The sequence below is a fragment of the Calliphora vicina genome, chromosome 1, assembly GCF_958450345.1.
Source record: "Calliphora vicina chromosome 1, idCalVici1.1, whole genome shotgun sequence".
Classification (NCBI taxonomy): domain Eukaryota; kingdom Metazoa; phylum Arthropoda; class Insecta; order Diptera; family Calliphoridae; genus Calliphora; species Calliphora vicina.
Window position 1 is genome coordinate 112,299,899 of NC_088780.1, and position 72,089 is coordinate 112,371,987.

General features: G+C 29.3%; 1 protein-coding gene across 2 annotated transcripts; it reads left to right on the plus strand.

Annotated features, from left to right (window-relative positions):
- Positions 1–4,463: 4,463 nt before the first annotated feature.
- On the plus strand, positions 4,464–50,903 carry Osi17 (DUF1676 domain-containing protein Osi17). 2 transcript variants are annotated; one of them, XM_065505992.1, is made up of 9 exons: positions 4,464–5,516; positions 19,318–19,560; positions 19,619–19,872; positions 28,740–28,921; positions 29,026–29,349; positions 29,507–29,738; positions 42,043–42,153; positions 42,236–42,414; positions 49,853–50,903. In XM_065505992.1, exons 1-9 carry the CDS (start codon positions 4,493–4,495, stop codon positions 49,992–49,994), a joined length of 2,691 nt encoding a protein of 896 aa, XP_065362064.1. In that variant the 5' UTR covers positions 4,464–4,492; the 3' UTR covers positions 49,995–50,903. The 2 variants fall into 2 exon arrangements, with proteins under 2 accessions (XP_065362064.1, XP_065362071.1); XM_065505999.1 differs by lacking the exon at positions 29,026–29,349 and having other exon boundaries at positions 4,466–5,516.
- The last annotated feature ends 21,186 nt before the right edge of the window (positions 50,904–72,089 follow it).

A 72,089-nucleotide genomic window follows, 5' to 3' on the forward strand; every position in this document is an offset into this window, starting at 1 on the left:
TAGAAGGTGCCGTACCGATTCCTCATCCTCTTCATCTAAACAACTTCTACAATAGCTATAACGTGGGTAACCCATACGTTCCGACATATGTCTAATCATACAGTGCCCAGTAATTGTACCCGTAAGAAGCCTAATCGAATTCCTACTAAGAGACAATAGAGTCCTAGTTCTATGCTCTGTCAGATTGGGCCAGAGCATTCTGGATATTCTACATGTGATGATATTTGACCACCTGAGTTCAGTCTTGCTCAAAGCCCATTCATCTATCAATTTCGATACTGTCACCAAGGGAGTGTGAATATCCCTTTGCGCAAGAGATCCGTCCAGGGACGACCCGTTGGTTGCGCACTCATCAGATACTTCATTTCCCCGGATGCCCTCATGTCCCGGAATCCATATCAACTCGACTTGATGTTGTGTCAGTTGTGCCAGTGATTTGATACAATTGAGAAGACATTTCGACCTAATCACGTTGGAGTTAAGAGCCTTGATTGATGCAAGGCTGTCCAAGTAAATATGTATAGTCGATTCAGTTCCCGGATTCTTCTCGCTGCTGTATCGATGGCCCGATACCGTGCAGGTATCGGGTAATCGAAGAGACATCAAAAGGTCCAGCTCATCTGAGAAGATTCCCGAGCCTGTGCCTCTTTCTGTTTTTGAACCATTAGTGTAGATTGAGATCACGTCATCCCTTAGGACGGAATTCGCGTCCCAACAAGAGATGTCTTGTCAACAATAATCTTGTTAAATATTTGGAGTCTGATAATTTACTTAGCGACAGCTATTATGTAGATCATAACGGTATACCTGCTGTTTTTCCTATGGGAAACAATTGGTCAATTCACAAGGTCTCCTATAGTGACATAATGTCCTAATATTTCACAATTGTTTGAAAATGTTGTTATTGCCTTTCAAGCAAAAATTGTCATAAAATAATACCAGCAGAGTCGGTTAAGCCGAACCACCGAGTCGTGAAATATTAGTACATTATGACATGATAGGAGATCTTGTGTAAATTCGTACTTAACTAGCAGAGACAAAAACCACACTTTTACCTTGGCTCATTTTGCAGATAACATAGAACTGTTAGGTCCACAAAGAAAACTGTGTACAAGAGGTCCATTTTAGTCGAATTACAAAAATATTTGAATCTTTTTATGGCAATTTCTAATATTTTTGAAATTTTGGAAAATTTAATTTGATGCGTCATGTGATTGAACTTTATTTATTCCTGATGCTGACGAATGAGGGCATGACGTAATCTTTGTCTTCTTCTAGAATCTAGATATACATATTATCATATTGGGAAGAAGAATCTGGTAGCTAGCTTCTTATTTGAATCGATTCCATGTGGTGCATTGTTCTCGCTTGAATCTGCACCATTGTAGAGCTCTGTTTTTTTTACGATTTCAATTAAAGCGAAAAAGACTATGATGAAAACTTAAAATTCATGATGTTGAATTTAATTTAGGGCATTTGGAGAAGATATTTGATAATTGTGGGGTAGTATTCGAACCGTGAGTGGACTGTCTAGTAGATGTTCTCTTTCTTCATATAAAACATCTTCAACGATCGATAATGGTTATCCGAAGATAAACGCTGCCATTTCAATTCACTCACCTGACGACGAAATTAGTCGATCATAGACCTTTTAGTAATAAGTATATTGTGCTGCCGACATACATAATTCTGTAAGCTTATCGCTAACGAGGAGTTAAATACGTGAGGGAAATGAGATTAATTACAAAATAAGGCATTTGTTAGATCAATACGAATTTATCTCCACAAATATTCGGAAATATGATGACGTTCCATTCACCATTGAAACTAAATATTTCGAAGTCGTTTCTTTGATTCTAGTGTTTATGATTATGAAGTATTTCTATTAAAACTTGTTGCTTCTTTCGATCATAGTCGAGAATTACCAGGAATCTCTCTAAATAAATTCGATTGAGTCACATGCACAAAGAGGGAGTGCTATGGCGTTTAAGTTTTGAACTTGGATCTTATGGACCCACCAGGGGAGAGACGATTGGTACTTAAAGTAGTATACCTCGGGTATGTTACATTTTTAAAAGATCATATTTCTTCGTCTGTGTTCCGATTTCCAAAAAAAACATACATAGAATCTACTCATACAGCACTACAAAACCAGTTATCTCTTATAGCTCAAGAGATATTCGCATTTAAAAATTAAATTTTCAAAATTTTTACCCACCTAACAGTGGATCGAAATATTTCCCGATTTTCTAATAAATTTTCTTTATTGGACTAATAATACATGTATGTGTAAAATAGAAGAAAAATTGTTTAAAATAATGACTAAGTCCAAATTTAAATGCATTTGGGAAAAATACTTTTTGCTTTTTAAGTTATCACAAAGAATTTCTAAGAGAATATATAAGGAATTTATACTTTTTGAAAATCTAACTTCTCATCAAATATTTTAAATGAAAACAAGTTAGAAAGTATAGTCGGGCTTGACCCGTATATAAGTAATTAAGTAATCTTTTGAAATTTCAATAACTTGTATTCGCGAGTGATTTTCGGAAGTGATAGATATCGAACAAAAACACATGCTTGGTCAAAATGTCAAATTTTGACCTCCTCTAACTCAATGAGTTCTTGACCGATCTTGTTGAAAAATTGTGTCTGAATTACTATACAATAGGAACAACTTTTTTAAAGTTTTTCTAAAAGTGTAATATTTGTAAATAGAATATTGCTGCATAAGATAGAATAATTTATTTAAAAATGAGCTGCTTAGATTTAAATTTTTTTTTTCAGAACGAAGAACGCAAATGTTTGCTAAATCACTCTTATTTTGTTGCATTTATTTCATTGTGAGATCTTTGGAAACGGAATGGCGAACTCAGATTTGTCTTTAATTTATATAAACACATAATTGTCACATAGAATAATTTAAAAGATTATAATATGTTTATTACACGTAGAAATGAAATAACTCTTGGAAAACTAATTAAATAATAAATTAATGCATAACTATTTAATATAAATAAAAAAAATGTCATGATATTATGAAAATGTTGCGTAGAAGATAATTTACATAAGTAACATATATAAATTAAATGAAAACAAATTAAAATCAACATCAAATTACAAGTGTTTATAGTGAACGGACTTTTTAAAAAACCGGTTTGACCGGTTAACTGAAAATTGCGCTTTTTTAGAATACCAGTTTTTAGGTTAACCCAGTTCGATAAAACCGGTTAACCGATTAACAGGAATAATTTTAAAAGTTTCAACAATACATTATTTTTATGTAGAAACATATAATACTCGAAAAAGTGAAATCATTACTAAGTTTTGAATGAACCATTTGTAAGATTTAGCCTAAATTTCATGAAATATAAAGAATTTCAATTAAAATTTTCGTGTGTCTCATTCTCATTGCATAGAAACCAAAGTTTTTGGAAAGTTTCATGAGAGCTAGATCTCAATTCCATATACCCAGAAAGAACAACAATTAGTGTTCTGAGAGAGGGATTCACCATAGGATGCTAGTTGTCAGCCAGACAGTTAGTTGTCATCTACCAGTGTTTGACATCAAATTTCTTGAATTTTATATGGATATACATATCTATTATATAGGCATTTATGTACCATAGAGCTATATTCCGGGAAGAAATATTTTATGTGCTAAATCATGGTAATTTTTAGGTGCCGTGAAATAACACCCAACAAATTTTTCATACAACTTAGGACTTATTTCATTATGAAACAACTCCAAACGCATAGGAAGTTATTTCATAATTTTTTGTTGGGAGTTATTTCATAATGCAATAACTCCCAATGAAACTTTTGTTGGGTTTTATTTCATTTTATTTTGGTAATTAGGAGTTATTTCACCGTATTGGGAGTTATTTCATTTTTGTTGGGTTCTACTTTGCAAAAGCAGAACCCATAAATATCAAAAACTGGCTTCACTCAGAAAAGTGTTTTGCATTGCCGGCCTTTGGCCGGCTTTCAAAAATGGACATAGTTAGATCGTCATAGAATTTTATAAGGACCCAGAATATATATACGTTTTGCTTATACTTACGACCAATATTTCGATATGTTATAAACGGAATGACAAACTCAATATGAAATTTTTTGAACTTAGTGCTAATTTTTAACAAGCTAGTGAAGAAACCATTTAACCGAAAAGCAGCATTTTAAATTAACCGGTTCATATAAACCGGTTTATAAAAACTACAAATTATACACAAAAAATTTTACCTAGCATGAAACAAGTAAAGCGAGAAAATAAAAAAAATTAACTGAAAATAAAAATTAATGATATAAAATTCGTAAAAACAATATACCAGTTTAAAACATGCGAATTTTCCAAAAATATAAATATTATCCAAAAAAATTCTCATCAAATTTTTTACATTGAATTTTGCAGGTTATTATTTTACAAAAATGTGCTAAAAACTGAAAGAAACATTTTTAAATACTTGCAATAAATATTGAAACGCAAACAAAAATGTATAAAAAACTTGAGAAAAATTTAAATTTAACCAAAACTGAAAGACAAAAAAACCTCAACAATAAAAACGACAGCAATAGCCTGGAGAAAACAAGCACAATGAAAGCACAAATAGAATATTGTTCAGCGAAATGTCATCATCTTCAACAGCAACAATATTTACCAGAATTTGTAAATCAATCATTTCCAGAAAAGAAAAGAATTAGTTGTATTGTAAGAAATCAGCGCAGTAGGACATCAAAAAATACAACAACGACGACATGGTTAAGAAGTTTAAGTTTATTTAAAATGAAACATAAACAGCGACAACAAAAACATCAGTACAATAACAATAATAGCAACCAAAGTTGGCTTTTGTTAACAACCATAATTGTGTTATTAGCAATTATAGAAAATTCTATGTCACTAGCAAAAGCGGATGACGATTTCAATATAACCGCCACAACAATACCAATAACCACACTCCACTATCACAATCATCAGCAACAGCTTCGTGATGACAATTCCAATGACAGCAGTGCTGATGACACTCAAACATCAACATTTGCACCAATTATGGCAAACAATGAATCTTTATGGCTCAGCAATACGACCAGCAGCACCACCACCGAAACCTCCAGCTCTACATCGAGAGCACAAAAGAAATTCAAATCCAAATACAATACAGCAGAAGATTCAATATTCTTACGTTTTGCTAAACGCTTTACCGCCGACAACAATCTTTGGTCTGGCATCATACAAGACTGCTACAGACGACCAACGTTTTCCTGTTTCCAAAAGAATGTCTACTACTATTTGAACGATGTTTTAGATGCTGCGGATGTCAATGTTACACAGAGATTGAAATTCTATAAAAATTACAATTCCTATCAATATGATGTCGAGGAAGCAGAGGATGTGCCAGCACCCTCAACTCAATCGTCGCTGGCTGTCGACTCGATGGAGAATATGGCAGCCGAGGATGAGAATGATGTGGAGGAGAATGAAATACCTTATGCACGTAATGGTCGTTCGTTTACAGGTGAGCAAAAGCATATATTTTCTATTTATTTGTTTAGTTTACGACTAAATTGCTGTGACAGAGAAATGTTACGAAGCAGCAGAAGTTTAAAATAGAGTAGTTAGAATTTATTTATTAGAAATTCAATACCCCTGTGAAATTACTGTAGTACAATACAAACTCCTTTAAATATGCCACGAATACTGTTATGTTTTCATAATACTAGGGTATTCAATCGAATAGCCGTTAATCGGTGAACCGATTAATTTTGGACTGTTAACTGTTCGAATAATATAAAATTGCCGATTTTCAAATAACAAATAAACCGATTAAGTTGTGTCGATTAACCGAAATTCCATTTTTTTTGCACTTTAACATATTTTTTGTATTTATTTTTCCGTTTCAATTCAAATACAAATTAAAATTACAATAATTTTTCGAACATCCAAGAAAAATTTCATATTTAATTTACATGTATTTGAAACTTTGTTTATATTTGTATTTTGAAACGAGTCTTTTATTAGAACTTAACAAAACTATTCAAAGTACTCACAATCTAAAACAATTTAAAAAAGACTCAAATGGTATAACGAAGGATTTTTGATGCATAGAAAAAACTAAAAAAAGAACTGAGATATTGGATATTCTTTATCATGCTTTCGATTTCTCCAACATCTACAATCAGCAAGTCAAGTTTTTTTAAATCTAAAGAAAAAAATCATTTAAATTATATTCTTTTTTTAAACAAAGATTATTTCAGAAGACCTCATTATAAACCTAAAAAACTCACATGTGTGTTTTGGATCTCAAATACCATATTTGCTATTATTTTTTGGTAGAACAGTTGTCTTATTCGTGGTTGTATTATCAATTTAAAATTTAAATATGAATTATTCTGTTAATCGAATAATTTTAAATTAACCGATTATTAACCGAATAAATTTAAACCCCGATTTATTATTTGCTCGATTAACCGATTAAACCAGTAACCCGATTAATTGAATACCCTACATAATACCCTTGAAGGGAAATGCATTGCATCTAACTGAACACCCTCTAGCCCATATTGAGGGTTGGCTGTAAACGGCAGTTCTTCTGCAAATTGTTATTCAGTATTTTTATCCATATATCCTACTATGTAGGACATGGTTTGTATAGTTGAACATACAGTTCATTAGAAACTAGTTGGAGAGAGGGGCACTCTATGTGATATAAAGTGTATTTTCACCATCATGACATAGTACACGATATGGGTACAGTAAACCCTTGATAATCCGGATAATTGATTGCAGACCCTAATCCGGATTAACAAATTATCCGGACTGCCGAATAAACATTTAAAAACATTGTTATTGTATTAAAATTGCGTAAAAAAATAGTTTGTTTTTGCAGCAAAAAAAATACTGTACTAGAAAAATTCGTGTGTCTCATTCTCCTTGCCTGCCATAGAAACCACAGTTTTGGAAAGTTCCATGACAGCTTAATCTCAATTCCGTATACCCAGTAAGAACAAAAATTAGTGTTGTGAGGTATTGTCTATTTAATTTAAGGATTTCCTCCATTCTCTTTCCATTAGATTTGCACCATAGGATGCTAGTTGTCTGCCCGACAGTTGCCAGTGTTTGACATGTTCAAAAAATTACCATTGCTTGAGATATTTTTTGAACACAATCTTGAGAACTCTAAGCCATTTATAGTATATCTTTTCCGTGTTTTCATTTCCTATGGTACTACAGTGACCTGGGACCCAAATAATCTCCTTATGTGGTGTAGGGTTTATTACCGTCTCAGAAGGTGCACCACCATATCATACTGTCACTCATCATGACAATTTCTACAGAAGTCATCTGTGGACTTTTTACAAAACAACTTAAGTGGAATTTTAAAATTTTTTAGGAGAAAGTAAACACGAATTAAAGATTTTCGAAAGCTTTGTATACTTCAGTGAGAGCTTTCAAAATTATTTAAGAACAAATAATAAAATAATTATCGATCAATTCAACAGTGTTTACGTTCTCCTAAGAAATTTTAAAATTCCACTTAAGTTGTTTTGTCAAAAGTCCACAGATTTATTCTGTAGTTGATCACACGGAATGTTTATCAGTGTTGCAATTGGACGTCAGCCATACTTTTACCATATGGCCATATTCCAAAGCGGTATCCCAATTAATAGACCAACCTTGTCATCCAAGAGCGTGGCTCCCTTTAGGCTAATAAATCTACAATACAATTCCTGGGGACACTTTGGTTTCCCGGTACACAAAAAAGCCAAACAGGTGTTCCAATTCAAGATGGGATTTCATGCATACACCCATAAGTAATTTCAGGGCAGTCTGACTATCAATATAAATCCGAATATTTAGCACTTATCACGACTTCACTGATCTAATAGTAGTAGTAGAAAACATACACGCGTTCCAGTCCATGCAATTTAAAGCCTCAGCTATATCCACATTATATTAAGAGCCATTAGTGAAGATCATCAATGGATCCTTCAGACCGTTCATCTGTGAATGACACATTATAGTCTCTGTCAAAGAAAAGTCTGGGTCAATATTTTCTGTAGTACACTGAGATAGCTCAATAGGCATACCCGTAGGTCCCTCGTTTGCATACGCCATTAGTATCGTGCCTCATGCCAGCGTTGAGAGTCATGTTCGTCAGTTAAACATGTTAAAGAGCGCCTTAGATGGTATGGTACGTATAGCAGCAGTGACCACAATTGAACATAACCTCGCGATCCTATCAAAGAATTTACCAAGAGCCATCTTCTTCTCATATCAAAGTAACCTATATTATTCCACAAGGCACAGTTGTTGTGGGATTTTAGCCTGATTGGATTAAAGACATTTGAAAAATCAATGCTGTCTTCAGGGAGACAATAGCCGTTTTTGTTGTTACATCATTGACTGTCGCATTGTCTTATTTTGGAATTTTTTATGTTACCTATACATATGTACCAAATTTGAATAAGATAACAACATGATCTCACACCCAACCTTAAGCCTACTCCATAAAATGAATAAATATCTACTATACATTATTAATGTATTTCAAATAAATATAATATTGATTCCATCAACTACTAAAACTACTTCAATACGCTTACAAACATTTATTATAATTTTATTACGCTAAACTTGTATGATCAATATTTGTTTAAAATGTTTGTTGTTATTTATAAATTCTTTCTTTCATTATTGAATTTAACTTTCACTTTACAAACTTTTGAAAATCATCTTCAAATCGTTACGAGTATATGTGTTATTTGCTGAATACTTGCACATCATCTTCATCATCATCGAACTGAATGACTGACTGAGTGTGCTGTGTCTGTCTAGATGTCTGACTTTTTTATATCTCTCATCTATCAAATTTTTTTAAAGATTTGTTTAGTTTAATACATTTAGCTGATGCCTTTAAAGTCATTAATTTGTTAAAATGTGTTGTAGGCACTAACAAAGAAAATGAAATCACTAAATCTTGCGTGTGAAAATAAAATTCGTTAACAATTGTTTACTTACAACGTGCTACAGTTAATTGAATTTCGTTGCAATATTTGGTTTAAAAATAAAAATACAGTTTTTAATGAAACAAAAATAAATTTTTTAATGAAACATTTAAGACTTGATTGACTGTAATTAATGTATTTATATTTGTCAAAAGCCAATCACTGTTTGCATAAAATTTCACATTCATTAGTTTAACTCTGAACACAATTTTAATTAAACATTTTGTAAAACTTTATCTTTGGCACGCAAATATGATGTTAATTGCACACAGAAAAATCCAATTACATTAATGCAAGTTTAGCAAATAAAGTTTGGAACATGAAAACTAACTTAAATTATCTTTACTCATAACAGCTACAATAGAAATTCAGTTTAATCACAATATCAATAGTAACACTATACAACAAAATCAAATTCTTTCCAAAATTACATGGTCCGAAAAATTTTGATAAAGGAGACCAAAAAAAAGGCACATGTATCGCCGTTTTTAAAGTTTACGTCTGCATTTCATTTGAGGGGGGTTAAAGTTTCCCAACTCTGGCACATTCTTATTGTTAATCAGCATAAGAAACCATGTGATCATTACATTTTAGGTATAACCCTCTAAATCCTCATGGCATGGGTCTTTTTTGTCCTTCTTTTGAAAAAGAGCAACAAACTCCATTAAAACAAGGATTTAAGGGGTTAAAATGTTCCGCAAAAATATTACCCGTGAAATTTTACTATAAAACCCTGAATACACCAAAATAGTAAATTCAACCAGAAAGTCAGAAATAAGACTTAACAAAAGAGAGCTTAATTTCGCATTTATTAAGAATTTTATTTTAAAGTACCCAAAAATTTTGCATGAAACCCATGCTTTGAGGATTTAGAGGGTTAATTTTATTATCGTAAATTCGGTAGCATTTCCCTGGAATATTTTTTTAATAAATTTCCTGTAAATTTTTATCGGTAAATTTCGAGAAATATCTAATAAGTTTTTTCTGAAAGTTACAGCATTATTTCCGCACAGATTCGTGGTGATTTATATCCGTAAATAGAATTACGATTTAAATAACTTAATTTTTGTCACCCCAACTAAAATTGTTCAGCCAGAACCTGGTTTATTTACACCAGGGATTCTCACAAGCTTTTGCTGATGCGGCTTTCTGAATTAAAATTGAGGGATTTTTTAAAAGCTTTTATTTTGATTATTAGCAATGACCTTTTCCCATCTTTCTGGTAACATATAGATTCCGAGCCAAAAGAACTGCTCATCTTTTGAGCAGTATCGGATAGTCTGTTCCAAAGAGAAGCGTATCCTAAAGAGATCGCTCTGCATCAATCGAAACAAATAGTAGTCGGACAGGGCACGGTCTGAACAATAAAGTGGGTGAGTAAAACTACCCAACCACTTCATTCCAAATACTTTTTAGCAGGTATTGTACAGGTTCCCAGTTCAATTCGTATGGTACCCAATTTCCCTTTTTATGGATGAATCCTGATTCTTAAAAACGTTTTAAAATGCTGATTGAGTAGCTCCCAATGACTTTACAAGCTCTTGTTGAGTTTGACAATGATGTTCATGAATTGATGCCTCCAATTCTTGGTCTTAAAACTTTTTTGGCCTGGGCGATATTTGTCTTCGAAACCATTTCTCGCACGTTGAAACCGATGAATCAGCGGCACTTTTTTTTAATTAAAAAAGTAAAGCAAAACTGCCCGCATATGACGCTTTGTTGGCACAAAATTCGACAATTTCAAAGCAAAAAAAAACGGTGTTGTTTAATAACTAAGTGAGAATAAATGACAGATATGTTATTAAAAACAAAACCCGCTTTATAATGATACGACTTCTATTGTAAATCCTGAATTTGAATTTTCTCAACAGCATATTTAGTTTTTTCGCAATTTAAAATTGGATTTTTCTAATTTCAGTATGTAGTTTTAAACCTCATGTAAAAATTTAACAAACGAATAAAATTAAATCTGTAATGTTATTAATAATTGCGGCAGTGTTTTGTGTTAAAAGCTGTATAATGTTAGCGGAAAAACTGTATAATATATCAATCAAAGTTTTCGATTTCAACTAATTCAAAATCAAATTTTGCACACGAGTTACACTTCATTTTAATTATCTTTTCTTTGAATTTATTAGATATTTCATGAACAGACATAATTAAAGGATTTCAAAGTAAATTAATTTTCCAGATATCTAAAATGTAATCATGTGATAATATTAATGTAAAGAAGAAGATATTCAGCCTTATCGTGGCTGGCGTAAACGTCATACGCCTACGACAGTTTCGTACTAGATTATCTTTAATCTAGTATGAAACAGTCGTAGGCGTAAGACGTTTACGTCAACCACGATAAGGGTGATTATAAATCAACGTTGAGCAATAAGAAAATATTTTTTTTTGTCAAATTAAAATTGGAAAATAAATACAGTTTTTAAGCTTAATGATTTCCTAAATTCATCGCACCACCATTTGAGAGCTGTTGATTTAGACCTTGATTAGTAATAAATTCAATTATCACAACTAAAACTATTTTCTCTGCGTAACAAAACCAGAAACATTTTATTTACAACAGAAACATTTAAATTTTATCTAGGTCGACGACTTAATACAAATTTAAATTTTTAAATTTTTATGTCGAATATTGAGGTGCTTTACATTAAAACTTTTAAGGATATTAATATTTTGAGAAAATAAAAATAGTTTAAATTTGTTTACATTCTGATTTCAAAACGTTTCTTCATATTAACCCTCATTGCAAAACACCAATTATCTAAAAACGTAATTATATTTTATTTTTAAATTTAACTGTGACTTTAGTTACAGATTTGTTAACATTTCCCTCGTAGGTCGAAATGCATTCTGACTTTTAGTTTTTGTTCTGTCAGCCGTTTTGTGAGTGATGTCATAATTTTAGCAGGTCAAGCCACATATGATACCCTACACCAGTCTAATTATGGACCAATTATAAAAAAATTTGGTGGCATGACTTCTGTGTATATGAAACCTATTTGTGTTGAATTTTATTCGAATACGGACATTTTTAAGAAATCTATACTCATTAAAATGATTTTTGAAAGTAGGCATTATATGGGAGCTATGACTAATTATTAGGGTATTCAAATTATTCGATTTGTCTCTTGAATAAAACGAATAATTCGAATAATTGATTTTAACTTGTTCGAGTAATTCGATCACACGTTTAACATTAATCGAATTATTCGAATAATTTAATTTTTTTTAAAGCGTAAAGAATGATGCTTTATGTAGGTTTTTTAATATTTTATTGTTAAAGATAAACAAAAAATAACGTTAGAGTTAACAATTAAAGTATTGATAATGTTAAAAATCCATTGGAAATATTCTGATCAGATTCCCTCCCGATCAATCTACAAAACAATTGACTAGAAAACTCTTTAGTTTCCGTTTTGGAGCTATGCTTTACAAAATTTGAGCTAGTTGGACTTGATCCTGAATTCAAGTACAATATAAACGTATTAAGAACCTTTTTATGCCGTTCAATTATTCGGATTTTAAAATGAGTAACTAATTCTTTAGTAAATGATTTATTCACTTTCACTAAATTATTTATAACAAAGCTCTATCGACGTTGGCGAATCTTTGCTTAATGAAGTGGTCTTAGGGAATTACACAAATCTGTCCAAAGTTTGATATCATTGTCAGTGAACGTGGCTAATTTGAAATCAGACGGTGTAGTACGTACACGCAGAGAAAAAATATAATTGGGCATGGTTACTGTAACCATTTATATAGTGTTACAAGTTTTTTAACTATATTATAGTCACAGTAACCATTTACATGATTGTGGTAACCATAATATGGTTAACTTACGATTCACATGATTGTCTCAACCATATATATGGTTACAGTAAACATATATATGTTTGTGGCAACCATATTTATGATGAATAATTTTATCATAATATGTTGTTCTCAGATTATGATAAGCCTTAAGCCGAGAGCACCATAATATGATAAGTCCTTCATCATATGAATGGTTGTCACAAACATATATATGTTTACTGAAACCATATATATGGTTGAGACAATCATGTGAATCGTAAGTTAACCATATTATGGTTACCACAATCATGTAAATGGTTACTGTGACTATAATATAGTTAAAAAACTTGTAACAATATTGAAATGGTTACAGTAACCATGCCCAACTATATTTTTTCTCTGCGTGTACGCGGTTAATAAGATCACTTATATATATTTAAAGATCTGGCCTTCGTCTATTTCAACGTAATCATTATAAATGTCATCTTCAATATCACTTTCGGCGATCGTTTCAAAATCACATTCGCCATTACTTTCAACACCAATTTAATCAAAGTTAATATTTTGATTATTAATTGCGATTCTGCTAATATTTCGCCAGCGTATGTTCATTAGAGTGACAGCCGATTTTTTTTTTTTAGATTTCAAAGAGTGCCGGGTGGAATATTGTGACACTAGGCCTAAATGTTAAGTGCTGAAAATTTGAGCCAAATCGGGCAACGATTTCTGGACGCGCATCGAGGTCAAAGTTCAGATATATGCAAAATTATACTATTTATATGGAATAAATAGGTGAAACTCGTAAAATTTCTGCATTGTTTTCTAGAAATGTATAGATTTATTTATATTAATGAATATTACATTAAAAAAAATTTTTGGAAGTTAACCCTGCATCTCCTTTGGGTCAAAATGACCCAAAAACTGTATTATCGCCAAAATTCGGAAAAAATGCAAATTTTTCAGATATTTTAAAAATTTTGCTATTAAATAAATACTTTTTCAATTGAATGCAAAAGAATCGAAATGTGTACGTAATTATCGTTGTAATGAGATATAAATGACAAAATTTGGTTAAAAAATGTTAAAGTTATTACAAATTCGCCAGACCATTAACGTGTTTCAGGCCACTTGAACAAAAAATTTAGGAAAAAAAATTAACATATTTCGAGAAAAAATAAAATAAAAGCTAATTTTTATTTAAAATATATCCGTATTTACTTGTGTATGAGTTTTTGTCTTCGTAGGATACCGTTAACCTATTCGCAGGTATGGCCAAAAAAAAATATTTTTTTTAACGGCTGTTTCAAATCTCCATTTTCAAATTTTTAAAAATTTTGTTAAACAAATTTCAGAATTTTTTGATCATCACATTGGGATTTATTGAGATCAAAATAGGGAATAAAAATATGAAAAAATTATGTCAATACCTCTTACAGTTTTTCCGTACCTGCGATTTAAATTTTGCGATTTTCAAGAAAAACTAATTTTTTGTCATTATTTAGGCGAATGAGCCCAATTTTCTTAATGTTATAAATTTTAAGTAAAACCTATTCATAATATTATAGTCCTTGTAATTTTAAATATAGTCTGAAAGTTTTACTAAAATCGGAAAACTATAACCTTAAATCGTGAAGGTCAAAGGTCAAATTTTTCAATATCTGGAATTTCTAAAGAAAAGATAGCGAAATGTTATATATTTTTGGGCCGATTTTAATGAAACTTAAGGAAAGTATAACATAAAGTACAGAATTTAAAATAACAGCACAAAAATGGAAATTAACTCTTAGCAGCACTTGGGGTCCAAATTACCCTCAACTTTTAAAATCACGAAAAACACAGCCATTTTGACCCCAAGTGCTGCTAAGAGTTAATTTCCATTTTTGAACTACTGTTGTAAATGTTAGACCCCAGAGTATATTTTGCTCAGGTTTTATTAAAATCGGCCCAAAAATATATAACATTTCGCTATCTTTTCTTTAGAAATTCCAAATATTGAAAAATTTGACCTTTGACCTTCACGATTTAAGGGTTAACGTTTTCCGATTTTAGTAAAACTTTCAGACTATATTTAAAATTACAAGGACTATAATATTATGAATAGGTTTTACTTAAAATTTATAACATTAAGGAAATTGGGCTCATTCGCCTAAATATGGACAAAAAATTTGTTTTTCTTGAAAATCGCAAAATTTAACTCGCAGGTACGGAAAAACTGTAAGAGGTATTGACATAATTTTTTCATATTTTTATTTCCTATTTTGATCTCAATAAATCCCAATGTGATGATCAAAAAATTCTGAAATTTGTTTAACAAAATTTTTAAAAATTTGAAAATGGAGATTTGAAACAGCCGTTAAAAAAAATATTTTTTTTTGGCCATACCTGCGAATAGGTTAACGGTATCCTACGAAGACAAAAACTCATACACAAGTAAATACGGATATATTTTAAATAAAAATTAGCTTTTATTTTAATTTTTCTCGAAATATGTTAATTTTTTTTCCTAAATTTTTTGTTCAAGTGGCCTGAAACACGTTAATGGTCTGGCGAATTTGTAATAACTTTAACATTTTTTAACCAAATTTTGTCATTTATATCTCATTACAACGATAATTACGTACACATTTCGATTCTTTTGCATTCAATTACAAAAGTATTTATTTAATAGCAAAATTTTTAAAATATCTGAAAAATTTGCATTTTTTCCGAATTTTGGCGATAATACAGTTTTTGGGTCATTTTGACCCAAAGGAGATGCAGGGTTAACTTCCAAAAAAAATTTTTAATGTAATATTCATTAATATAAATAAATCTATACATTTCTAGAAAACAATGCAAAATTTAACGAGTTTCACCTATTTTTTCCATATAAATAGTAAAATTTTGCATAAATCTGAACTTTGACCTCGATGCGCGTCCAGAAATCGTTGACCGATTTGGCTCAAATTTTCAGTACTTAACTTTTAGGCCTAGTGTCACAATATTCCACCCGGCACTCTTCAAAATTTTAACAAAAAATTTTTTCCATACAACTGATTGTCACTCTAATGTTCATATTTAGACGCTAAAATTTCTGTTTCGAAATCAATTTTAAAGTCATTCAGGCTTTTTTTACTAAATAAAAAATATTTTATTCCGTACATTTTATTTTCATTGATTCAAGTCCTAAATTAAACATTTTGAAGGACTTGTTTTTAGAATTGTAACTTCTTGCAGTAATATTTATGTATTTATAGAAGGAGCTATCAGACCACGCATCTACAGTTATCAAAAGACTCCTTGTATCTTTAGTTATTTGTCGAATTTCAGAAACAATACAATAAGGGTCTTCATGTAAACGCTTAAATGTCTCGTAAACTGTGCAATCTGTGCATTTTTACACTCTCGGAAATAAACTGTCGAAAAATGTATGGAAATTCGTTTGCACAACTCCGATAAGTTTGCGCGACAATTTAGACTCGCAAACTTGAATTTATTGTGCATTTGATGAATCAGCTGCTTTTGTTTACTTTTATCTATAAGAAATAAATATCAAATAAAATATAAAAGTTTTGTGCATGTGAAAATTGCGTAACTTTGGAACAGAATGATTGGATTAAATGGCATTGTGTATGAAAACATTAACCAACAGCTAGAACATAAACAACATCTTCCAAACTATGTATACCACCATTTGTTCCAAAGATTTAATTTTCATTCAACATTTTTTTTTAAAGATTTGGTTGAATTTATTTTTATTTGACATTTTTATCAAATGTATAAATTTTCTGTATAAACTTGCACAAAATTGAAAAGGTGGGTTCATGAAACACGTCATGCTAATTTGCATATTTACACAAATGGGAAACTTAAGCGTTTAAATGAGTACCCTTAATTTTTGTTAATTATTATTGCTTATTTAAATTTGAAATTATGAAAAATTTTAAACAATTTAATAAATTTAAATATGTATGTATATATGAACATTTATTCGTTTTATTCGATTATTCTACATAAAATTGTTCGAATTATTCGTTATTCGAAAATGGTAATTTTTAAATCGTTCGAATAATTATTCGTAAGAAATTATTCGATTAATCGAACGATCATTACTCGAATGAATACCCTACTATGGACCGATCATCAGAAAATTTTGTATATATATAAATTATTTGTATTGAATTTTATTGGAATTCCAACATTTTTAAGAGATTTATGCTAGTTAAAGTGATTTTCGGAATTGGGCCTTGTATGCTAGCTATGACTAATTTTGGACCCATTATCACGAAATTTTGTGAGGCGAAATAAAACTTAGTTTTGCTGAATTTGGTTTGGATATCTATATAACTAAGATATTTATGAGAGCTTATATAGAGCTTCAATAGGCTTCGTCCTTGGGGCAATGGAAGCACATGTACAAAATTTTGTCGAACTTGGCTTAATCGACTCAGAAAGTGATCCTGCGCAGATTGGTATACTTTAAGGTGGGTGTTGGGACAATATTTATGCACGTTACAAACATCAGCACAAACCCAATATACCCTCCCCACTATGGTGGTTTAGGGTATAATGACAAAATGACGTTAATATGTCTATTACTCCTCTAGTTTATAGCAAAAATATTAATTAATGCCAATCACATTGCAATTGACAGACAAAAGAAATAAATAAACTTAAATACAATTACATTATAACAAAGGCAACGAAATGTCACCTTTTTTTGAAGTGGTTTGCTTTTGCTAAAATATAACAAAAACTTAAATATTTTATTGTTCTTTATAAATCACAAAGTTTTATTTTACAATAAATAAACAGACAAAACAGACTTTTACTTTCAAAACAAAAGAAAACAAAACAATCGCAACAGAAACATGCACATCATCAAACTCAAATAGAAACCAATAGGAAAGATTATAAAATGAGCTGTGGAAGAGGAAGAGGAAGAAGACAGTATTTTATACAAATTTAAATACAAACAAAATACTCCTATGACAGACGGACGCATGATGTATCTTTCATTGTTTCTGTTAAAAAATCGTGCTAAAAATGATGGATAGTCAGACAAGCCGACAGTTGTATAAACAAAAACATAAAGTTAGATGAAGAATACAGATGAAATGATTTGATTTGAATTTTGTGTATGCTAAATGGTGGTGTTGGAAGTAAATTTATATGTCACACTAGTAAGGCAGATCATTAAAAGAGTGATGTATTTAAAAGTAATAGACTTGGGCGGGATATATCTATACAGTAATCCGTTACAATCTTTTATGTAGAAACTCGTTCTCCAAGAAATTACATTTGCTTAGATAATATATCGTTAGGACATAGGATCTGAAGTTTGGATGAGTTTACAAGTCATCCAAGTTAAGATTTTGCTAGAACTTACCACAAAGAAAGTTCTAACATCATTACAATCTATACTGAGTTATCTCTCTAATATTTATATATATAATTCTTCTGTATGTGTGTTAGTAACTGAACTCCTCCTTAACGGCTGGGCCGATTTCGATAAAATTGTTTGAGTGGGTCCCTGGATGGACCATTTTTTACATTAAAATTTTTCTTTGTATTCCTTTTTTTATATGAAAACTTTTCGGTTTTGGGGGGGGGGGAATTTCCTATTTCACCCCATCTGGATCCGCGCCTCATGTAGATGTTATTTTGGAATTTATTACAAATAAGTATTTAGAAAAATATTGGGTGTATGACTTAAAAATGTGGGATTTACCACAGATTGAGTATTTTTTGAAAGCGGTTTTTTGTTTTTAATAAGTTATGTGTGAATTTGAAGGGTACATATCTATCCTATACCAACAAGTGCCGCTGAAGCACACCGATTGCTCACAAAAGCTTATGTTGAATGTGTTCCATCGGTTTCAATGTGCGACAAATGGTATGTTCGGTTCAGAAGTGTTTATTTTGACCGGAAGACAAGGACTGTCCAGGCCAGCCAGAAAAGTTTGAAGACCAAGAATTGAAGGTATTACTCCATGAAGATTATTGTTAAACTCAACAAGAATCCTGTGAAGCCCGGTGAACCAGCTAAATCGACACCAAAATTCTATGTATTTGGTGGAAGCAAAAGGTACCCTATCTTCATAAGCTGCTGAAATCTGGCCAGACCATCACAGGGAACCTGTACCGAACACAAATGATTCGTTTGAAACGAATATTTATTCTCATTTATACCGATATAGCTGGTTATAAAACGGCTCGGTTTTTGTGTCGTCCACAGCTATGCCCGAAATGAAATTTTCATTAAAATATTCTAAAACCACAAACTTTATGAGACTGATGCCAAATTTAACGCATCTACGATGTTGAAGTAGCTACATATGTAAACATTGCAAGACTAAATATAGCTATTATTAACATAAAATTTTGAAAATCTTCTAGAATACAACTAACTTTAATTTAGACAAAAACGAACTAATACCTTAACATTTAAGCAAAAGATAATAAATAATTTAAACTATTTATTTTCCTCTTCAATCTTTTTCATTGCTATTAATCTTCATTTAACAGACAATCCAACAGTGGCCGAAACACCCATCGAGGAAGTGACAAATGCTCTATATGGTAAAAGTATTAAATTTGCAATGACACACGACATTGAATTGAAGCTGCCCGAAATGATGTTCGATGGTGCAACATTCCGCATATCACCACAATCGATGGAGGGTAATGGTGTTATAGCCAAATTGGAATTGATACCAAAACAACAGTCCGAGGCACGATTAGCGGGGAAAATTTTAATGAAGAAAATACGTGAGTAATAATAAATATGAAGTTTAAACAATAAAAACTTATTACATTATTCGTTTAGAAAAATTCCTGAAAAGTAAATTACTGCTATCATTTTTGGCCTTGGTACTTATTATTAAAATCATCAAAATTAAACTCTTTTGGCTGTTGCCGCTGGTGATTGGTGTTGGTGCGGCTAAAAAATTACTCTTGAAATTTTTACTATTTTTGTTTCCTGCTCTATCGCATCTTTTCAAATTGTGCTCATACTACCAGCAGACGTATCATTCAACCAAATATCATCATCACCATCATCATATTAATCATCATCATACGGTGAGTCATCAATTACACATATTCGTAGATGAATAAGTAAAGCAGAAGCTTTTAGATAAACACACATAGAAATGAAATGCAAAAACGAATTGAATAAATGAAAGTGAAATTTGATAATGAATTTATTAAAATCTAAATGAAAGTGAAACCGAATGAAATTGATTTTTTCTATTTTCTACTTGTGCTTGAAAAAAAGTTTATTTTAATATTCTACCAACGTCTGTATTTGGCGTGCTTTGGAGTTTTTATTTTAGATTTAGCACTATCTGTTGCTATGAGTAACGTGGTGGTTGAATAAACAATCAAGTGCCCTATTTCTTCAACTGTTGGTGGTGCTTTTGATGGTCTACTTTTTTGAAATTCGGCCTACTGACCAAATTATAAACAACGAATTAGAGTAGTATATTCGACTGTACCGTATTTATTGTCTTATACCCCATCACGAAATTACAGATAATGATTACAAACAAATTTTTTTGGTATAAAAATAATTTTGATGAAAAAAACATATGACATTTTTTCTTAAAATTGGATAAAATTTCTAAGCCGTAATATACATATATCGATGGATAGGACTTACATTAGATATGCATAATGTATAGGTACATGACTTATGGCGTTTTCTTTTCTGGCATAAATGATGCCTTTCTGCCTTTTACCCTTTTCTGTGTTCTTTTCTAAAACAAATGTTGTTTGGTAATGGTATAACGAGTTCTTTTCAAGTAATGTTGCCCTAAAACCCCGAAGATATGCTATACGTTTCACACTCAATTTTATCAAAGGGTTAGAAATGCAGCACTTTTTAAACAGCAAAATGTATAGGTTTACAACATTTAGAAGGTACATAAAAGAAAATTTCATAAATGGTAAAGAACAAAAACGTTCTATAGTGATCGTTAAAAATGTAAAAGGGTATGTAACCTTTAATAAATGATACAAAGTATGTTGGCAACATTTTATGTCAGAAAAGAAAACGCCATTAGTAAAAAAATCGATTTAGAAAATATTTTCCACTGACAGTTTTCATACATAAATTATTTTAACCGACAGTATAATTATTAGTTAACACTTAACCCATTTTGCTTTAAATGCAAATAAAACTGGTTTTAAACCTTCGATTTGAATCATTTAGCTTTTTATCCTTAGTTTAGAGGCCTTACTATTCCGATATGATTTTAAAAATTATATTCCTCCTTTGTGTCATCAAGGCAAACAAGCTTTAAAACCAGTCCAAAAATAAGCTTTTTTAAAAAACAACATTATGCACATTTAAATAAAAAAAATTTTCTGCTCTTTAATTTTTCTTGAGAAAGTATTGAAAAATGTTTATCAAAAAGCAATAAATGAAAATATAATCCGATTTATTCTGTATAGTCTTCCCAAAATTGTAAAGGTTTTTGTGTGTATTTTGTTCGCACCAGGGATGGCAAATGGAATTTAAAAATTGTACCATTCAGCATTAAAAATTGTACTTTTTTGACATTAATTGTACCAAAACTAGGATTCCTAAGCGGGATTTTTTTTAGAAATTCCCGTGAAGTTTTTTCACTAATTCAAACAATCAGTTTAATTTTGTGAGCAACATGTGAAAATTTTAAAATAAAAAAATAACAAAAAGTCAAAATAGGAGAAAAATTTTTATTTTTGAAAATTTCGAATTATTTTGTTTATTTTTCAAATTTCTATAAAATTTAAATTGTTTGTACAATTTCAATTTTTATGAAAACTAGCAATATTTACAACCTCTAAGGATATTCCTATTTAAGGAAAATAATGACAATAATGGCATAAATTTGTGTATGTACTTGAGAAATATTTGAATAATGATTAAAACTGGGAGTATGACAAGACCGGTCAAATGCCATTATTGCTTCTTTATTTCAAAAACGTTTCTATTAACCTTCGCTTTACCAATACCCACCCGGGTGACCACTCGGTTTTTGTTAGCTTAATAATTTTTTTCATTTTGTTTCGATTTAAATAAAATTTAGACTCAATGGACAAATTTTAGAGTTCTATATTATTTAATAAAAACATTTTAAACTTTTTATAAGGTTTTTTCGATTTTTTAATATTTTGTTCGTCGGATATATGTGTAGAAGTGCAGTATCACCCGGGTGGGTATTGGCAAACCACGTACATAAAAAACCTTTGGTAAAGCGAAGGTTAATTGATATAAATTTCATTATTTAAAAAAACAATTATTAGAGATATCATAACTATACTTTTAAGCAGTTTATTTGTTGATATTTTGGTAATTGTTAGAGAACAAAAACTGAATGTATAAAACTTCATAATGAACAGCAATTCCAAAATTTGTTTCAGTGTGAAATATATTTTCAAATTGTACCAAATAAGTTATTGGTGTACCATTGTACTTTTCAAGATCGAATTGTATCAAAAAAAGTACAATTGTACTAACTTTGCCATCTCTGATACGCACTTAATAGTGAACTCCGCTTGTGTTTTTTGGTTGATTTTGCATTCATATGGTGATATGTTCTATTATTTTTTTACTGTACTTGTGTCTTTGCTCCGATTCTTGATATTTGTTTGAAGCTAATCCATATATATATTATATATCAATGTGTAGGAAATTCTATCTTCTTTTCAACAATATATACAATTTATAAGAATTAAAAAATTTATAGAAGATTTTTTGCAAAAATATGGGAAAACATTTTAAAATGATATTAGGGGGTATTTGTTTTTTCTTTTGTATATAAAATCAAAAGTTGTTGACTTTGTTTTCTATGCGCGTAAAATATTTGATACCGTTTTAAAAAAACTATATTTCTGAAACTACCGCGCAGATTAAAAAAAATGCAGTCTTTATTAAAGGCAATTTTATTGCGGAATTTCGGTTTTTTAGTTTATTCAATAAGCTAAATAGCTTTTGAGTTACGCGAATATATGTTGTGCAATCTCCTCCATTTTCGAAATAACGGTATATCTCGAAAATACGAGCTAACCTAAAAAGTGTCAAATTCGTGCACAGTGTTATTAATACCTAAAATGTGATGTGCATGTTATTAGCCAACGTTGCGTTTTCGCAACAGTTCATCATGCCCATATGGCCACCCAATTTTTTTAATTTTCGGTTTCAGTAATCAGGAGATTAATAGGAACCAGCATACCACAATTTGTAAAGAAATGTAAACGATTTACGGTAGTGGTACAAGATGGGTTAATCAGACTTCGTGTTAACCCATTGTTAACCCTTTTATATATATGTGCTCAAAAATATCCAATATAGCAACTAAAAATGATTAAAAATATCAAATACATAAATATGCCAATATACTCTACTAGCTATTAAGCCGCTACTTCGTTATCGAAGTTAATCAACCAAAGTATAACGCAAGTGAGAATATTCTGGGTGGTTAATTAAGAAAAAACAAAAGATACCATAAGTAGATCCCTAATCATCCTCTGGAATATAGATGTGCACTTTAATTCTGATAAGTTTATTAATAAATCAGTCTCAGTTAAAAATATTAAATCCCTTTTAACTATAACCATACTAAACTTAGGTATGTATAATGCAAATCAGAAGAAAGAGCTTAGTCTGTATTGCCACATTTTTGAAACACCTAGAAATTTGTATGTTACTAAGTTCATAAATCAGGGAAATCACTAAGTAAGATCAAAAAAATACAATTATGTACCCATTTGTGGGTACATATAGAAACGTAATTCAATAAGTTACGACTCACGTATTAAATATATGTACTATTTGTCGTAAAATATAACAAATAAGTTAAGGTTTTTATCTATACTGTAGCAAACTATTTTCACCACCAATGGAATTCAACTAATGGTGAATTGTTGAAAATAAAAATTATGTTTTAAACGGAAAAACAAATATTCTGCTATAGTCGAAGGGTTTAGCCTGCATTGTATCCAAACATACCGGGTTCGATACTAAGAGGAGACAAGTAAAATTCTTAAAATTAAATCTCACTTTGATAAATTGTTTTTGTTTTTCATGAATATTTACAAAATGATGTGACTTTTTTTAATAATAATTGGCAAAATTAAAGCACCGAAAATCAAAAATAGAATGACGAAACTCACGCTGTTGAGAAAGTAATCCTATTAAAATTTTGATACAAATTTTAGTTTTAGAAACTCAATAAATATGTAATATGTAATAAATTCTTTATTTATTAACAGAACTCAATGAATTTTTCAAAGTTTTTTAAGTTTCTCATTCTAAATAGAGAGGTGAAAAAAAACTTGTCCAAAGGTCAAAGGAAATCCCGCAATTCCTAAAAATTTAAGCAAACATCACAAAAATTTTATTTTTACAATTTTGCTCTTAGGGTCCACATTTCCTTCGGGGCTGGGAAAATACTTTGGGAATAAATAGGGAACACATCAAGGTTTCCAAAGCTGCTGTTCCTTTTCTGATCCCATCTTTGGGATTTTAGAACATGTGGCATAAATTTGAAATTTTGATAAAAAATAGGCCATGTTCCGAAGGGCGTGTATATTAAAAAAGAGTTACGTCACATTTTCGCCCAAAAAACAGCAAAAATTAACTATTTTTTTGAATTTTTAAATTGAAAATCGTTTATTTTTGGATCCATAATTGATATTGCTCTGAAATCTTTCGTATATTATTGGTAGTTGTCTAACCAAAAAAAAAATCGAGTCCATTCGGTCCAAAATTACGCCTTAGGTTTTTTAAAAAGCGGACCAAGGTATGGCAAAATTTTAAAATTTAAATTTTGAAATGCCTATAGCTCGGAAATTATAAGAGATATAATTTCAAAAATATAAAAATCTTTCAAATCATATGGGAAATAAAAAAATTGCTAGTGTTTAAAAATTTTACATTTTTTAATAGCAACAATTTTATTTTAAATTAATGGGGTTTCGTTTCAAACATTTTTTGAAAATGTATTGTATCAAGTTATAATGGATTACACAGTGCAACAGTGAAAAAATGATGGGTCTACGAAAGGTCGAAATTTGTTTTTTATATATGACGTATATTTCCGATAAAATTCTAAAGAAAATAAAACAAATCTGATAACAATTATTTCGTCCTTTTTTTATATATTTCAACTTTGTATGTGTGTGTTTTTTAAGTTTTTTCCCAAAAAAGTCCCCATATTTTTTCTTTTATAAAAAACTAATTTTCTTCGTGGCTATATAAATTTTTTTATGATTTGGAAAGAGAACTTAACGCAAAAACGTACAAAGTAAAATTTGACATTGTACACCCCAGCCCCATACAAAGTTTGCCAATTTTGAAACAAAATTTTAGGTTTGAGTAAAAAATTCTAAAAACGCAAAGCACCGATCCTCAGAAACTTGACATATTTGTATAACCCTATATGTTGTTTATATACATACAGAACGTTTTTACTATCATACTGTAAATAACGTCAAAGTGGGCTATTTTCTAAAAAAAACTCAGTTTTTGGAACACATTTTCCCCGTTTTATGAATTTGAAGATGTTTGAAAACAAAGAATGGCAACATTAGTGATGCCATTGACTTAAGAACATTTAGATCTATATTACTTCCAAATTTTATTGTGATATCTGTAACTGTTCTAATTTTACATTAATTCAAAGTTTTTATTTTTCTTGATGGAAAATCACCATTTTAAAATATTGTTAGTTTTTAAGGTAAATGTCATCGGAAAAAACACAAAATTAATTCATTTCACTAAAATGTCAATCTTCAAGACACAAGGTTTCCACTTATATAAAAAGCTTATTTTTACTCTTCAGAATCTCCACAAACCATGCCCACTTTCAAAAATTTTAATGTTTTTTCATATCTTGCATCAAGCCGGTATTGCGTGATCAAGATTGGACAAAGTGATGCGCACGGATCATACCGATAATGATTTGCCCATTCTTCGTTATTAAAGCACAATAGAGAAGTATACACTCGAACAAAAATTTTTAATTTTGTTTTAGAGTCAAAAAATAATAAAAAACTAAAATTTTTATGCTACAAAGTGATTTTTGACAGCTATTTAGAATGCCCAGATATGTTCGGATTGCATTGATAAGTTCACAAGAGTTATTCAGATTTTCCGTAGCTACAACTTTGCAAAATATTGTTATTGAAAAATTAGGAGTCTCTGGAAGTTATTCTAAAAAAAGTAAAAAAAAAGCTTTCTTTTGGAAAAATTTTTTAACAAAATTTATTTGGCGGACTCTTAGCTATATTATTGTCATATAAAGTTAAGCCGTATCACAAAGTCTGAATTAGCTGTTAACCAAAAACTGATGAAACTTTTTTTAGAGGCCCCACTGATTTTCAGAAACTTTGGGGCCCATAAAAAAAAATCTGTCACCAAAATGGACAAACTGAGTATAGGGTTTTACTACATTTTGGTAGTAGAGTCGAACCTATACTGTCATGATCTTGTGTTTTTCCAAAAGTCTTCATTTGTTGCATAGTGTTATCGATGTCCAGGTGCGGATCGAGGTCAACTATTGGGGGGGTTGTTGTAAATAAAGTAGAATTTATTTTACATTTTTCTTTTTTCATTTTTTATATGAAAACCTTTCGGTTTTGTGGGGTGGGGATTTCCCTTCCCCCTGGATCCGCGTCCATGGATAAATCAAATTCAAAAACTACTTTTAATTGGAATTCATTTACAACACTTATTACTAATTATTTTTGACCAAAACTCTAAACTTTAAATTCAATAAATTGAGCAACTTCTAAATATTTTTCGATTTTGCTCAAATTTTCCGCTTTGAGTTTTAAGGTGACGAATAACAATTTTAGAGTTCTGAATTATATGAAAAGTGCAAAATAAGGGCCAGACGAACGCAAGCAATTTTTTGAATACCGATCAGCAACCATACCTTTTGACACTTAAAATTATGAAAACACTATTGAGTAAACTTTACCATCCCCGATGTTTAAAATAATAATTCTCCATAAATTTAAATACGTTGTAAAACACTACATTATTACGTAAATTATTCAATATTTAATTAAACTCTTCATCTCTATTTAAATCTTTAGGCAAATTTCTTTTTATTAAATATTTTTAAATTATTTATTAAGCATTTTTGTATCAGAATTAATATTTCAGATTAATAATTGAACTTACACAATTTCTTTTAAAACTGAAAATAAATCGAAAAAATTACCTAAAATGAAAAGAGAAATTAACATATTAATTATTTAATAATCAAAGATATTACAAGTTATGATTGATGGTGAATGGAGAGAATAAAATGGTTAATTTTGTGGTGACTGGAATGAGTAAATAAAATACTCATGTACAATATTATCATATAACTTTTTAAGATGTATATTGCCACAATGAGCATTTTTTTCAACTGTATATTATAAATATTACAGATTTTCATTTCACTGCACAATTGTTATTTTAATTTACCAAAACGTTCTTATGTCATAAACAAACATCAAGAGAAATTAAAGTATTTAAAATGAAATTGATTTTTAAAAGCAACCATTCTTATATTTATGACAATACATTATCATTAATATTTATTAAATATTTAACAATAAATATTTATTGCTCAAACCTCACAGTTTGTGCCACATAAAAAGTGTTGAAAGGATTTATTTGTGTGGCTCTTCTATTTATATCAAACTTAAGCATCGAAAATGTATTTCTGTAATAAACAGCCAACAAAAATGTGCAAACAGACAGGCATTTAAATGCTGAAAACCCATATAATTGAAACCATATGGCTGAAACCAAAGTAAAGAATAAAAAAAATAACAGTAGTCTTCGAATGTTCACATTAAAAAAAGTTCATCAAACGGCTGCAAAATAAAAGAATTATAAAGAAATAAAGGATCAAATAGATGATTATATGACCAGGGAAGAGGTAATCTGGGAACAAGAATGAGATAAAATTGTTGTAATACTTTAGAAAAGACACTCTAAAGGTTCGTAAGAATTAATTCTTAATTCCATTCTCAAATGTAATGAATTCATTCCTTTGAGAATTCATAAATTTAATTCAAATCTATAAAGGCTTAAGTCATTTTTTTTGCAATTCATTTTGTAAATGATTAGAAAGCTAAATAAAAACAAAAATGAGTGAAGAAAAAATATTTGAATTCAATTTGTATTAGATTTGAATTAACAAAAATTTCATCATTCAAATGTTGAATGAATTCTGTTATGAATTAGTTCTACTTAAATACTGGCCTTTTAATGAAGCTTAAGAATAAGATGTTGAATTTACGGCACGAATATCTGACAATGGATTAAATTAATTCGAAACTCTGTGTCATGCTAGCTCCCACTATAATTTAAATATGAATGGAATATTTCAGCTTTAAGATTTCCATTAAGGAAATCCATTTGCATAAGATCTTGAAACTGCCGCTAAAAACAATTTCTTGAACCAAGAACAATGTTAAAGCTTTAGTGATTATTAGTCATTAATAGTCTTCAAATTACTTCAGTTTTTTTAAACATTTCAATTATACAAATAATTGAATAAACTGCATTGACAAAGGTGCCACTTTACACCCATCCCAGTTCTTTAAGAAGTCATATGTTTGAAAAAGTCATAAAATTAAATAAAAGAAAGAACCATAGAAACCTAAAAACACATACATTATGTGAGTGTATGATTTCCTTAACACACACACATAAATATTCCAAAAAATATTCCATTTTCAAACGTAAACTCCAGCAGAAACTCGCAATATTAATCATATTTCACAAAAAACAAAAACTCATAAAAATCCATATAAAATTGTATAAATAAATTTCATCCAACCAAAATAAAAAAAAAATAATAAAATCCTTTAGACAGAAAATGAAAGATAAAAACAAAATTTATTTGAAAACAAGTCAAAGTAATAATTTCTAACTTTTCACATTCGTTTCATTACAGGTTGTTCCTGCTTGGCATAGTGCGGAAAATTCACACATACCAGAAATTATTTACACCAACCCACCCAAGGGACATGTGTCGGCGTATTTGCATGGAGCTCCCATACACGAAAACTATGGACCACCATCACATGAACACTTTGAAACGGGTTGGGCTAATTCGGGGCCTGGTTTGGGGTCAGAGTAAGTGGCAAATTAAAAACATTTTTAATAAATTCATCATTTAAACACTTTAACTCACTCTATGTTTCACACTATGTCTCTCTCTCTCTATTTCAAATACTTAGCTTTATTAGCGATATAAATCGTGTTGCACACATAGATGACAAAACAAATTCATTTAAACCGCACTCTAATAATGATGCCAATGAATTGCATGGCTGGGGTCTGGGTACCACCCCGCTTAGTAATTTCGCACAGCACAAGAAACGACCGTCACAGCAACAGCAACAACAGCAAAATAATCCAAATCAAAGATTTTCAACAACATTACAAAAACCACCCATTAATCAAGCACAACAACCACAAAATTATCAAAAACCTCAAGCCACTAGTCATACATTCAATCCATTCATACAGTCTCCCCAGCCTCAACCAGGTGACAAACAAAGGTATATTCATACAAAAAACCACAATGCCGTAACTAATCCCTGCACATTCAGACAGAGACATACATACATACACTAATATCAACATTTATAATTAAACTTATACATTGAGTTAAAAATAAAATAATTAAAATTAATGTATTTAAACATTTGCCTTCAGCTTTTTCAACAATAAATACCGTAATAATGTGGCAGCCGCACAATCAGCTCCTAGTCCTGTCTACACGCCAGCCAGACAACCTTCACTGCCACCTTTGCAAAATCACCTGAAGCCACACATACAAGCGGCATTGTCCCAGGCAGCCCAAATTGCTGCACAATATGATTCAACGCGAAATCAACAGCAGCAGGCGGGAGGTGGACAAACTCTTCAGCCCCAACAGCAACTTACGGTGAGTTTCTACTTTTTTTAAGTTTTCAACTAATGGCAAGGATGCAAGGAATGCATAAAATATTGCTGAGGAAATTCTTAGAAATTGTCTTTAAAAGCAAACAATGTTATTTTTAAATGAAATAGATTTCATTGGAACATATTTATTATTAATCAGTATTATATATTGATGGACATTGACCTTAATACCATTATTTTTAAATAATTGAGATAACAAATCAGTTTTAGTTAAATTATACTTACTTAGATCAGTTCTACATCAATTAAAGAGTGACCAAACAACAACTTATACAAACTATTCCAGCCAAAACTTATCCTTGGTCCAAAAAAATATTATTTTTTTAATCAAAAACCGGAAAAAAGTACGTGAAAAAATAATTAAAGCTTTTCAAAAAAAATAGCAAAAGAATTGAAAAGCCTTTAAATAGTATAAGGAAGACTTGAACATTGAAAGAAAACCTGGATCAGTAGAAAAAAGGGCTAACAGATAGTGGTACGGCAAAATAAGTCGAAGAGCATCGAACACTTCTATCAGAAAAGCAGCTCTGATTTTTTGATGTTGAAGTCGCATAAAGTTCAGAAAGTTCCTTATCGCAATGTGGTAAAGAATTTAGAAGCTAAAGAACGACCGAAAATATTGAGGTCAAATTTTATAAAAAAAATACACCTGTTGTGTGATGGATGATGAAACTTATGTACTGACAGACTTTTCACAACATCCGGGTCAAGATTTGTATGTAGTAATGTTCAAGAATAATACCGGACAACAAAACAAACAAAATTCCCCAAGAAGTTTATTGTGTGGCAAGACATTTGCTGTTGTGACAAAAGAAGACAATCATTTGTGACATCACGCACGATATATACACAGAAAAAAAATTGTTTTTACATTTCTTAAAACAATAAAGAGTGCCTTCATATATCTGGCCCGATTTGGAATCATTTCTCTATGAAAAAAATGTTATTCAAAGAATAATGTCAATTTTGTACCACTGGAGGCAAATCCAACCAAAAGTCCAGAACTTCGGCCAGTGGAAAGGTATTGGGCTCTTGTAAAAAAAGAATTAAAGAACACAAGAACGCTATTCCAGGACATGTCTGATTTTAAGCGGAAGTGGACCACCTCGTTCAAAAAGGTAACGGAAGCAACTATAAAATGGGAGGATTAGAAATACTGAGTAGTATGCCAATATTTTAATGTTTAATGAACTTGTACAATATTTGAATAAATTTACGTATTTTTGATAATTTTTATATTGAACGATTTCAGTTTAATTTAACTTTATACAGTTCTAGTTCAGTTCTAGTTCAGTTCTAGTTCAGTTCTAGTTCAGTTCTAGTTCAGTTCTAGTTCAGTTCTAGTTCAGTTCTAGTTCAGTTCTAGTTCAGTTCTAGTTCAGTTCTAGTTCAGTTCTAGTTCAGTTCTAGTTCAGTTCTAGTTCAGTTCTAGTTCAGTTCTAGTTCAGTTCTAGTTCAGTTCTAGTTCAGTTCTAGTTCAGTTCTAGTTCAGTTCTAGTTCAGTTCTAGTTCAGTTCTAGTTCAGTTCTAGTTCAGTTCTAGTTCTTGACATAAGCTGCATACTTTTGTCTACATTTGCGACTACCTACGTAAGTCAAAGCATGACATGCTCTCCACCATATTTTGTAATGTCAATGGGATATTAGATTTCCTTTATCTTTTAGTCAGTATCCCAATTTTGGCTTCGTTAAAATTTCACATCACAAAGAACCGTTTAAATTAAGTTGTTTTGCTGAGAACAAACAGTTGCTAAATATAAAAAACATATCTGTATGTATCTTTACTACGGTTTTTCGTTTGCATTAACAAATTATGATTTACTAGTCTATAATGTATGTTTTATAATAGAGTTTACTTTTCAGAGGCTGTCAATCGCACAGTTTTCGTTCAATGCTAATCTCATATTGTTGTGAAAACTTATTATAGCGGATGTGGATGCTCAGAGAATTAACAAATATGAAATTAACTTGTGTAATTGTACAATATGCTAGATTTTTTTGAAAACAAAAATGCTAAAATATAAATATGTATGTACATATATTTGAAATTATTTAGTTCAAGATGTAGTTGAAAAATGTTTTTTTGTTTATTCAGTTCAATTATAGAATTAATATAAGAAGACTTATATTTACAGCATAAAAAAAAATATGCTAAATAATGCGAAGTCAAATTTGAAAAAAAAGTTCTGTATGGCTATTTCTTGGTGCTAAATTAGTTTAAGAAGTGCTAAAAATGCTGATTGTAGTTTAAAAGAGTTGTTATTAAACCAATGTAGTGATTAATTTAGATTTGTTTCTTTAATTCCCTTATTACATTTTTAACAATCTAGAATCATTACTTATTTATGCTTCAATAGTCTTTCTGAATGGTATCTTATATGAAGCTTTAAGTTAAGTTTTGGTACTTTACAGAAACACAATTCATTTATTTGTTTTCTTTATAAATGAAAAAAAAGGATAATGAAGTTGTTTTTTGGTACCTCATAACGTATGATTTATGTCAATTGTCAGGTTGTAAAATAATTATAACTTATACGCACCATTAATATCTTCAATTATTAAATACTTTACTGTTTCAGTAATGTAAAGTCTAAAGATAAACATTTTGAAGAAAGGGAAAAAATTGTTCATCATTGACTTATTCCAAGAAAAAAAATTTTAACAGATAAATTTCATTGAACTTTCCTTAGTTCTTATGAATGCTTGAGTATTTTTTTTATTTCTTAAATCCTTTTATTTTTTACTTTAACTGCGTGTTGAACGTAAAATTACAAATACACGGGGAATCCCAGAGTTTAGTGAACAGTTTAAAGAACAGAATCCGATGGTAGTTTGTCTGTGCTTTAAGAGTATTTTTTAACGCATTGAAAAAAGTGTAAGGAAAAATAAACAAAATAAAATATAAGAAAACACCAAAAATAATAACCAAAACAAGCACCATTATATTGATAGACATTGAAAGTTGAATGAACCAACTGAGTTGACATTGAAACACTTTTCACTTTAAAAATATTGGAAAAGTTGGAAAGTAATTTGAACAAAATCTTAAAAATGTGCCAACATATGGCTCATTTAATTGGAAAATGTTGGTGTTTTTCATGTAACAATGCACTCGAATATTCAAATAAAAATTCAATTATTTTGTTTTTGAGTTGATTGCGAGCATATTGTGGTATATCGCAGTGTATGCCTTTAGATAAAAAAATACTTGAATATGAATTTGGATGCGTTCGTAAACGATGCGGTGGTTGCATAAATTTGCGGCATAACTTTCAACAATTTGCATTAAAAAACGTTTGACTCAAATAAATGATGGCAAATATGCTTGTTCGAGCGCTAAACTTTTATTGTGGCGCAGTGATGCAATTTTACCGAATTTTTTTTGAATTTTTGTTTTATTTTTAATAAACAACAATCCTGTTATTTTATTGATGTAATCAGAACGCCAATAAACACTTGATTAAACAGCGGAAATTTAATCCTGCAATGTTTTAAATATATTGCATTACGTGTGACTCAATATTTTAGCAAATATGTTTCTTGGAAGGAAATCATAATTTTCAAAGGCTTTAATCTGCAATTAAGAATGTGTAGGTAGAGGTAATGTCCAAACAAATTGCTTTCAAAATAGTTGCTGAAATTCACACATCACTTCCACAAAAGTCATTAAAAACTAATGAAATGCTGATTACATTTGTGCCACAGTTGTTATCCAATTCACAGAAAACTCAAAAATTAGTTTTCATTACAAAATTCTTTGAATTAATTACATTTTGTGGCTATCAACAAAATGATAATAATATTATTTATGTTTTTGGAAACTATAAGAGATAATTGTGTAAATTAAACATATTGTTTGAATTATACTTTCGAATTTATAAAAGTGTTTATTTCATAAACCAACAATATATTAAATTAAATTAATAGAGAAGTGAAAACATTGTGTCAAATTATAAAATATAAGTTACTAAAAACAAAAACCGCGTTCAAAAGATACGCCATATATTATAAATCCCGCATTTTTAAGTCATACAAACAATAATTCTATACTAGAACTGTAAAAACAATATAAAATTCTCAACTTCTTCTTTGTCATAATAACCGGTGAAAGAACTAGTTCTCAAAGAATTTCTAAGAAGGTGTGTTTCTTCTGTAAAGCTTCTCTAAAATTAGTTCTTAATTCATAAAAATCAATTTCAAACTAGAACAAACACTGGCTAAAAGAAAGCATTATAGAATCAGTTGTGCAACCCCAATAAGCACCAAGACCCCAAAAATTCAAGCACTTGAACATTTTGTTGGAATTTGACATGAATGCAAATGTAATTATGTTTTAAACTTGAAAAATATTTGAAAAATTTAATATTTTTCAAGCTAAAAAACTTATGCCTTGAATTTAAGGCTTGAATTACACTTGTTTTCGTTATAGAATTAGTTGTGCAACCCCAATAAGCACCAAGACCCCATTAATTCAAGCACTTGAACATTTTGTTGGAATTTGACATGAATGCAAATGTAATTATGTTTTAAACTTGAAAAATATTTGAAAAATTAAATATTTTTCAAGCTAAAAACATATGCCTTGAATTTAAGGCTTGAATTACACTTGTTTTCGTTATAGAATTAGTTGTGCGACCCCAATAAGCACCAAGACCCCATTAATTCAAGCACTTGAACATTTTGTTGGAATTTGACTTGAATGCAAATGTAATTATGTTTTAAACTTGAAAAATATTTGAAAAATTAAATATTTTTCAATCAAAAAACATATGCTTTGAATTTAAGGCTTGAATTGCACTTCATTTCAACTCGAAAATACTAATATGTTTATTTTTTCTAGTCTTCAGTTACTACCAACCAACTGGTTGATGGCAACAAACTCATAAACTTCATGGTTGCCGTTGCATTGTCATCCTCTCTCACTCCGTAGCTGTTCGAAGACATTTTTTGTGGCAAACAAAATTGAACATTTCATAAAGTTGCATACACTTTTCTTAAATTTGTCTCTTTAATATATTGTATGCAACGTTATTGTGTGCGATATTTTCAATTACTTGTTATGTTCAGTCATGTTGAACACGTTGCTGGTACCCATAATAACGAAAGTGTGTCACTCACTCAATGATTGTGGAGATGTTGATAATAATGATGGCGCTGGTAATGAAAATCATGAGCAGCTTAACAGTGCAACAAAATTATTTTCACAATAAGAAAATTCATTAAGGCATTCAGTCCAAGAAGTTAAACATTTCAATGGTGTCCCCAAATAACTTATATACACGAATGATACACAGAAAAAACTATACTTAAATTCAAACATTCATCACATATTGAACTGGTTTCAATTATTTTATAATTGAATGTGCTCAAAAACAATATTTTCTATTGAATTTTGAGTTTTGAATTTGATAATTTTGATAATGGAATGGTTGAACTTTAAATACAAACATTATTGAATAGAAAATTTTCGTAATTAAAAAAACAAAAAATAATAAGAATGTGTTTTCAATTACGAAAATTATCTATTCAATAATTTTTGTATTTAAAGTTCAACCAATAACGAAAATTGTATATTCAAATATCAAAATTATCAAATTCAAAACTCAAAATTCAATAGAAAATATCAGAAAATTTTGTTTTTGAGCACATAAATACTGGATTCAATTATGAAATAATTGAAACCAGTTCAATATGTGACAAATATTTGAATTAAAAAGGTTTAAGAAATAGTTTTTTCTGTGTACATCAACATATCCGTGATAGTCCAACTTTGGTTTATATTTAAAATCGAGAAAATCGGCCCCCAAATGGCTGAAATATAAGCAAAAAACGCGACTATCTCGATTTGTTCAACAATTTTTTTCTACCAATTGTTTTAACAAATTGGTTTTTTTCAACAGATCCAAAAATCTATAAAATACCATTTTTGGGAATTGTGGGATTCTTAATAAAAAATCACAAATTTAATTTTCACCTTTGAATTTTGATACAAAAATTTCTATATACCGTAAAATCTAATTAAAAACGATTCATAAACAAAACTTTTATTACACTTTAAAAATTAGAATTTTCCAAAAAAATCAGCTTTTTTATTTCCAAATGTTTGCAAAAGTCCTATATAAATTGTTTAATTCTTAAATATTTTATATATTTTTGAAAAGAAGACACAATTTCCTAAACGTTGTATTTATACAATCACATATAAGCAATACATCAGTCACAACCACTGTGCTGTTGCTAGGCACGAACACATTAATATTTCTTTTTTTTACTTCATTTAAATCATTAAAATATTTTATTTGATTTGATGGAAAACATGAAATTACATGTCTCTATAAAGTGTCAAAGTCACTGTCAATCATAATTTGATATTATGTGTCGTTTAGCACAATATGTCAATATTTTAAAAACTTTTTTTTTGCTTTTGTTTGAAACACGTGTACAAGTGCGTTTTGTTGAAGACAAGAAAGCTACACACAATCCCTAAATGGAAAAATACTCCAGCCTTATTGTTTTGAAGATGTAATTTCAAGCACAAGAATGTATGATTATTGTTGTCAACAATTAAAGGAATATTTTATTAATTCCTAATTCCCATTACCCAGACAACGAATTGAATTAGTTCCACTTGAATTTTGTAAAAAAAAAAGTTTATTTATATTTAGTATATCAGTTTCAACAAACAAGTTTCTAGATGCACGATTATTTTAGTGGTTTGTAATAAAAGAATTCAAACGTATAGAATACTATATTGCTTGCGTTTAAAAGAATTTTCAAAGTTATTTTTTTTTTTTTGGACGAATCTTACACCTAGAAACTTTGATCAGATGGTATGAAATGTAACCACTGGATTCATAACGGTATTATATCGTAGATATAATACTTTGAGGGCTTAAAAAGTTACTGCTGATGGTAACGGAGAAAATTGAGCTTGGTGTTTACTTCTGACCAATAAACTATGATTTTGTGACTACTCACATTGCGGACACAATCATATCTCTCGCAGTTATTGAGAGTAATGAGCTGGCCATATATTATCCATTTATGGCGACCTGTCTTATATTTTCCTACTCTTAACTTCAACGTAGAAGTAAAAATTTTAAATTAGCTGAGGAAATTCCAAATCTACAAGTGTCCAGTCTGGCAAACTCATCGGAACTGACAATCCCCTATATATCTCTATGCCCCGGAACCCAAATGAAACTTCGGTTAAACTACGCAGGCACCTAGTTAAGAGATAAGCAGCTGTCAAGGACTGTTATTAGTTTGACTGTCAGATGTCATTTGATCCCAACCAATATACAGCTATCCCAGTTAAGATTAATATGACACATTATAGTAATAATCCACATGGTAGTTATGTACAAATATCTCACCCCAATTTGGGACCCCATCCGCATCCGTTCAATATATCTGTCAAACACGCTGGGTTTTTGAAAAGCTTTCAACAAAGCTTGGTGTCGCTTTAAAAAACAGAATACGGTGAATATTTAAGAAAAACTTGAAATTAATTGTAAATTCTATTTAATGTCACATTTAACCCTCCGTTAGTCACAATCATTTTCAATCGAGACTAGTCGCAATGTATCAAATTGATATCAATAAAAAAAGGCGCGTTTGAAAATAATCTCTTCACTTTTTATTTCGAAAACCTAAAAACAATATTAAATGCAATGTATTTAAAAGAGTAATACAAAAAAAAAATAGCTGTAAAAATATTATAATTAAACAAATTTACAATATAAAAATGTTTGCCTGTATCAACCAGATCAGTTGCGAGTAACGGAGGGTTAACAAGTAAGTGATCCATATTCGACTGTGCCGAATCTTATATACCCTTCACCAAATTATACTTTAAAATAAAAATAAAAATAAATTTTTTTTTTTTTTAATTTTGAGAAAAAAATGTTTGGTGAAAAAAAAATTGGTCTTTGAAATATCTATTATTTGATATCCATATTGTCTATATTAATGACTTAATAATCCGGATATAGATCAAAAATCGAAGTTGTCCTCGTTTTTTCCTTATATCTCAGCCATTTGTGGGCCGACTGTCTCGATTTTAAATAGCAACCGAGCCGGAAGATCTCCGATATATTGATGTATGAATCATGTAAGTTATTTAACACCTCAGCGGACAGACGGACATGGCTATATCGATTTCGCTATCTACAACAATTCAGAATATATAGATTTTGTGGGGTTGCAAATGAAAAATGTAGAAATTACAAACGGAATGATAAACTTATATATACTCTATTATACATCTAAGACCAATTAATAATGGCTGCAAATACTTGAAAACCACACAGAAAGAATTAAATTTCTGATTCAATCAAGAAATTTGCTCAATCAGATAAAATATTGTTTGAATTAGGACCTATCACAAAATTTGTAAATTGAAAAAAAATCAATATTTTTTCAATTAAAAAAAGTATCATATTTAATAAAAAAGTTGTTTGAATTTACAACACAATTTCAAACAAAAATTTGTTTAAAACAGTAAAATTTTTGTCTGGTCCAAAAAATAATTTTTAAGCTAAATTAGTATAGAACCAATAAAATTTTTTTTAAAAAATAATAATATCAGAAAAAAAAGAAAATAAAAATAGGAAAATAGAGAAAAAAAATTACAAATATGATAAGTAAAGAAAACAATAATAAATAAACATCTAAAACAGTATTTAATGTTTTTAGATGTTTATCATATATCATACAATTTTTGTAAAGTTTTTGACAAAAACAAAACTACTTATTTAAAAAATATTTTTAATCAAATGAGAATTATATCAACTCATGCTAAAAACACGCATGCAAACGGAATTACCAAATGTGACTAAGATGCACATGATAACAACAAACACACCTATTTACTTTCTTGTGTTGTTGTCTTATCCCAAGTGATATATTAAAATAAAAATCAAACAAAAACATTAATAGAATCTATAAAAATATTTATAGAAAATAAAATTAGTTTCAGACAGGCGATTGTTAGAAAATATTTTAGCAATAATTCTTTCTGTGCAACGAATGCTCCAAAAGTCTCAACATTTTTCAATAATTTTTAATGCTATGAAAGTGTTTACGTATATTTAAAATAACACATACACTGAATCAATTAAGTCTCCGTACAGATATACTCATAATATAAACTAGCTATTTATGGTCACTTTTCAATACATATTTAAACCTTTTTTTAATTCATTTTATAAAAAATCTTATAAACTTGTAATCAACATAAAAAAACTACAAACATTTTCATTAAAAACATAAAAATTTACATAAATTCAATAATTGTACGAAAAGTATCACCAAAAAAGTCTCCGTACAGTTAACCGTTTTCAGGCAAGGAATCCCAATATTAATTTTAATTGAATTTAATATGTGGTAGGTCCTCCTTTCTGAGCAATTGCAGCATTTTAATGGCTGTGCATGGAATGGACCAGCTTTGTTGTTGTCAGGGAATCTATTTTATACCACTCTTTCATTATAACGGCTTTTAGCTGATCTTTTCGCGTTATATTGTGCTGCCGAACCTTTCTTTCCAAGTGATCCCATATATGCTCAATCGGGTTGAGATCAGGTAACTGAGCTGTGCGATTTAAGTGCTTAAGAACATAATAAATAAGACATTCCTTTACTAATCTAAAGGTGTGATTAGGATCGTTGTCTTGTTGGAAGCAATACAAACGTCCCAAGACTAACTTTCCAGAACTTTGTTTTAAGTTTTATTTTAATATATTAAGGTATGCATATTTATCCATAGTGTTTTCAACAAAAATAAGATTTCCCACCCCAGATGAAGCCATGCAACCCCAAACAATAACGTTACCTCCTCCATGCTTTACGGTTAGCGTAAAATGCTTCGGATTCATTTCAGTATTTGACTTTCTCCATAACATTTCTCTTCCATCAGAACAAAAAACATTAAATTTACTTTCATCGCTAAAAATAACTCGATCCCAAAATAAAAAATCTTTATCAATATGCTAGATAGCGTAATCCAATCTCTTTTTCATGTTCACTTTTCGAACAAGGGGCTTCTTACGGCTTACTCGACCATTATATCCATTTATTTTAAGAGCGTTTCTTACAGTTTGGGGGTTTACCGTTAATTCATCACCAGTTTTCAAGTTTCCCGCAATTAAACATGCGTTAATTTTTGGATTACCTTCTACAAATCGTACAATTCTTCTCTCTAAGTGGTAGTCTATATTTCTTGGATGGTCAGTTCTTTGTTTATTTGCCATTGTTCCGGTTTTTTTGAACTGTTGAATAACGCACTGAATGGAAGAGCGTGGTCTTTTTACAATATCCTTGATTTCGGTTAGATTTTTTCCTTCATTTTGCAAGTTAATAATAATTTTCTTTCTATCCATTCAAATTGGCTTATTTTTGGATTCCCTGACAACAACATTCCATGCACAGCCATTAAAATGATGCAATTGCTCAGAAAGGAGGACCTACCACATATTAAATGCAATTAAGTTTAATATTGGGATTCCTTGCCTTAAAATAGTTAACTGTATGGAGACTTTTTTGGTGATACTTTTCGTACAATTATTGAATTTATGTAAATTTTTATGTTTTTAAAGAAAATGTTTGTATTTTTTTATATTGATTTCAGGTTTATAAGATTTTTTATAAAATGAATTAAAAAAAGGTTTAAATATGTATTGAAAAGTGACCATAAATTGCTAGTTTATATTATGAGCATGTCTGTACGGAGACTTAATTGATTCAGTGTATTTCACTGATCATATGTGGTGTGCTTAATTACCATGATATTTCCTTTATAATTTTCTTTAATTCAATCTCCATAATTAGTCAAACAATGTAAATACTCGAGCTTATATTTTTGTTAAATTCTTCTTGCATATCTTGTGTCTACATCGTGTTATAAACGATTGAATGCACTACATAAAAAAATATTCCCGCCTTACACATCATTTAATCGGCTTCATCGACTCCATTAGATGAAACAACACATTATTATATAAAATTTTAATATATGGGCAAAAACACAATTTGGTTGAAATTTGAGTAATTTTTTGTTCATGACTTTTTTTTCTTAGTATATCAGTAGCGTGTTGTATGAACAAAAATTGGTACTTCAGTGTGTAAAATGCTTTGGCGTAAACTGTTTTTGTATAGAGGGACACAAGTTATAGCGTTTTAACATATGGGCAATTCCATGTCATCATACGTGACATTTAAGGGTATATCGAACGTGACATAAAACGGAAGTGATTGTGAAGTACATTTATATGCGAAAATTTTTTCCATACCACCACGTGATGGCCAATGTTGTATAAGTAATGAAAATCATTTTTTTAGGTAATTTGGAATCAAAAACATCACGCACCAACACCAATTTCTAAAATAAACCAAATTCTTTTTCTCAAAAATTACATTATATTATTTATTATTATTATATTATTTAAAAATGATCTTGGTTTAGCCTTGGTTTGAGTGATGGTTTTTTCGGCAAATAATAATGCTCAGTGAGCACACGAAATTCACTTTTTCATTTTCTCCACAAGTAACGCGGTAGTCTGCTATCAAAGACGGCTTGTTCAAATTTTGAAAAGAGTCAACTGATAAATGCCTGTTGACAGGAGCAGTGTTGCCCCTTAAAGTTAAGAGGCGGAAAAATAACACGACCTAATTTTATGACGTTCGGTATATAATTGGTCATAGCAACCATAAAATACCCACTTCCGAAAAATAACTCACGAAAATTAATTATTGAAATTTTAAATGACTATACTTTCATACTTAATACATCGAATCGAATTTTGCATGGAAATTTTGTTTTATAAATCTTTTATAAAATTATGAATTGATTACAAACAAGGGGTTAAGAATTTATAGCTAATAAATATAATAATGCAAAATTAAGGTCGGTTTCACTAATTTTAAAAGAAATGTGTTTTTGCCCATATACTCGTATATTTTGTTTGTAAAAAGGCGCACACAATATTTTCTACTTGATTTCACAATATTTTTTTATATTTCGTTTTTATTTCATATTAATTTTTCCTTCTTCGAGCTTCACTAGAAACAAAAATAAACAATAATGATTTTTATTTACTCAAGCATGCTACACAAAAAAGAATGTTTAAATATTAAATATTATAAATACTTAATACTAACGAAATGCTTTAAAAATACAAAAGAAAAACACAACAATGAAAAGTTTTCGTTTTGCAACAAAAACGAAATCCAAATACAAGTATCCTTTTTTTCAAACTTTTTTTTGTTCCGCTTCTTTGTTTGTTCTTTTAGCCGGAACTTTCTGCTCAATTAAAGGAAGCCATAAGAATACAAACTGAACAGCGTCTGGTACAACAGCAGCAGCAAATATTAGATAAACAACCATTTGTACAGGATGGTCAGGTATGTAATTTGCTAGATAAAGGATAGAAACATGTGTTTAATAACTATTTTCTCTTATTTTTTCGCCCCAAAAATATGACAGCCTATAATGCCATTGAATTATGATCCATTTTATAGTCCAATTTTATTAAAAATCGATAAGATTGTCGAACAACTGGGTGTCACCGATGATTTATGCAAAGAACGTTTAGTGTGCAGCATGTACAGGGATCCACAGCGCTACAGTCCGCATAGTAATTTTGTTTCGGCAGAATTGAGTCGGTAAGTAAATAAATCAATTATTATGAGAATTCTGTTTACATATATGTATATAAATAATGTGAGAAGTCTGTTCATTGTTTGTGAGTAAATATTTTTGGTAGATGTATGATAACTTCGAAAATAACGGATTATTATATATGACAATATACATATATACTAGCTGGCCGTCCCGGCTTCGCTCGGTAACTATTAATAAATTTTTACTACGTATGGGAGGTACCATGCCCATTGAACCTGTATAGGTCAATTGTGAATCTAAACCATTCAGGGGCCCACTCAAACAGACACAAAAAATTGCATTGAAATCGGCCCAGCCGTTAAGAAGGAGTTCAGTTACTAACACACGTACAGAAGAATTATATATAAAGAAGATGTATATATCAAGTGAACCAACTTTTGAAATCGATGTCTTCCGACCGGGATATTGCACCAAGATTAGTTCTATTGGATAGTAACTCAGACACAATTTTTCAACAAGTTCGGTCGAGAACTCTCTGAGTTAGAGGTGGTAAAAATTTTACATTTTGGCCAAGCAGGTGTTTTTTCTTATCCGTGTATCTTATTACCTATTGTTATTAGCAACATGTTTCCCAAATAGCTTAGATAGCTCTTTCTTCAATCTTTTAAAAAAAAAAAAATAATATTTTTTTCCGAAATCAAAAACTTTTTTGACTTTTTTTAAAATGGGCCTTTTTTTAAAATAAAGCTTAAATATTTTCCTTGAAGACCTATTTGGTCGCTTAGTGGGATGCGAGTGGGATATCTATAAATAAATACAAAATAAATATTTCATAACTCAAAACATACAATTTTTTTAGCTCAAAAGAAAGCTTGGGTCTATTCCTTTAAGACCTATTTTGGATGCGAGTGGGATATCTATCAAAATAAATATTTTGTAACTCAAGACATACAATTTTTTACTTTTTTTTTGCAAAATCGAACTTTTTTTTCCAATATGGGCCCTTTTTTCCAAAATTGTTTTTGCTCAAAAGAAAGCTTAGGTCCACTCCTTTAAGATAATTTTGGTCCCTTAGTGGGATGCGAGTGGGATATTTATCAAAATAAATATTTTTTAACTCAAAAAATAAAATTTTTCAAAAGAAAGCTTAAAGTAAACAATTAAAATCAACGTAAAACTAACTTAAAATCACTCATTGAATGTTAATATTCCAGCAAAGATACAGTAAAGATTCTAAAAGGCTCTTATTTCTAAACAAAACTTATCAAAGAGCATAATAATTAGGTTTTATGTTCATGTTAAGAATATTTATGTAAGTGACAATTCAAACCCGTCTTTTATTTTTTATATTCAGCACTTATTTTTAAATGAAAAGAAAATAACCAAACAGCTCTATTTTGTTAAAGCATTTCAAATTGTATGCATTAATATCTGCACGACACAATATTAAAATTGTCTGTCAAACAAAAACTTATTAGAGCACATCGAATATGAATTAGAAATGCACTTAAAAGCATACATTAACATAGAATGAGTTGCTAATAGATTCGAAATAAAAGAAACAATATTATCAAAAACAAGTTTTTTAATAACAACTTAACTGTCATGACATCTGTGAACTCTTAAGTTATGTTAAACAGACAGACACATCGAGTGACACATTTGGGCCTCTGCCTCTTTCGTCTGTAATGAGTCCTTAAACAAACAAAAGTGAACAACCGTCTAAGTCCCCGAATTCTCCAGAAGTCGGCTTCCATTGGCAAGAGGCAACTCATCATCTCGAATGTCCTATCCGAACATTGGTATGGAAGGTGCACAACCGTTTTAGTCATCCGAGTTCTTCAAAATTCCTTTGACATCTTCTTCATCAGAATACAATTGATTTTTCCGAATGATACTGCAGTTATTTAGAACTATAAACACGTACGGGCGATCAGAAGAGATGCATTCTTTTTAATTAGAATTTCTAATTAGAATTTTCTAAAATTCAATTGGAAATTTCTGTAATACAATTAGAAATTTTCGAAATTCTATTAGAAACTTCTGAAATACAATTGGAAATGGTGTAGTTATTGGGTTTAACAATCTCGCCAGATAAAATATTCGACTCTCAATCGATTAACAATATGAAAAATTCAATAAACATAAAATAAAAAAAAAGCCTTTATTGGAATTCCTAGTTATTGGACAATTGTCGGAAGTTGTCCTATGATATAAAGTCTTAGATAGACAAACTACTGATTTCGGTTACGGTATTGCAAGAAAGCCAACATTTTTGCGTCGACATATTATGGTTTATTATCCTGGAGGAAATTGTAATAAGTTCTTTACTAATTGCGAAAAATAACACATTTAAAAAGTATGTAATTAGTTTTTAGTTAACATAGAAAATATTAAAATTGCCAAATTTTAGTATCAATAGAACAATGATGATGGAACGAATCAATAGAGTTGCATACTGCCACCGCGAATCACCTTCGTCGTCGTCATTATGGGAACGACTGGGATCCACTCCACCATTTTTTCTGACTCACTCCTCAAAACTATAAACTCATATTGTTTATTTATGTGTATATATTTTGTTCACAACAAAGATCAAAGAAAATTCACAACCTTTTATCCAAATAAAACTCAAAAGGGTTTTAAAAATAAGTATTTTAATTAGTTTTACGGATTTGACAAAAACGAAGAAAATTCTTTTAAAATTATTTCCATTATTTACATTTTAATAAGCTGTCCAAGGAATCTTGTGACCCTTTATGGTGATTTCCTAACAATTCAATAACCTTTACAAACTTTCATCTCATATTTTAGTTATCGTAGTACTGACAGGAAAAATGTGTATATTTGTTTGTTGTTAAATATTTTTAAAGTTAAGCAATTCATGTATTTATAGGTATCTGTGGTTATTTTTAACTGAATAGAAAAAAACCTTTATTGTCCTGAATGTCTATTCTGCTAGATTGGTTACGTATTTGTGCTTTTTTAGATGACAATTTTTTCTTTTTCTCCCCCATCAATATCAAACCAATCAAAATATGTGATGGTTATTTTCTTTGTGTGTGAAATCTTTACAAAATTCTACACTAGAAGGGTAACGAAATCATTGGTCTTGAATTTTTGTTGAAGGAAAATAAGAAGAGCATTATTTTCAATTTGTACATTTTAAAAACTCTTTACATCAGAGGCATTCTCAACCACAAATTGTGTATATACGTACTATTTATTTGAAATTTTGAGGTTTCTTTTAGAAAATGTTTGGTATAGGACAATGGTTTTATTTCACAATGTGTTGTCGAATTTATGTACGAAATTATCAATATACACAACTCTCAGTAATTACCTTCACATTGTTGTTTTCCTAAATGTTTGGTAATGCCGTAGTCGGCAATGCTGTGAGCAAATATATATGTTTGTACAAACCTGTAAGATTCAGAAAATTTCCTGTATGTTAGTTGTTGATTCTGAATTTATTAATTTATTATACTTATATTGTTACGTTTACCTCTTTGGTAAATTTCACAATAAACTGACTGTTTCTGTTATCACTATTATGTATCTGCGGCATCTTCTTGTAATTTCCAGTATTATATAGCCGAGACAAAGTTCTGCTTCACATTTAATGTTGTAATGTTAACAATATCGTAATATCAACATTTTTATACCCTTCACCTTCGTGAGAAGGTTTGTAATTTCCACAATATAATTTTCCGACCCTATAAAGTATATATATTCTGTATGTCTGTTTGTCCGCTGTCTGTTGAAATCAATTTTCTGAAGACCCCAGATATCTTCGGGATCCAAATATTCAATAATTCTGTCAGACATGCTTTCGAGAAGTTTCCTACTTAAAATCAGCAAAATCGGTCCAACAACATCGATTTTTTTTAATAATTTTGGATTACTAAGAGCTAGTTTCTTACTTGTCAGTTAAGCTCAGCTTAACACGCTGTTATATTAAACCTGAAACATATTTTGCCGGAATTTAACCAATGATTGTGTTTCTCACTAATAGATTAATTTTGTAAGCATTGCCATACTTTTCAGTCAAATCACATGTGCATTCCTCAAAACTTTTCATATAAATATGGCAATACTTAAAATTTTATAAGAAAAAGCAACCGCTTTTAAATTTAGGTTTAAACGAAGAATACAGATTATCTTTTTCCCAGAAACTAGCTAAAGTCATAAATATAGACAATATGGATATATAATGATATATATTTCAAAGACCTTTGCAACGACTTATATAATACCATAGTAAGTTGGAACTACAATGGGTCAAAATCGGAAAAAATATTTTTTAAACCGAATTTTTTTTTCACCAAAAAAAATTTAATTAAAAAAAAAAAAATTTAAATTTAAAAAATTTTAAAAATTAAAATAACAATTCGAACATTTTTTTGTTGTAAAAAACAACTTAGAAAAAAAATAAATTTTGTTTACCTAAAAATATTTATCATTTCTATTTTGAAGTATAATTTTGTAAAGGTAAGATTCGGCACAGCTGAATATAGCTCTCTTACTTGTTTATAAATAGAAGTCTCCACTAATGGAAATGTTGATAAGCATGTTGAAACCAGCAGTTACAAAACGTTAAATTCAAATTTATAAATGTCATTTCGTAACAATATCAAAGTTCAGAAAATTGTCTCTTTTGAAAAATTTATAAAAATTTTAATAAAAATTTAAAATGGACCAACGATAGCCATAAAATAGGTACATATATACACAGACTCAAAAGTGAATTCTTGTAAGATCATTATAATCATTATATTTTGACTTAAATCTTTCTTTTCAGAACCGAATCTATTATTCAGCCCAATCTCCAACAAACCGATACTTTTAAATTTTAAAAAAAAAATCAAATAACACAGTGCAACAGTGAAAAAAACACACGATCATGACTATATAGACTCTACTAACAAAGGATAGTAAACCCTATACTCAGTTTGTCAATTTTGGTGACCGATTTTTTTTATGGGCCCCCAAAGTTTCTGAAAATCAGTGGGGTCTCTAGAAAAGGTGTCATCAGTTTTTGGTTAGCTTATTCAGACTTTGTGATACGTCTTAACTTTATATGCCAATAATATAGCTAAGAGTCCGCCAATTAAATCTTACTTACAACTTTGCTAAATATTGTTAGTGAAAAATTAGGAGACGCTAGAAGTTATTCTAAAAAAAGGAAAAAAAAAATTTTCTTCCTATATTTTTTCAACAAAAGTGCGCGAAAAAGCTATTTTTTGGAAAAAATATTAACAAAATTTATTTGGAATTTTTGAGAGTGGTCCTTATATGGAAGCTATGCAAATATGTGGACAGATCGGTACTAAATGTGGTAGTGCGAATTCAGCTTATGTAAAACTTATTTGTACTGAATTTGGTTTAGACAACTGTATGATATTTATGAGAGCACGAATATTTTCAGATAGGCAAGTTATGTATATGGAAGATAGTAGAAATAATAAAACAATTCTAACGAAATTCCATAGGTTTCGTCCTTGGGTCAATATAAAAGTTTTTATAATTATGTGATAGTAAGATTATGTAAACTGCACCTTGATACCAGGTCAATATCAAATGTTTCATACTTCACACTGAGCTTAATAAACCCTGGAATGCTATAGCGTAGAACACAAAAAACTTACAATCTTCATGTCAATTATTTGACACGTGTTGAGCTGTGAATGAAAAATGCTCAAATATCGTATTTATTTTCTTTCTGGACCGTATAAAATATTTATGAGAAAAATTGTTGTTTTCGTTTTCATATTTTCTGCAAAAAATTAAATTGTACGTAATATACATAGATGTACATCAAAGTAAAATACGTTTGGCAGTTTATACCAACTTTTATTGTGCTCTTTTAACAAAATAAGAAAGACCAACAAATTTATTTAATGGAATTCTAATGTTTATAATTCTGCAAAATAAAAGCAGAGCAATGATAACAAGAAAACCTTCAATTTCAAATAGTGTTTATAAAAAATCGGTTTGACGGTTAACCGTCCAATTTATGGATAGAAGATTTATATTCATCAGTACGCTTTGAATGAATCATTAGTAAGATTTAACCTAATCTCCTTGAATTATACGGAATCTTAATAAAAACACTGCTAGTTGAAATTCGAGTACGCTGAATCCAGTGGTGCTAACCGTATTAGGTTAGGTCTTGTTTTCGAGATATACCGTTATTTCGAAAATGGAGGAGGTGGTACAACATACATATGTATATATTCGCGTAACTCAAAAACAGTTTAGCTTATTGAATAAACTAAAAAAAAACGAAATTCCGCAATAAAATATCCTTTAAGCAAGACTTAAAATTTTTTAAAATGCGTTAAGCTATTTTTAATTTTAATTTTTTCTATGTGGCATAGAAAACAAAGTTTCAAACAAAACAAGTCCTAAATGATTAAAATCTGTCCAAAACTTTTGATTCTATTCACAATAGATAAAACCAATATTTTAACAAAATGCATAACTCGCAGTAATTAGCTAAAATTCTTTATGCCGCTCTAAGAAGTAAAATATTGTTTTCTTATTTTTGGAAAAAAGGCTTACTTTAAAGATATTCGAAACATAAAAATCAATTAAAAAACAGACAATTATTTTTTAATTTATTAGCAATTTTTTTTAATTTATAAAAAATAAATCGGGGTTAAAAAATATTTTTCCCGATTTTGACCCATTGTAGGTCCGACTTACTTTGGCCTTATATACGCCGTTGCGAAGGTCTTTGTCATATCTATTATTGGATATCCATAATGTCTATATTAATGACTTAATAATCCGGATATATGTACATCAAAAATAGGTCAAACATTGAGGTTATCCTGATATTTTCCTTATATCTCAGCCATTTGTGGGCCGAATGTCTAGATTTATAGCAACCGAGAATCGATCCAGAATATATATACTTTGTGGGGTCACAAATAAAAAATGTAGAAATTACAAATAGAATGACAAACTTATACGAGCGTTGAGAAAATGGAGCTAAGAATACCTTTATTTCAGTAAAATTAACTGATCTTATAAGTATTTTCATACTCTATGCATACTTAATTCTTTCACTTTTCCATCACTGCATTATTATCGGGCCAAGAATACAAAGGACACAAAATGTAATACGTTTGTAACAGAGAAATGTAGTGTCAAATACCAGTGATATTAAATTCTATTCGTTTTCTTTGCAAGTCCTCCTAACAAAAGAAGTCCTCTCCTGAGCTTAATACACAAAACAAATCCAAACCACATTGAAACACAATATGCCAAATACTCCCTTTCTGCTAATAGGCCAAATGTATTGAAATTCAATTAAGAAACTTATATATTTTCTAACCCCTCTACCTTCTTTCTACACTACTTATTGTTTGTCCATGTTAATTATGTATTTTTAGAGATTTCTCCCTTTTAGCTTAATTAATGTTTGCCCTTTTTATTTGTTAAATACATTATTTTCTTTATATTTATTTGCAGAGATACCAACGAACTACAGCCTATAACGAATACAAATCAGACGGTAATTAGATTTTTCCGTCTCATACAGGCAGCACGTGATGGTCAAGATCAAAAGGATTGTTTGGCCTTGTATCCAAATTGCAGCATAAATACGGAATAGAAGTAAATAAACAAGGCAGAATGTTGAAGAATGTTGTCAGTCCCTGTGTGGTTTGTGTAGGTGCGAGCAAGTCCTTGTAAAGTCATTAATTTAGAAATTTATTTATTTATTTTCTTTTGTATTTTTATAAAATATTTACCATATTTATTTTATTTATGATTTAGTATAAGATTTTAATTTTATTTATTTATTTATTGATTGATAGCAAAAAAACAAAAAATAAAGAAAAATATTCATATCTGTATATATATTTATTTGTGTATGTAATTGTATTGTACTAAATATTTTACAATTTTAATTTTATTTATTTTACTTAGTATTTATTTATGTTTCTATTTATTTATTTAAAAATCTATTTCATATGCCTCATTCTGGAAATGAATTCAATGTATTTTGTGTTATGCAGCTTATTAGAGGAATGGGGCTTATTAATTATAACTGTATTCCTATTCATATTCTATTGAACTTTGTTATACAACTAAATGAACGATAAAAGTATGATAAATATGCTAAAACGAATTTTCTATTTATTTGATATTTTGCTAATTTACCCCAAGAGTATTAGTTGTTGGGCAGTTACTGTATAATTTTAATAATTTCAGACACATGCCAGACTTTATATTCACTACTTTTTTTTGTTTGATTACACTTCAACTGAAACCTGATAAATCTATTTTCCACATCTATGTATTTAATCAGAATTCTTTACAAAGTTTTCTAGAATATGTATAAGCTTTATTTTCTTTAAACAAATTGTTATTTTTTCGAATAAATTTAAGTCATACCATAAAACTAGCAAATGCATAATTATTTATTATCGTCTTTATATAAACTTTAATTATATTTCATTTTGTTAAAATTGTTTTAGTTAAATTTATAATAAACGTAATATAAACATCAAAATAATAATCTTTCAGTCAATTTTAAATTTAGGGCTTTTCAATAACAATCAAATCAAGATTTAAAAGCAAATTATCAAATATTTTTTGCAGTCTTTATGAAAATTTAATGAAGTACCTTTTATAGTTTAAACAAGTAAGAGAGCTATATTCGGCAGTGCCGAATCTTATATACCCTTCACCAGATTATACTTAAAAACATTTTTTTTAATATTTTTATTTAGGGTAGAAGGAGGATCATTCGCCATAGGGGCACACATCTGCCAACACCGAATAACTTAAAAACCGAGTAATCGATTTTGTTACATTATCATGTTATGTTTTCATTTATCGATTATTTATCATCCCTGAAAGTTGGAAAGTTTAATTTTACATATGATGAAAGGCACGGTTTTTCAACAAGCTTTGAAAATATTTCAGCGTGCGAATTTTTTGTGCTAACTTCTTTAGTTTTTGTGATACAAAAAAGATATTGGTTGGTGATAGAATGTTAATAATAGTGAACAATAAGTGACAATAGTTTTTTCGACCATGTAATTTGAAGTACGAAAAAAATGTATATTAAACCTCATAACTCCCCCTGGGGCACTTTCGCCAAATACAAGGAAGCCCTTTGATGTAGAGCAAAATGTAGATGAAATATAGAAAAATTCAGTCACAATTTGTTAAATTTTTTTTTTGTTAAGTTGTGTGAAATCTATATAAATAAAAATCAAATGTCGTTCGTTGGTAATTGCATCAGTAGAGAACGTCCGGACCGATTTAGACAAATTTTTTTTTAAAATGTTGGTCATAGCCCAACTTAGGTTTTTACTGAATGAAAAATTGACCACGCCCACTTTTTTCGATTAATCTAAAATCGGAAAACGGCTACATCGATTTGACTAATTTTTTGTTTAAATAATCATAGTAACCCCATTTAAGTTTTTACTGAAAGAAAAATTGACCACGCCAATTTTTTTTCGATATATCGAAATCAATCAATCAATCATATTTTAGACCAAAATTCGATTACTTATATAAAAACTCAAAATAGCTTAAATCGATAATAACTTGGCCAATAAGCGTTTAATCAAGAAAAGGAGCTCGGTCTGTGATCACTCATATTTCTGACCAAAAATCGATTTTTTATATAAATTCTCAAAATATATTAATTCGCTAATAACTTGGCCAATAAGCGTTTAATCAAGAAAAGGAGCTCGATCTGTGATCACTTATATTTCTGACCAAAAATCGATTTTTTATATAAATTCTCAAAATATATTAATTCGCTAATAACTTGGCCAATAAGCGTTTAATCAAGAAAAGGAGCTCGATCTGTGATCACTCATATTTCTGACAAAATTCGATTTTTTATATAAAAACTCAAAATATCTAAATTCGCTAATAACTTGACCAATAAGCGTTTAATCAAGAAAAGGAGCTCGATCTGTGATCACTCATATTTCTGACCAAAAATCGATTTTTTATATAAAAACTAAAAATATCTAAATTCGAAAGAAAGGGAGCTCGTTCTGTGATCACTCATTTTTCAGACCAAAATTCGATTACTTATATAAAAACTCAAAAATATGTACATTCATTCACATGTATGCTGTTGTTGCAAGACTTAGGTTTTTGACAACAAACTTAGGTTCTTTGTCTCTCAGTAGCGCTTCTACGTATTTTTTATTCTATGTCCTATATGAATAAAAATTATCATTCAACAATACGTTTTTTTAACTATTTTTACCCTTTTCAAACCGCTTCTCACAAATTGAACAGAAGCATTTTTTAACTTGGACAGGACAACGTCTGTTGGGTGAGCTATTTCGATATAAAATTTATAGAAAATTATAATGATGTGCTCGAACGATTCGATTACGAGTGCGAGAATTCTGCCCCAGTTTATACGAATTACTCACAGAAGTTTTAAAGTGACTACACTCTAGATTACTTAGATATACAAATAAGTTTCATATCAAAAGAAAACTGTTTATAATCATATACTCCGTGTAGGGTATCATATGGACTATAATTTCTTACTTGTTTTTGTCATAACAAAAATTGTTTTTCTTGTAATGCCTGCGTTAAAAACTGTTTTCTTATTATGCCATCGATTCAATTTCTATCGAACTCTGAGTGATTTCTAACAGACCACAAACTTTTCCAACTAATTGGCAATTCGATTTTTACTCATAATCGTAACTAATTAATTGTGCGATTGTTGCAAAACAAATTGTATTCACTATTTCAAGTTATACTTTTGGCACATTTTATGTACTGAATGGTGATTATTTACTAAAACTAATTGAATATTTTGCCATGTCAACTAATTATTGGCAAAATTGGTCGTTATTTATAAATAATAAAAAAACATAATATATCAAAATGTCTAACAATATTAGACTAATTTATGTTTGTATATAAATAAATATGTGAGTAATGTTGTATAAAATGTTGAATAAAAGATTTTGGCCAAACATGTATTTTTTCTCATCCATGTAATTTATTACCTATTGTTCTTAGCAAAATGTCTCCCAAAAAGTTAAGATATCTATTTCAGCAATCTTTAGAAAAAAAAAATACAAAAATTTCTGATAGATATCCAACTCATAATTTCATTGCTATTATTGAAAAACTAGGATTTCAAACGATTTTCCATATTAAAAATTGCAAAAGCATAATTTCAACCGAATTAAAGTAATAACAATTGTAAAATCTGTTAACTTGACCGATTTGTGCCTGTGTTTAAAAATGTGCTACCATTTCGTTTGCATTAACCATATTTAATTCAAAATGGAGTATTTTTGTTTTTAGTTAGAACTGGAGAAAAAATAGTTTTTTAATATGTAAATAAAACGTTTTAAATGTAAAAACAAGTTGTATCACAATAAAATTCAACACAAATATCTTTCACATATACGCAAATCATCCCACTAAAATTTGTGACTATCTTTCGATAATTAGTCATAGCTCCCATATAAGTCCCACTTCCGAAAATCACTTTATCAAGCATAAATATCTTAAAAATGTTGGTATTCAAATAAGTTTCAATACAAATAAGTTTCATATCAAAAGGAACCTGTTTATTATAATATACTGGGTGTAGGGTATCATAAGAAAGTACAGACCATACTTTCTTACTTGTTTTATTCTACAAACAATCCAAGTTTTTATATTTTGTTTTGAAAAAATAAAAATTATTGATTTATTTGTATTTATGTGTGAAAATAAATTCGAATTTATGTAGCGAGAACAAAAAACATTTTTTTTTAACCCTCCATTAGTGGCAATCATTTTCAATCGAGACTAGTCTCAATGTATCAAATTGATAACAATGAAAAATAGGCGCGTTTGAAAATAATCTCTTCACTTTTTATTTCGAAAACATAAAAACAATATTAAATTCAAAGTATATAAAAAAGTAATACAAATGAAATTGCAGTATAAATATATTTTTATCAAAAAACAGCTTTAAAAAAATTTACAATAAAATTTTGTTTGCCTGAATCAGCCAGATCAGTTGCGACTAACGGAGGGATAAAGTACATACATAATAAGCAGATAATGACGCTCTGATACATGATACAAGAGCGCTGTTAATGATAAAAAATTTAAGCAAATAAAATAAAGTTTTAAAAAAAGTTAAATACATCGAATTATCTTAACAATAAATAATACACAGAAAAAGTTTCAACATAAATAGTATGATTTGATTTTTTCATATTTTTTGCTTACAAATAAAATCTAGGAGGCTTTAAAAAAATATTTAAATTTTCATTTCTCGCAACAAAAAAATTTTCAAAAGGTCAAAGGTACTTTTTAAAAAATTTTGGGAAATTGATTTTTTCTAGAAGATTTCAACCCAAATATTATAAAAATAAAAAAAAAAATCAATTTGTAAAAAAATTCTGTTCTGCGGCTCCTCGTTTGTGTTTACATTTTAAGAAAATTTGAATTAATACCATTTTTCTGAAACTTCTCGATATTTTTTATTATTTTATCAAGAAACAAGTAAGAAAGTATGGTCGGTCAAACCCTACACTAAGTAAATGAGCAAAATCATTTTTCTTTTAAAATTTCAATAATTTATTTTCATGAATGATTTCCGGAAGAGTGCATTATATGGGAGCTATGACAAATTACACTATCCAGCAAATTTCGGGTCATCGCCGCCAGCCTCAACAACGCCAATGGGAAATGAAAGTTCACCATTAACTTAACAAAACTGCTAAAGGGATTTAAAAAGTTAGCTCGAATTTAATTTTTATGGCCTCTTGAAGTTGGGCCATTTTTGAACATTTTTGTGGAAAAATATATTTTTTTTCCTTTATTTCAACAAATGGTGGGCGGTATAGGCGTGGTCAAATATAAATTATTAATTTTGGATTATAATGCACTACTGACATTATTCATAAAATGGAGTGCAACGAAAAATCATGCATGTATTGCTTGTCTTCTATAAAAGTAAGCTAACACTCCCAAAAGCAACGAATACTTAACGATTGGTGTGAATGCTTTAAATGCTGATAGAATAAATTTACGTACATATTAAAAGTTTTACTGTACACAAGTTTAACATAACATATTGGTGTTGCACAGTGGTATAGAAAAAGCAAGGTCGGGTCCAGCCCGACCATATAATACCCTACACCAAGTAAATGAGTAAAAATATTTTTCTTTTAAAATATCAATAATTTATATTCGTGAGTGAATTTCGGCAGTGGGCCTTGTATGGGAGCTATGACCAATTATGGACCGATCACCATGAAATTAGGTCGTGCGATTTATGTCTATATGAAAGTTATTTATGTTGAATTTTGTGTGTATACCAACATTTTTAAGTGATTTAAGCACGTTAAAGTGATTTTCGGAAGCGGGTCTATATGGGAGGTATGACTAATTATGGACCGATCACAAAATTTGGTGACATGAATTTTGTATATATAAAACCTATTTGGGGCGAAATTTGTGTAGATACATATATAAATTAAACATTTATGACCGATAAAGTCCAATTTCGAGAGGACATTTGTATGGGGGCTAGGTGAAATAATGGATCAATTTCAGCCAGTTTCAATAGTCTTCGTCCTTATATGTACCAAATTTTATCGAAATATCTTCAAAATTGCGACCTGTACTCTGCGCACAAGATTTACATGGACAGCCAGACAGTCAGAAAGTGATTCTAAGTCGATCGGTATACTTTAAGGTGGGTGTTAGACCAATATTTTTGGACGTTACAAACATCTGCACAAACGCATTATACCCTCCCCACTATGGTGGTGTAGGGTATAAAAATAGAGGGAAATAAATCTGTAACTTCTAGACGCTTAGTCGGATTTCAATACAATTTGACGTGCGCAAAGAGGAAATATTGCCGAGTTTAAGTTTATTGATAGATATTGATGATATTGTTAGTTGATTTCCAGCAAAAAGTGAAATTTTAAAAAATTTTGATTTGTTGATCAAGTGTGATTTATGTATATTTTTGTTGTTCAAAAATGTTTGAAATTTTTATTTGGAAATTTTTACGCGAAATTGACTGAATTTTTTGAAGCTGATGAAATACTTTAATGTTAATACACGCTTAATAATTTTTAATGATATTTTTTTACATAGCAGATTTTGTTCATTCATCTTGAATGATTGGGCTATTATACAAAAATATTTGAATGCAATTGTAATGCAATTTATTATAAAATATCAAAAAAAATTCTGTAAAAAGGCAAAAATTTCCATCATGTAGTATTTATAAACATGTTCTTATTCTGAATGAAAAAAGTTTGTGAAAAAAAGTCATGTTCGCTTAATAATATTTATAAAAACAATCATTCCAATTATGAATTTCTTTTTTGTGTGTATGTAATAATGCTAAATTACTTGCTTCATCACCCACAAAATACATACAGTGAGTGTCACTCAAAATCGTACAACATATTTTTTTTTTAAATATTATGAAATTATACAGGCAATAATAGGTGATTATATAAAAAATTAAAAGTAATTTTTTTAATTGGAACAAAAAATATGTATTTCAACAAAAAATATAATAAAACCTCAATTCCTGAAAAAAATATTGATGAAAATTACAAAATATCACAAAATTCATATTTCACTTCTTATATTAAATTTTATATAACACTTATATTAAATTTTAATTAAAACTTTAAAAATTAAAAAAAATTTTAATATTAAATAATCCTGATACTTTGTAGGGTATCCTTAGCTATTTTTTAGTGCCTGTACGATTTTAAGTGAAGAGTTAATATTCTGGGCACTGACGGTGTTACCCAATTTTTTTATTTGTAGATAAGGGCAATTAAAATTATACCATATTTTCTGATATGTAATAGCACACACAATATAAAAATAGTATTTTAAAATATTTCCAAAACATCAACTTTCTAAAACTAATGAATAAAATTTTACTACGATGGTGTACGATTTTAAGTGACATTCACTGTATATTTATGATGCAGAAATATTAAAACGAAAAATATACATATAATTTAAATTTTTTTCTTTATACCACTATCACACTATATACGATTAGTAGCCTAAAAAAACACCCTATCGAATCCTGGTAGTGGTACTTCAGAAATAATTTAAGTAGAAAAACTAAAAAAGCATAATTCGAAAATATTTTCACACACATTTTTTTCTTTATTTATTGACAATAATAATTTTCTAGTATAGGGGGCTCACAAAAGTTGGTAGGAAGATTTAGGTTCATATGAAACATGGTTATGTCAAATTTTATCACACTGTCCAACAGCATTTTTGGAACAGGATAGCGACCCTATAATTCTGAAAGGGCATGTTGAGTAGAGCATTTTTGTAGAATAAACTTATAGTTTCATTTTTTGATCGAAGGGAGCAGTATACTGAAAAAAAATGTTGTAAGTTAATATCTAAGAGAATTCTTATGGTCAGAGTTATATAATGGAATTTTATGGGGATAATTTTTGTGGAAGATCTTAACCCTTTAGCTCCTCTCAATTTGACCCTTTTTTTGAGAAAATCAAATAAAGTCCTTTCAAAAAGGACATGTAAGGATTCAAATATTCTACGAAAATTTTTGCCGGAAAATTCAGCGGGGGTCACCAAAGATACCAAAGTTGTAAGTAAAGCTCATTACGCTTAATTCGCAATATTACACGCCACCTTGGGTCTCACATTTTTTAAAAAAATTACAAAAAATCTATGATCCGAATGAGCTGATATTTAAAATATAAATAGTCCTAGAGAAGATCTACAAAAAATATATATACATATGTAAATTATCACTTTTAGGTCAAGAGTTATTTATGTTTATTTATTTATTTTTTTAAAATTGTTCCATCTTCTCTAGTTTTCTATAGGACTATTTATATTTTAAATATCAGCTCATTCGGATTATAAATAGATTTTTGGCGATTTTTTTAAAAAATGTGAGACCCAAGGTGGCGTTCAATTTTGCTAATTAAGCGTAAAGTGCTTTATCTACATCTTTGGTGACCCCCACTGAAATTTTCCGGCAAAAATTTTCGTCGAATATTTAAATCCTTAAATGTCCTTTTTGAAAGGACTTTTTTTCATTTTTTCGAAAAAATGGTCAAATTGACCCCTAAGGAGAGGAGCTAGAGGGTTAAGATCTTCCACAAAAATGATCCCCATGAAAGTTTACAATATAACTCTGACAATAAGAATTCTCTTAGATATTAACTTACAACATTTTTTTCAGTTAGTATACTGCTCCCTTCGATCAAAAAATGAAAACTTTGACCCACTGTAAAAAAAAATCCGACCAGGTGGACTATAAGTTTATTCTACAAAAATGATCTACTCATCATGGCCTTTCAGAATTATAGGGTCGCTATTCTGGTCCAATCAAAAAGTCTCAATTTGTTGGACAGTGTTATTATAAGAAATTATGAATGTTTAAGTAACTTTCTGAGGGGACCTTGTATGGAGACTAGGGACAACTGTTTTCCGATTTTCACCTTTACTTTAGTATAATTTCAGATTAGTTAGAACTAATTTGTGCAAACATTTTATCAGTATTGCCGCATAATCAACATATTTATGACTGATCAAACAGTATTCCGCTGGGACACTTGTATGGGGGTTTGGTGAAATCATGGACCGATTTTGCCCATTTTCAATACCAAACAATCCAACGGGAGTATTTGTGGAAAATTTCAGCTAGCTAACTCCTTTCGTTTGGGCCCTATCATGTATTCAACAGGCAGTCAGACGGTCGGACAGCTAGTTCGTCTTAGAATCTTATGAGGACCCAGAATATTTATATTAATGTGCTATATAAAAGTGCTAGAAACAGAATGACAAAATCAATATCAACATCTTTTTTATCAATTTTGTAAAAAATAAAAAGTAATTAAAATCAAACAACAAAAAAGTCCACAGAAACGGTCAAAAATAAATAAGCAAGTCTTCTATCAAATAAAATAGCAGTAAGTAAAATTGTAAAATGCAATATCAAATGAATAACAACAAATTGTTTCATCATTTCATTTTACACAGAACGCAACATGTTCATCTAGCGCACACCAATTGCGAAAAATTAAGAGATTCCGAGAAAAATATAAATAAACAAACTTTTAAGAACGATTCTATAAAGTTAAATAAATTATTTTACATTCATTATTAAGTTATTATTAAACATTCCTTTAGTTTGTTGCTATAATTAAAAACATTTTAATTAAGCTAATAACAGATTGAAGCTAAAATTCAATGATTTTTTCGACTTGAATTTTACAATAATATTAAACAGTATTTCAAAGCATGAATTCAATTATTATTCAACTGTATTTATAGTGTAATGTTTGACTTGAATTCAAGTTTCCTTTTCACTGTTAAATGCTATTGAAATAATGTGAATTGCTATAACTTAAAACATTTTAATTTAGCTAATTGAAGCTTAAATTCAATTATTTTTTTTGACTTGAATTTTACAATAACACTGTCCAACAAATTGAGACTTTTTGATTGTAACAGAATGCGACCCTATAATTCTGAAAGGGCATTTTGTGCTGTTCAAAAGGGAGCAAGGTTTACGGAACTTCTGATGAATAAATACATGCTCTTTGTATAAGTAATTGGTATTAGTGAAAACCCTAGGACTTGAGGATTAACAGTTTAGTAAAAGGAAATAATTTTATTAATTTTTCGCACGTCAATGGCATTATAATTGTTGACATTTTTTATTTTCAAATATGTATCAAAATTCTTAAAATGGGGAAAATGTGTTTTTTTTAGAAAAGTTCCAACTGTGACGTTAATTACCGTGTGGTAGTAAAATAACTTTGTGCGTAATAAGATATAGTGTTATATAAACGTGGAGCTTTTTCGAGGATCGGTGCTCTGCCTTTTTAAAATTTTTTACTCAAACCTAAATTTTTTTTTAAATTGACAATGTTTTGATAGCTCTAGGGGCGACTAGGTCTGCTTAAGTGAGCCAAGTTTTACTTTACATGCTTTCGCTTTAGGTTTTCTTTTCGGATCATATACAAACTATATAGTCCCGAAGAAAATTTTTTTCTACAAAAGAAATAATATAGCGACATTTTTGGGAAAAATTGTAAAAAATACAGCCATTTTTACATGTTCCTACTTTGGATAGGTGTAACCTTTTATAGGGACGAGATAACTGTTAGCAAATTGTTTTGATTTGATTGAGAATTTTATAGCAAAATTAGCTGATATTTTAAAAAACAAATCGAACCTAAATAAACAAAAAAAGAACGAGCAGAATTAAAATAAAGAAATAAACCTAAATATCTCTTGAACTAAAATAGATAACTTACATATGTATGCCTTCTTTTTTGTATATCTCCTTAAGGACTATTTCTATTTTAAATTTCAGTTCATTCGGATCATACAAGGATTTTTGGCGATTTTTTTCAAAAATGTGTGTGGGGTCTTTAGTGACCACTAATGAAATTTTCCGACAAAAATTTTCGTAGAATATTTTAATCCTTAAATGTCCTTTTTGAAAGAACTTTTTTGATTTTCTCCAAAAAAGGGTCAAATTGACCACAAAAGAGAAGAGGGTTAAGATTTTACACAACATTTATCTGCTTAAAATTCCACAATTAACACTGACAATAAGAATGCTCGCTGGCATTAACTTATATCATTTTTTGCAGTTAGTATAATTCTCTCTTCGATCAAAACATTAAAACTTTAAAAAAGTGGGTCAAAGTAAGTTTATTCTACAAAAATTATCTACTCAAAATGCTCTTTCAGAATTGTAGGGTCGCTATTGTGTTCCAAAAATGCTGTTGGACAGTGTAATTAAAGGTATGAATTAAACAGTATTTCAAAGCATGAATTCAATTATTATTCCGTAGTGAATTTCATTGTAATTCAAGGCCTGAATTCAACTGTATTTACCTGTAATGTTAGACATGAATTTAAGTTTCCTTTTCACTGTTAAATGCAATTGAAATAATGTATGATACAATTGTAGTTTATCCCTTGAAATGTTGAAATCCATTTGTGTAACCTTGACTTCAATAGCATGTCCAGTAAAAAGAAATTCAAGTACATTAGAGTGTTAATATCAAGCCTTGACTTATAGTTGTAAACCAGGTTGAAAAAAACATTTGAATTCAAGCTTTAAAATACATTGTTATGCAATGAATTAAAATTTTAATTTTCGATAAATTTTATTCAAATTAGAAGCGAATAAAGAAAACATAAGGTACACATAAACGTTAATACATAAATGTAAAATATTTCCACAGATCTTGCACTTTAATCTCACTGACTGTTGTCCGCAAAATTGTGATCATAACTATATACTTGAAACAGTTATTAAGATTAATTAAGTAAATGCGTTGAAACAAATTTAGAAATAATATCTTACATAACTGATAAAGGCTTCCCAAAAGAAACTGCTAAAGTAGAGTCATATGGTAACCAAGAATATTTAGCAAAATTTTACAATATTAACTCTTCAGAACCCAATGGGCTAGAGTCTATAGGCAGGCAGGAATTGGCAATTTTATTTTTATTATTATTATCATGCAACGCTTTTATGTTTCATCTCCGAAAATATGTATGGGTCGATTTAGAAATTGATATTGGAAAAAAATTTATTTTTTTTGTAGTTTTTGCATTCTTTGGAAAAAAAAATGTTCGAATTGTTTTTTGAATTTTTTTTTAAAAAATTTAAAATTTTTTTTTTAATTTTTTCTATTTTTTTAATATGTAGGAAAAAAACATTTGGTTTAAAAAAAATTCGGGTTAAAAAATATTTTTCCGATTTTGACCTATTGTAGGCAAATAAATGCCTTTGAAATATCTATCATTAGATATCCACATTGTCTATATTAATGACTTAGTAATCCAGATATAGGTCAAAAATAGGTCAAAAAAAGAGGTTGTCCTGGTTTTTTTCCTCATATCTCAGCCATTTGAGGACCGATTTTGCTGATTTTAAATAGAAAACTTCTCGAAAGCATGTCTGACAGAATTTTTGAAGACCGAAGATATCTGGGGTTTTCGGAAAATTGATTTCAACAGACAGACAGACGGGCGGACATGGCTTAATCCACTCCGCTATCTATAAGGATCCAGAATATATGTATATTCTTTATAGGGTCGGAAATGAAAAATGTAGAAATTACAAACGGAATGACCCTTCTCACGAAGAAAAATTTAATATTTGGGCGCCTCAAAAATGGTTTTTTTGATATGTCGCACAGAGGGATTTTGGTGTCAAAAAGTCAATTTTTCAAACACTTAATTTCAAAAATCAAATGATGCAGTTTTGTAGATAAATGTTTAAAGATGAAATGTACACTGATAGTATTAAGAATTTTTTTTTTTTTTTTTTTTAAAAAAATTAAGTAAAGTCCATGCAAGGGTGTTAAGCAAAAATTTACTTATATTTTCACGAAATTCAGTGGTTTATTTATGTATAATTTTCCTAATAATACCATTTAACTTTAACATATTCGAAAAATATAGCATTTCTCCATAAATACAAAAAAAAATTATGGGGATATCATAAACCGTTAAGAAGATATGGACATATTTATAAGCTTCTAAAAATTATTTTATTTTTGATTTTCCATGGAGAAAAAAAATGTTGCCCCACTTTCCCCCAAGCTGTTTTTTTAATAAAATGAAAGGTGGGATTTTCTTGTTTCGACAAAAAGAAAAAATAGTTTTCGGAAGTTTTCGGAACAGGATGAAAACTTCATATTTTTTGTCGAATAATAAACGAAATATCAAAAAAATTCTTATCTATGTATGGGTTTCGTGGGCGTGACCGATTTAATTGAAACTCGGCATGCGTTCCTTTTTTGTATCAATAAATGTATGTACTAAATTTCTCAATTTGGATTGTATGGGCAGTGGGCGTGGTCGATTTTGATAAAATTTAATTTGATCAAAAATGTATTGCATTTGGATTGTATGGGCGGTATGCGGTGGGCATGGCCGATTTTAATAAAACTTATTATACGTTCTTCTTTTGTTTCAGAAATTATATGTAACAAATTTCTAGACTTTTACTTGGTTAGAAAATTTATTTATTTATTTTATGCGAAAAAATCTATTTGGATTGTATGGCCAGTGGGCGTTGGGCGTGGTCGATTTTGGTAAAATTTAATTTTTTTCTCAGTTTGGTCCATATAATTATCGCTACCAAATTTCAGCGCTCTACGACCACTCCTTATAATTTTTGCAAAAAAATGTATGAAGCCATCCCTCTGTGTGTCGTAGTGGAAATTTTTTTTCCTCATGCCAAAAGCTACAGAAAAATCTATGGCACAATATGACAAATATCGAAAATGATTTTTTTGATATGTCTTAGTGGAGCCTAATGTACATATTTAAGTATTTTTCAAATTATTCTCCATTCTAAATTTAGCTTTTTCCCTATTTTTGTTAGGAATGATCTTCTGTTTTTTCTTAAAGTTTTTTATTTGTTTGACAAGAAAGTTTGAACAAAATTTCAAAAGTTTTTAATTAGTTTAACTTGAAAAATATTTGATAAAAGGCTGAAATTTTAACTGAACTCAAATTCAATTTGTTCAATGGATAATAAGTAATAGCACAATAACAAGTTAAATTTATTACTAAAGGTACGGTCACACACAGCTAATATTTGACGTTTATCGTCAAATATTTCATTGCCTGAATCTGACCACAAATAAAATTTAGATCAAACAACAAAACAGATGATTTTAGTCAAACAAAATTATTTGTCGGCAAACAAAATATTTTCTTAATGTGAACAAAGTGTGACCACTAGCTACATAAATACCTAAAAAATATATAATTTGATCTTGCAAATATTTTTAAGGTTAAAGCACTTATTTCGAATTGTAAAGTAATCATTTTATTAGAGATTTATTGAATTTTGTTATCATATATTGAATTTAATTTTTCACTTTTTGTTTGACCAAACTGCTGCGAAAAAGAATCAGTAAATATATTTGCCGTGTGGTCACACTATATCAAACACTTTCATAAAATAATTGTTTGATCAAATAGAAAAAAACAGAAAATTATTTGCTCAGCATGGCGGAAAAATAAGAGGAGATTATTTAAATATTTTTCGTACTAAATTAAAGACACAAATTCACTATTTTTTTTTTAAACATAAATACATATTCAATATTTCTTGAATATTTGTTATTTAAATTATTTTCACTAAATAATTGCATCAATAAATGAAGTCTTCTTCTTCACATAAAAGTCATTCAGCCTAGGATGACATACTGGGAGAAAAACTAATTGAAGACATGAAGTCTATGTTGCGATTTTTGCAATTTTATGCGATTTATATTTTTATACGTTTAACATAGTCTGATGTTTGATTATTTTTTATTTATACATGGAGATTGTCTATTTTCAAAATTTAAAATTGCTCATATGTACATATGGAATATTAACTGAAATTTTATACAGATTGAATTTAAAATCAAAGAAAATTTTACATAAATAGTATGAATTGATTGTAATTAAAAAATAATTCTTAAACAGTATGATCTGTTTAATTTTTTTTTTACTGCAGAAGAAGAATATGTCTAATAGCATTTTTCAATTTTCTGATTTTAGTATCATACAAAAATTTTTATTATAAATTTTTAGATAATGCGATTGAATTGGAATTAATTAAAAATTTATGTAAAAAAGGTAAACATTTCCATAAAATTTAACAATATTTGTGAACATGTTCTTATTCTGAATGAAAAAAGTTTGGAAAAAGTCGTGTTCGATTAATAATATGTATTAAAAAACCAATAAGCATTTTTACTGGAATTCAAGTTGATAGCAAGTGTAATTCAAGCCTTGAGTTATAGTCAAGCAATTGAATTACAGTTGTATTACACTTTATTTCAATAGCATTCTCCAGTAAAAAGGAAACATAAATTCAAGCCATATGTTTTTTGTTTGAAAAATATTTAATATTTCAAATATTTTTCAAGTATAAAACATGATTACATTTCCATTCAATTTCAATTATGAATTGTGATAGTAATATAATTTAATAAATAAACATTTAATAATTATATTATTAAATTGTTCAAGCTTGTGTTCTTTTCGCGATTTGTTTTCATTATTTAGCGATTTTTAATTTAAGATATAGCAACACTACTTTTGCGATAACACATGATGCAACAGCTGTTATTTGACACTGTTTGATCTTGCAAATGAATTGCAAGATCAAATAAAAAAATACCCAAAATGCAGGAAAATATTTGCTGTTTAGTGGTCACACATTGGTCACATTACAAGAATGTTTTCATATTGGCAAATAAATTTGTTTGACCAAATTCAGCTGTTTTCTTGTTTGCAGTGCAAAAATATATTGTGTTCAAACTAGAAACATAAAATATTTGACGCTTAAATAAAAGTACTGAAATTTCATAATTCTTTCAAATGTAAAGCAAAATCTGGTAATATTTTACTTTCTAGAAATGTCTTTTTTATTGATGAAAGAAATTAAAGTTGTTTTGCAGCTTTATTTGATAATTATTTAGAACAAATATTACCATAAATGTGACCACAAGTCAAATATATTTTCCCCTTTGTGTGTTTGATAGTATTTCGGTGTAGTTTGATTAAACAAATATGGCAAATAAATGTGTACAGTGTGAACACAAAATCAACCCATGAATTATTTGATGTAGTTTTGATCAAACACATGAAACATCTTGTGTCAAATAATTTGCGTAGTCTGACCCTACCTTAAGATACATATATGCAATTGAAAAAAGTTTTCCTGAATTCCAAGAAATACCAAATAATGGTTATAAATACATAGTTACCCTATGTAAATAACTGAACTTGTTTGTATTAAAATTTCCTTAAGGTACCCAGCAGTAAGAAAGTAGTTAATATATCCCTTATAGACAGTAATTATCACTAATGTCCTATCACTTGGCTGACTCCAATTTATATATTTTGGGTTATTTGACACGTATGTGCTCTTTGTAGTACAGAATACATCCAAGGTGATATCCTTTGTACCATAGCGTAAAGTCAGTAGTCACTTTAGTGTCTCTTAGTAACCTATAGTAACTACCAGAAGCAATATATTGGAGAGCTGTCGAAGGAGGTTTGCTTAAAATAAATTGTTTATTGGACTGTCTATGATATGTCCTTTTAGCTGACTATTTAAGGTCAATTAGCACCCGTACATGTTAAAGTAAGTAGTTAAGTAACTGATCAAGTAACTAGTTATGTAGCTAGTAAGGAAACTGCAATATGTAACCAGTTTGTGAATAAAATGCGTTGACTACTATTGAAGTAACTAGCTCAGACCTTAAAATCACTAGTTCGGGACTGTCTCCTAGAACTGCTGGGTATTAACAGGCGACAATACTGTATATTTGTCATAAACTTATGTATGATAATACAAGGTCATCGTCTAAACAAAAATTGTATCAGATTTTCAAATATTACAAATGATTTGTTAGAATTATTTCATAAAAGCAATCCAAACACTTTTTATTTTCATATGTATCGGATATGTGAAGAAAACATAGAGAAAAAATACAATTTGCCAGAAATGTATTTTTCAAAATAATTTCTTGTCAACTCGAATGTACATATAATTATATTTTAATTTTGAAAAGTATTAATACACACTATTATCGTCTGTAGCTACCTTTAGTAATAGTTGATATTTGGGTTAATGAGCAAAGAAGTTCAGTCCTTTTAGAAATTAAATTATGTATGTTGCCACAGTGATACACAACCAATTATTAAGGGATAAAAGTCAAACAAATTTACATTTTACTTGTTTAAAGCAAACCCAATAAAATATTCCAAAACCAATCAATGAATTGCTGCAACCTTTTATATTTTCCCCAAACAAGAAAACTTTAAAAACTGACCTTTTTTTACCAATTATTTTTTTAACACAGAAATCAATAAATGTCAATTTCTTTTTTTTTTTGTTGTTGCTTTAAACAACAACTTTGACATTAACATCATACACATTAAAAAGTTTCTAAATTATACAACCCCACCTAAAATAAATGTAGAAAAAAAAACGGAAATGAAAAAACTTAAATTAATTTCAACCGGCAAACACTTTGACAACCATAAAGTAGCCAATTGGCAATAATAAATTTTATAAAGCAACCAACAAATATTGGCAGTAACAACTAAATTTAAACCCTAAAGTCAAGAAAATTTAAAGTAGCACTGAAAAAAGAAAACATTTGTTTATCATACAATTGAAAGTCAACAAATCGGAGATGAAAATTGGATTTTATTTATTTCACTTAAGCACAGGAAAATAAAAGCACAATAAAAAAAATTGAAGACTTAGCAAGATTCCGAAGTTTCCCTAAAGAGGAAGCATTCATACAGAAACATGCCTCATAATACGTGTTTGTTATACCTCCAACTTCCTTTCTTCTCTTCGGTGACCACATATGATATTTATGAAATGTTTTTTTGCACCTTTTAAAGTGCTTATGATGGCATTTTTTATTAAAATCTGAATTCGTTTCTTCCTGACTGCCTACAGCCAGCATTTCAATACAAATACAAGTGCTATGTGGTGGTGTGAATAAGAACATTTTGCTTTTCCAAACACGTACCATCATTTACACAACCTGATTTCCCTCAAATAAGAGACCAAGTAATTGTAGACTTACTTATATAAGTAGCAGTGTTGCCACCAAGACAATTATAAACTACACATGCCTCATGCCTAAATTACACATACGAGAAAAAATTACACATGTAAATAAATTTTCGTGATGTCATGATTATAAAAGGTTTGTCACAGTAGACTCTGGGGTGTTTGGACCAAATACGATCACTTTATTGTCAATGGACAATTTTCACTTGTGGTGATTTTAATTTATCCAGGATATATTGGATTTTTTAGTGAACTTTTCTAATTTAATGAATTCTTCAGATCAGTCAAATATGTCAATCCCAAATACGCCTTTAACAATTATTAATCAATGTCCTTTGGAAATTGTTACATTTCTATTAAAAATTTAACAATATTTAAAAATAGCACACTGTTTGCTTTCGCATTTTAATTTATTCCTAATTTATATTAAGTGCTTTGAAATCAGTTTTGTTTTCAGTTTCAAAGATAAATATTTTTTACTATTTGTTTAAAAATTATAGCTCTGATCATTTTCCTTACCAGTAAATACTTTACCATAAAATCTTGTAACGTTTATATTTTTAAAATTTGTAGTTATAAATTTGAAATTAAGCTTCCAAAATAGTAAGTCAATTTTAATGTTTATTATTTAAAACACAAGCCAGAAACCAGACAGGCAATAGCATAAACTCAAAATAGTTCTTACGGGTATAAAAAATAACAGGAAACAATTTGTAAATAAATTTTTCTCACACAAATTCCTACGTTCTTGTTTTTTTCTCTTAAGATTGGCTAACGTTACCCCGAAATAACTGCCGATATAATAGTTCGATTTTGGTTATTACAAATTGTTATTGGAAAAACGTTAATTTTCAATATAACGAAAATTAATGTTTTTCCAATAACAATTTGTAATAACTTGTAAAAATGTACAGTTATTATACTATTTTATATTTTGTTCATGTTGAAATTAAAATTCTTATATGTATATAAACTAAAATTTAGTTTCTATTACCAATATTACGCAAACAAAACTATCACAAACGGCGAAATGTCCATCTGGAAAACCAAACATAGCAATCTCCAAATTACTTATCGTATTTTTCTGCAAACCTTAATGTTAATTTAGTTCAAACTTGATTCATATCTTCATCTTATATATAAATAGGCCACACGTTTTTTTGTGGTACACTTTTAAGTATGTTATTGTCCACCAATATTAATAAAACATATTGTTACGAAATTGTACTTGAATTCAAATATAACGATTTTAACGGCTGATTTAAAAGTAGCATAATGCTTTCAAGTAACAGTGCTGTAAAACTGTAACATATCTGTGGGCATTGTTAAATAAAAGCTTTCAGTTGATTTGATTGTAAGTTGGCAACGCTGTATTCGAGTTCGAATAATCAGTTAAAGAACATTGTAGAAAGTACACCACAGATGGCGTATGATCTAGAATATTCGAACTTTGACAGTTAAAGAGCTTTCTAGATGGTAATGCAGTGTTATAAATAGTGGCAGAGGTTGCAGTCGTTAGTGAGTTTATCAGAGACGCTTTTCGAATAAACATCATCTAAGTGCCTTAAAGTGTGTTGTGTTTTCAAAGTAAATTCGTGTACATTATAAATTGTGTCTGTAATTCTGAGAATTTATAAACGTGTATAAAAAACATTGAGTGGCTATTTAATTCTGTTGTTGTTGTACATTTTAAAGAAATAAAGAGTTGTTACAATTCAATTCAAACGACTAAACGGCTTTTATTTGCAATCAAAAGTATCCGGTTTATTTAAAGGAAATAAACCAGCGTTTTGAAAAGGTTAAAACGTAACAATATTGTTTTCGAATTTCGGCCACCGGGAGAGTACATATAATTCCATTATACTGAGTAACAAGAGAGTACAATATAATAAATATGAATACATTTAGAGATACTGGATTTGTATTTATTTGAAATCTGAACTATCCATAATTCATTCATTCATTCAATTAAAATCCAAAATATAGATAAAAGACATACATTGACAATATATTTTGGATATAATTGGAATTTAAAATTACACATGAATTACACATTCACTCAATTACACATGGGTTACACATCCAAGTTAAAATTACACACAATATGTGTAATTACACATGAAGTGGCAACACTGATAAGTAGGTAAATTGAGAAGTTACAAACTATTTTCTTTTTTTATTTCAAATAGCTTAACCCGTTGCGCTTTGCTAACTCAATCGTAGTAAAATAAACAAGTAAGAGTGCTTATTAGGCTGTACCGAATTTTATACACCCTTTACCAAAGTTTACTTTAAGAAAAATATTAAAATGTACTTTTGGTAAAAAAAATTGTGTGAAAATAGGTGAAAAATCGAGGCTTACATATCAGTTATTTGTGGGCCGGTTTTCTCGATTTTAAATAGAAACCTAAGTTAAACAATAGCGGATATATTGATGAAATTTATTTGAGGCCTTCGGAAAGTTGATTTCCACAGACAGACAAACATGGCTATATCGACTGCGCTATCTACAATAATCCAGAATAAATATACTTTATAGGGTTGCAAATGAATGATGTGGAAATTACAAATGGAATGACCAACTTAAGGGAATAATTTTCAAAAAACTTGCTATAATTTCTTAATTGTTTACATCGCTACAAACCATCAGATATCCTAGAATATACGATAAACCATTATAATTAATTATTATTAATTTAAAAGTCATAATAAATGTCCACATACGGGTTGTTTGATTGATTTGTATTAACACCACACAGAGAAAACTGATTCGTAGTAACAACTACTACTAATCGAATGATTTTGCCCTAGTGAACGAATTTTACAGTTGTGGCTACAAAATTTTAGAAGGAGTATCAAAACTTTGGTTTCTTCAACCGAAATTATTCTATATCAACTGACTTTCTATTACAAGTGCTACTACGAATCTGTTTTTTCTGTGCAAATATGGAAAAATTATTCGATATTAAAATTCGTCATATAGCCCATTTGGCTTTGCTTAAAAAATTCGTCACACTCTTTAGACGTTAGAAGCTGTGATATGCTACTATGTCGTTACTCCCAGAATATACTTTCGCATGTACTTGCAGAACGTACAGATGTTCGATGCCAACCACACATTCCCTATAGCTCATGTGCGGATCCAGGGGGTGGAGGTGGTAAATACCACCTAAACGCTCTGGTCTCTTCTGATTGGCATTCAGTGATGTACTGCTTCCTGAAACTCACACAGTAAATCTTAACATACATGAGGAGCCGCAGAATAAAAGGTACTTTTTCGCACATTTAAAATTTTTGGGAAAATGAGTTTTATTTATTTCGCCCCCTTAAAATACTGCATGAATCTGGAAAAGGTAATAAGTTTCTTACTGATCATTAGATACATCTAACTGCCATAAGTCACCACATTAAATGTTAAGGATGTTTAATATAAAACCATTTTAATATCGGAAAAAGAACCTTTTGTTAAAAGCTAAATTAAAAGGTATGTTTTTTATGCTTTTTTTAACGATAATATGTTAAATGAATGTTTTTAATCCTGATTTAATATATAAAGAAATTACACATTGAAATTATATAATTTTTTTTTCGTTTTATACTAGTGTTGTACGTTTTGTTAAGCACACATTTTTTAAGAACCCATAATATAGGAATTTTTTTCATGAACAAAAATATAAAGTTTGAATTAATTTAAAATTTCAACGGTTAAAGATAATACATCAGAAATTGGAAATAGTGTAGATCAAAATGTCCTTAAATCAATAGCGTTACAATTTTTGACACTTTCTATTTTTAAATACCAAAATTCCTAAAACGTGGAAAATGTGTTCCAAAAACTGAGATTTTTTAGAAAAAACCCTACTGAGACGTTATTTACCGTGTGATAGCAAAATAACTTTGTATGTATTTAAATATGATATAGGGCTATACAACATGATGCATTTTTGAGAATCGGTGCTTTGCCTTATTATAATTTTTTACTGAAACCAACATTTTTTTTAAAATTGGAAAAGTTTTTATAAGTCTGGAGGCGACTAGGTCCACTTAAGCTTTTGCATTAGGTTCTCTTTTCGGATCATATACAAATGTTAT

What these genes read in the sequence shown, in the direction of transcription:
- Osi17 (XM_065505992.1), top strand. Translation starts at nt 4,493, where the DNA reads ATGTATAAAAAACTTGAGAAAAATTTAAATTTAACCAAAACTGAAAGA. An exon ending in AATTTTAATGAAGAAAATAC is followed by an intron (nt 19,561 to 19,618) that starts GTGAGTAATAAT and finishes TTATTCGTTTAG; the next exon opens with AAAAATTCCTGAAAAGTAAA. An exon ending in GGGCCTGGTTTGGGGTCAGA is followed by an intron (nt 28,922 to 29,025) that starts GTAAGTGGCAAA and finishes TCAAATACTTAG; the next exon opens with CTTTATTAGCGATATAAATC.